The 72,089-nt window shown below is 48.0% G+C and overlaps 2 protein-coding genes and 1 pseudogene across 2 annotated transcripts in view; all 3 read left to right on the top strand.

Moving 5' to 3' along the window:
- Window positions 1–4,773, top strand: part of LOC122945550 — a 14,309-nt pseudogene extending 9,536 nt beyond the window's left edge.
- Window positions 4,774–10,947: 6,174 nt separating this feature from the next.
- Window positions 10,948–18,636, top strand: LOC122945551 (zymogen granule membrane protein 16-like). The gene is made up of 5 exons (XM_044304614.1): window positions 10,948–11,029; window positions 11,302–11,591; window positions 14,644–14,749; window positions 14,885–15,017; window positions 18,309–18,636. Exons 1-5 carry the CDS (start codon window positions 10,948–10,950, stop codon window positions 18,634–18,636), a joined length of 939 nt encoding a protein of 312 aa, XP_044160549.1.
- A 45,067-nt stretch (window positions 18,637–63,703) lies between these two features.
- The window catches only part of LOC122945552 (perforin-1-like), a 22,639-nt gene continuing 14,253 nt past the window's right edge, over window positions 63,704–72,089 (top strand). Inside the window, exons 1-3 of the mRNA XM_044304615.1 lie at window positions 63,704–64,367; window positions 65,958–66,349; window positions 66,851–66,936. Coding sequence (XP_044160550.1) covers window positions 63,704–64,367; window positions 65,958–66,349; window positions 66,851–66,936 — 1,142 coding nt within the window. The remainder of the gene's footprint in view (window positions 64,368–65,957; window positions 66,350–66,850; window positions 66,937–72,089) is intronic.

Consider the following 72,089-nt stretch of genomic DNA (forward strand, 5'->3'; position numbering starts at 1 on the left):
GGAGAGCCTGGGCTAGGGGCTTTATAGTCAAGACAAATATCAAGGGGGATAGGGGGCAACCCTGGCGGGTACCATTACTAATATCAAACGGGTCAGAGAGCGCCCCATTGACCCATACTCTGGCACTTGGTTGGGTATAAAGTGCCCTGATAGCCGCCAGGATTGCCCCCTTAAATCCCATCTTCCCCAGCACCGAGAAGGCGAACCGCCAGCTAATGCGGTCAAACGCCTTCTCGGCGTCTAGGGTAACAAAAAGCGTTGGAAGTTTCGCCTTCTGGACATAGTCCAGGATATTTAGTGTCCGCCTGGTATTATCCTGTAGCTGCCTACCTCCTACGAATCCAACCTGGTCCATGTGGATGAGGGTTGTAATGCAGGGGACCAAACGACTTGCCAAAACTTTTGCGTAGATCTTTACATCTGTGTTCAATAGTGAAATCGGACGGTAACCACTTACATCGTCCGAGAGAGGGTCAGTTTTTGGGATGGTGACTATCCTCGCCTCCAACATCTCTTTGGGAACACGACCGGTATTCACCATTTCCCCAAAGATCTGGCATAAATAAGGAGAGATTTCTTTTTGGAATGACTTATAATATGTGTTTGAGAAGCCGTCTGGTCCAGGCGCTTTATTATTTGGTAGTTTCATAATAATTTTAGCAATTTCCTGCTCTGTCACTGGGGAGTTTAATTTCCCTAACTGAGCCTCAGTAAGGCTTGGGAGATCAATAGAGTCCAAGAACCGTTCTATAGCCACTGAGTTTACCGAGGGCATATCCGGCGGGGATTCTATATTATAAAGGGTTTTATAAAAGCCCTGAAAGGCATTTGTTATGCCTTGTGGATCAATGATCTTTTTATTTGTCAGTTTTGACGTTATATAGGGGATCATGAACATCTTTTCTGATTTGCTTCATGCCCACGGTTTTACAGTCATTTTGGTGTTTGCCGATTTCTTTAAGAAGTTCATTTTTCATTTCAAAGCCTTTCACATCATATTGTCTCCCATCGTGGAGTCGACTTTGTGTCTAGGTTCTGAAGAGTGAAGTCTTGAAACTTTACTTAAGACGCATTTACATGCTGCAAAGAGAAGCCAATTTTAGGAGGGAAGCGTTCCTTCCCGACAGTAGACTGCTCGTTAAGTGAAAGTGAAGCCTTGTATTTACATGCAGGGATCACCTCCACAGTATGAGGACGAGTCAGCGCTATTGCTATCGTTTGTCCCCATACAATATCATTGCTCCTGGGCAGCAGACCGCTGTTTAGACAGCACAATCTGCTGCCCGGAAATGATGATTGAGTTGTCCTCCGATTATTTCACCTGATGAATGAGTATTTCACTGGTTGATTGGGTGATATGCAGCACTTTTGGACAGGCTGATTATCAGGGATGAGCGTTCATAGAAACATTCATTCCCAATAATCAGTATTCAGGCCATGTAAATCCATATTTAAACCTTTCCATGCTTATCACCACCAGTAATCTTCAGACTGAAACACTCAAACAGTTCTTTGAGCAGTCCCTCAGATCTATACCAACACTCATCAAGACCTGAATCTGAATTAGCACCCTGGGAAGACATTTTACATAACAACCATGTGTCATCATAATTTTGTGTTGGTCTACAGGTGAAACCTGAATGTTCCTCTCCAGATATTGGTACAATCTGTTGTGGACATTTATAATAATATTCAGGACCTCTGGATGGTGGTGGTTCACATGAATCTTGAGGTTGCTTTGACTAAGGCCAGTGGGGGTACAGATAGACAGCGTCACCCGAGTCCCAGAACTGTTCAAAGGAATAGAAGAACATTTGACTTGCGTTTTCTATCCTGTAATCTTGCTCCGTGTTTTACTGGGGTACATTTTAGGTATTAAGTCACCTTCTGTCCTAAAGAGGTTGTTCATGATCACTGCTTTCTTCCAAAAACAACCTCACACCTCTCCACAGGTTGTGTTTGATATCGCAGCTCTTCCCCATTGACTCCAAGCAGCAAAACAAGGCAAAAACCATGGACGGGGTGGTGCCGTTTTTGGAAGACTGCAGCTATGTTTTTCTAATTCTGGATAACCCTAACCTTCAAGCTGACACTTCTTTCCTGATTCCCAACTCTTTCGATTTCTCTCTCCTGTGCCCTTTGTTCTCATGGGCTTTATTGTAATCACTATTGATCCCAATTCAGCTGCTGATCTCTGCCTAGTCTGTGATCATTGTTCCAGTCTTGATTTGTATCATCTTGTCTGTTATCCTGATGACGATGCTTGGCTCCATTCATCAACATGCAAAAGCAACAGCACTTCCACCATCAACCAATGACTATTTGCAGGACTGAAACCATTCTGCAACAAAGTCCACATCAGAACACATTTAAGTGGTTGACTCAGAGGATTCCTGGGGCTCCTCAACCATAGTCTAGTCTGGGTCAAATTGATTTTTACTTAAACAGTCCACATTCTAAAAGATGACTGTAACAGTTTGGCTGTAATTTATTGAAACAAAGTTTGATTTAGATGCTGATCCAGAAGAAAGTAACACCACTACCACTGAGACTCCCTGCAAACTGTACCTCAAGAAGAAGGGATGCAGATGAGCTCTTAACAAGCTCTGCCACTAATGCACCAGATATAAGGCAGCTATAATAGGCAGAGCTTGTTAAAAGAGGAGCATGTATGGCTTATAAGTCTCCTCTCACTGATTAAGGCACTCTCCATAAGGAGATATAGTATCCCATCAAATCAAAATCCTGATAAACAGTCCAAAACTTTAGAGGGATGACACCATCCTATATCAGGAAGACTTCTGATCATTTTGTACAATTTGTCCATCAGCTCTTTTTACTACATCTTTGATAAAACTCTTGCTTCTTTCTTTTTTCTAGATCACTTTCTGCAATCAAGTCAAAACTGCATCTTCTGTTTTGGCTTCTTCTTCTTCTTCTTCATCATCAAAGACCTTCCATGAGCTCTCCCTTTCGCAGATCTGGGTGTAGACCTGGCACAGCGGAAGAATGCAAGGATGCTAAATTTGTTCCAGGCCATACTCTATTAGGAGAAGGCATTGATATTGTCACCATGAAGTCAACCGGCTCATTTCTTCTGGATCTACAGGAGGTTGGAGAGACATGTGCAGTGTGTGACAACCCTCACAACAAAAATGTGCTGCAGAAGCTGCCCAAGGCGCTGGTGGACTGGAGACCAGAAACTTCATGTTACAGAAATATACAAAGCTTGACATCTACATCTACAGTGTCAGTGGCCAATGAAGCAACTTTTGAAGTGGAGAACGACTGGAAAGTTGGTCTCAAATTGAACATGCATGAGGCCAACCTAAACATAGCTGTGGGGGGTTCTCACAGTCAGATGACCAAATTTGCCGAGAGTAAAAGCAGCACGGACAATTAAAATTTTCTGAGCCAGAAATTAGAATGTGCTTTTTATAGGTATTACCCATATCCTTCATTCAGTGGGGTAGGGGGGTTACTAGCTAAACTTACCTTACATTTATGATGAGTTTTTTTCCATTTCAGTTTTGGCCTGGGATCCAATGCCTCGTTTACACCTCATTTCAATAAAGATTTGAAAAACCTCCCAGATTCCTATGATAAGAACACCAAAGCTGAATACAGACATCTGATCGCTAACTTCGGCACACACTATATCACACGTGTAAAAGTCGGAGGTCGGACCCAGCAGGTCACTGCAGTGCGAACATGTGAAGTGTCTATGAGCGGTTTGCAAATGCATGAGGTCAAGGATTGCCTTCGAGTCGAATCTGAGATTGGGATATTCAAGTCAGCAAGTATCAATTCCAAAGTTGAAGATTGCAAAAAAAAATTAAAGAAAGCGGGATATGCTGGAGATTCCCATCAAGCATTCAGTGAACGCACATGGAAGGTGAGTCATTGAGTTTTATGGACTTAGTTCTGCTGCCGGAGATTCATAGTATAAAACTCTTCATATTAGAAATATCACTCATGGCCAAGTACATAAGCTTTCTGGAAAACATCAATACTCAAATACACTGACATTGTCATAGGGTCATGAGAAATTGTATGGGATCTTTTCTGACTCTCATCTCCATTCACAGGTCATAGGAGGAAATGCGAAATTTGATCTTCTCTCACCTGATACGGCCTCTGCTGATGCCTTTGAGCAGTGGATGGAAAGCTTGAAGAGTTTTATATTCCTTAGATTCCATCCATAACTTGGTAAAAACGGGTCCTAAGAGAGAGAACCTCAGGCTGGCTATAAGTGATTACATCAATGAAATGGCTATAACCCAGAAGTGCTCATGTCCCGGCCGTCAAGGGAAAGACTGCTCCTGCTCATGTCCAGCTTCTAGGTACACAAGTTCTAACTGCTGCCCAACATGTCGAGGAGTCGCCAAGGTTCACGTGACAATCATAGATGCCAGTGGTCTGAAAGCTGATGTTTTCTCACAGGCAGACGCCTACGTGAAAATTAGATTCCATCCTGAAGAAATAAGAACCCCAACAATCTGGAATAATAAAAATCCCACGTGGAATATGAATCATAATTTCGGAGTTCTAGAGCTCAGCCCCATTAAGAAATACACAATAGAGGTTTGGGATCAGGACGTAAAATATGATGATTTGCTGGGAAAATGTGAAAGAGTTCTGACATCAGGTACTACTACTCCCACCTGTTCTCTAAAGAAAGGCACGATTAGATATTCTGTAAGTGTTACTTGTGTTGATCACCTCAGAGGGCCGCATTGTGAGAGTTATAGCCCAGTGCCACCGACTGCTTAGTTGAGTTCAATGTTCCCCTTATTATAAATGCTTCTCCCAGTTGCCTAACTAGAATTGACTGAGCCCCACAGCAAATCTTAGACCGAGTTTTGTCAAATTTCTGAACTTCAGAATGGATTGGCTCATCTCAACCAAGCACTTATCATTCCTCCCTCGTGTCTGTGACGCTGAAGCTTTTTAGCCTCTGATCTTTTGATTCTTTGCTTTTTCGCCTTTTCTCAATATTTGCTCAATAAACTTAAGCATCTCAAAATCATCACTTGTGAAATTTTTGTAGACTTTGCCCCGGATCAGGGAAGGTCCTCCACCCTGGAGCACGGGAAGAGATTATTGTATTTTGAGATATTGTAAAGAAACGTCAACATCTACAGTTGGAAAGCTTTAGTATAAGGAACCTAAGAGAACCTAAAGATTAGGAGGCAGTGTGTGCAGGACATTAGGGGTTCATCGACTTCTCTACACTGATGGTAATGGTCGATGCTGATCTTTTTATATTATTTCATGTGGAATATGTTGGTTCCATAGTAGAGAAGAGAACTGTTCTTATATTGCTGCCTCGCACACCGCAAACCTTATTTGATTAAAAATAAAAAATAGCACTTCTCAGGATTAGAGGAAAGGATTTTCACAAGAAAGGCAGTGGTTATGCTTCAGGGCTCCTATCCAGCAGGCAGTATGCTTACTTTAAAACCTATTTTGGAAGTGACAGACCCCATGTAATTTACATATTGCCGAGAGAGGGGGAGGGAGTGAACTGTGACTTCACCTAATGCTATGGAGGAGTGTAGTGGGCATGCTCTGTGACCTGTGCACTGGACATTGTGCAGGGAGGGGGAGGAGGTCGAGCTGTGGCCAGCTATTAGGGTATGTCCATATGGGAGGCATACACTGTAGATTTCTAATTCACGCGCTGCAGAAACAATCCATACACAACACGTGCAGAAATTTTAATCTGTGACATGTCAATTTAAACTGCAGTATTTCAGTGTGGATTTCACCTTCTGCAATGTCTATGCAGAATAAAAGATTACCTAACTAATACCGCCAAATAGTGTCTGAATAACAGTGCCTCCTCACGCTGAAATACCACCATAACAATGCATAAATAATGCCACCATATAGTGCCTATATAACCTTGCCACAGAATACGTAACTAGTTCTATCATTCACACTGCCTGTAAAAAAGTGCCATAGGGTGCTTGTCACGTACGCACCCGCGTCTCGCAACCAGGGATGGGTCTGCCAGGGGCCCCAGACTATCTCCAAGCTCTCTCTCCGTGCACACCACACACTCAGGCCGCTAAGTGAGTGTAGTTCACCCCCAAACACGCACAGACTCAACACCCCAAACACCAGCTGCCACCACCGACTTTGACGTAAGCCGGAAACTTTGCACACTCCACATATATACGTTCTGCTCACGAGCAATCACACAGTCACACGTTCAGGCTATGGATACTTTAGAGCAACAACGTGGACTTATAAAGGGAATATTTTATACACAAAAAATAGTGCAGTGCAAGATGAGACAAAGTAAAAATAACATACAAAACAGTAAGAGTAAAATAAATGGGTAAAAAAACAGTAAATAAGAACTTACTTCCCCGGGAGAAGGGGAGGAAAATGGCTAACCGCCAGCTCGGCTGTGACTCCCACACGGTGTAACACTGAAAATATGTCCATGCAACAATTTTTATAGAACTAGGACTGGTTTCCAGTTTCCGGTCGGCCCAGTCATTGACTAACCAAATCCCAGTTCTTCCATTGGGGGACAATTAATGAGGGGAGTGGAGGGCATTGAATATTGAAATCTCTTTGTTTTAAAGTTTTCAAATCTCCCTCCAAAATGAGCCCCCTTCCTCCAGTATCTGGTTTATCAGGGGGGAGCAGATGCTTCTTTAAAGCTAGTACCTGGCAGCCAGAGGTGGTAGATATGACAGGAACATGAGGAGAACTGTCCATCTGCATCTCCTGTAGCTGGCAGAGGCCCAGCCTGCCCGACTCCACCCTGCTGGGATAGAATGTAGGCTTCAAAGCAGACTGCCGACAACTGACACCCCCAAGAGCTAACCCTGTCTAACTGCCGGAAATAAAACACAGCAAGCCATTTTTTTGTGGGTAAAAGGTCGGTCACAGCTTTATTTATTTCTCTTTTTTTTTTTTAACTCTTTAATAACCATCCAACGCTTAAATGCCGGAGAGCGAGAAGCGCTATGCCGCACCAAACATTGATGCGCAAGTCCGCCTTCTCCTCCGCTGTACCATTTTTCTTAAACCACCGACCTCCATGAAGGAGGCCATGTACCTCTACACGGCACTCCGACCCCCACCCAGCAAAAACAAGGCTTGCTCCACCCCATCCTGCAGGCCAGAGAGAAAGATGTCCAAGCCGATGTCATTAAGGTGCACGCCATCAGGGCGCATCAAACGCTGATTGTCACCTTCCAACTGATGATGGCGGACCACCACCCCTCCCCGGGAACGAACAAATCTGGAAATTCTAGCATTCACCGACCGCCTAGCTCTCTCTATGGAACCAGAATTTCGAGCACCCTGCCAAGTGACCCTGGGAACCACTTCCGACCATACTAACACTATTTCCAAAAAGAAAGAAGGGATCCTCTCCAGATCCACTCTAATGAGAGTAATGAGCTCCGCTACCTTAAACAGGCAAAGATCATTACCCCCGGCATGTATTACCAAAATCATCAGGGGTTGTGAGATTGAACTAATGTGGACAGCGTCGGGCAAAACCTGAGACCAACGAAGACCCCGAATGCCACGCCATATCACATCAACATTCCAGAGACCGAGGCTTCTGCCACCAGGCCTAACTTCAGCCCTCTGGCCAGCCCAGAACAAATACGAGTGACCCACAAAGTACAGCGTGGGGCGACGTGAATCTGCAAGAAAAATCTGAGTAAGTCAGGGCGAACATAAGACACAAAGCAATTGGACTTCCATCGACCGATACGCTGAACTTGGGAATCTGGTAGCCCTGCCCTAGCCGCTTCCGGCGCTGCGCCGATCCTAAAGGAATGCGAACTATAGTCAGCCGCATGACAACCCATGACAGACAGACACCGCCGAAAAACTGAAGTAAATTGAAACCGAGTGAGCGGGGCAGCAGAGGAGTGACATAAAAAAACAGGACCCAATGGCCGCGAAGCCACAAATTCCGCAGTCGCCGCAACCGGGCACGCAGGGCCAGAAATACGATACAGCAACACACTGCAACCCCGTCCGAAGAAATCAGTCTTAGAACTACGAATGCGAATGCGGACTGAGGAGTCTGAAACCAACACATCTTCAGCTAAGAGGCCTCCCGGCCTGTACTTGGACGGGGGAGGAGTTCGCTAACCTGAAAAGCACCGAAAAAAGCCAGGCAAAACGCAACACGAAACAATAACACCTCCTAGGGAGAAGGGCAGACTAGCCCCAGGGACTGAATTAGTTGGAGAAGGAGCTGAAATGAAACGGGGCGCCTGCACTCGGTACGTATACCTTCCTTACCCCAACCCTTAAGGGCTTGGCGAATCAAGAAAAACTTTGTGACATCCTCCCAGCCCAATAAACGAAAATAAAAACTGATACCCACCAAGCGCCTTTGAGCCACCACCGCTGAAACCCCCGCCTCTCTCATTTGCACCACAAAGTGAACTGTAACACCCAACCGGCCAGCCACAGATGAGTGGACCGGAAAGTTGCCAGCAAGCACCACCCAGTCAGCCCAGGCCTTACCATAACCCGTCCATGTTCGGGGCGCGACTGAAGCTCGGATCAGAGCCATCAACCGCTCAGCGGGATATCCCAGAGATGCGCCGGGCACCTGGAGCCCTCCAGAGAAGCTGCTGGTACTAGTTCCTGGAACTCCTGCCAATTAAAGCGAGAGAGCACTGTTAATGACACCTGGCACATGAGAAGCACGGAAATAAATATTAAACTGTAAACATCTTAAAACCAGGTGGCGTAACAATGACAAGACCGGGGGGGAGGGGGGGGGAGGAAGTCAAACGGTTAATGCAATGAACCACGGACATATTATCTGTCCAAAAACAGACCATCCGGTTCTACAAAGAGGAACTCCATAACTCAATAGCCGCTATAATGGGAAAAAGTTATGTTGGAACAAAGACCCGCCAAGCGCCACTCATCAGGCCAGGGCGCGGAGCACCAGTTGCTGCCAAGGATGGCGCCAAAACCTAAAGAGCCTGCTGCGTCAGTAAACAGAGAGAGGTCATGGTTCGAAACGGCTGGGAGTTCCCAGCACGTGTGTCCATTGTAACAAAGCAGGAAGGAGCGCCACACCTGCAGATCGCGTTTCAGCTGGACCGTCAAACGTATGTGGTGCCTAGGGTTAGAAAGGCCGCGAGTAGCCAGGGACAAACGCCGCGAGAATACCCTACCCATCGGCATGACCCGGGACGCAAATACCAAAAGGCCCAGAAGAGACTGCAATTGTTTTAGCGTCACCGATTTAACCGCGCAAAAGCCAATTTATCACTGGGGAGCCTGAAAACCATCGACTGTGAATCGATTTCAATGCCCAAGAAAACGATGGAGGTGACAGGGCCTAATGTTTTATCAGGAGATAGCGGAACGCCAAATTTAGACATCAGGAAACAGAACGTGTCCAATAGGAATTTGCACTGGGGGGAGTCATGTGGGGCCACAAAAAGAAAATCGTCGAGATAATGGATTATTCAGTTGGAACCTGTCTCATATCTCATGGCCCATTCCAAAAAAGAACTGAATAACTCAAAAAAGTAACAAGACATGGAACAACCCATTGGCAACCATGTATCGTGATAATAACAGCCATCTACCATACAGCCCAGCAGATGGTAACAATCCGGATGCACCGGAAGCAACCTAAAAGCCGACTCTTTTGTGATGCCGTCGTTAACCGACTCGCCCTTGGGGAGAGATAAGTGATGGATCAGCCTAAAAGAGCCTGGTGCCCGTTTAGGGACGAGGCCTAACGGGGAAACCCGTATGTTAATGAACGGGTGATTAGAAAAGGGGCCCATAATCCTACCCAATTCTACCTCCTTTCGGACTTTGGACCTCAAAACTTCCAGATACCGAACCGCCGACGGTAGGTTAGTCGCCTGCCCAAGATAACTGAAAGGGGATGAAAAAACCGAATGAAAAACCAAATCTGATTTCCGCAGCGGCGCGCTTATTGGGGTAAAGATCTAGCCACGGGGACATCGCGGCTACGCTCACCGGGGTCTTTCGCGGTAGGAGGTTGTTTGGCAGACTGGTGTCTTGGACATCGAATGGCTGCATGGGTTCCCCCACAGATAGAGCACTCGTGTTTGTACTTACAGAGTGCAAAAAACTTAGTGTCCTTCCTTATACAGCCAGCAGGCACCCGGCCTGCGGATGGACACCGGCCGCCGGAAGAAGGGCCAGAGGCCACAGCCTGAAAGGGCATAACTTTTTGCGACAGCATCAGACGCAACCAGAGGTCAGTGGATTTAACTCCCCAACCGATATCAGGTTGGAGGGACAAACGCCTCCGGAATTCCTCGTCATAGCGCCACCAGGCGGAACCGCCAAGGGATTTGTAGGCGCTGTAAATAGATTCCATGTAAAGAAATAAACTACCAGACCTCTCAGGGTGTTTCTGAGCCATAACATAGCCTAGCACAGAGAATGCCTGTAACCAATTACCCACCTTGGGCTGGCGATCAATGAATCTATCAGAATTGGGGCGGCGTTCTTTGTCAATAGTATGCTGGCCTACCGTAACTAAAGACCAAATATCAATATACTGATTATTCCATATTTTCTCTGAGGTATCAGAGTCCAAATGAGACCCCAAGGGAGACAGACCGCAAAAAAGTGATTCCTTATGATCGCCGGCCCTCGGCGGAACTGAAGCAATTTTACTTGCGGGCACCTTACCCGCATCAAAGTGTGACAATAAAGCCTTAAGCACTGGGACCAATTGAGGAACCATAGAGGACCCCCAAGCCCCTGCAAAGTTTAACTCAACGGAAGCTGGTGGACAGGGGATGTCCACAGGAGTAGTTGGAGGATCCGGATCCTGTACCGCGCTGGCCGGGCCGGCCCCGCAAGACGACCTTCCTGTCGTGGAATTGCCACCCCTCTGACGGCGTGAATGAGACCTGCCAGCGTGTTCGCTACAGGAGCTAACCTCCGATGATGAGGTACTCCTACGCGTCCACCTCCCAGACCGTGAACGATGACGGGAACATCGGGATCGACAATTCACCGACCTGCGCCGGTATTGGCGGTCGGAACCAACCGGTGAGTTTGAAGAGGAACGTCTATCTGGATATGAGACTATGTCCCTTTGATGAGTTGTTGCAGGGGCCCCTGGAGGAGTCACAACTTGTCCTGCATCCCTATGTGAGGTGGAGGGGTTAATGCTCACAGAGGCAGTAGCTTGTGTGTCTGGAGGGATAGAATGTAACATAGTGGCAGCAGCCTGGGTTGAATGGGGTGGCCTGACTACTTTCAGAGTAGCCTGACCATCGGTAGATGGTTCATTCCCAGGCTCCTCTGCTGATGACCATGTGGAAAAAACAGCAGCTCTGGCGGCACTGGCGGGGGGCGGGGCCACAGACTGCGCTGCTGGAAGTTCAATAGGCACTCCGCTCACCGCTCTGGAAACAGCGCCCCCCGCTGCATGCCCGAGGGAATCGCTGATTGAAGCGCAACAAGCTGATCGCAAGCCGGCGCCCCCGTCGAGAACGCCGGCAAGAGGACCGATGGGGAAGATAAGCTTGTTACCTGCCCACAAACAGCGCCTGGACCGGAGGTTCCAGGAACGGCAGGGGCACCAGGTAAATAGGTGGGGGGCGGGGGGCCAGAATGCGCTGCCGGACGGGGTACCCGCTGCAGCGACCCCCCCCCCCGCTTGGTAGACGTTAACTGTGGTGTAGTGCGACGCTTCGGGCGAACATAAGGTGCCTCCCTCACAGGCAATGCAGGAGGGGGCTCCTGCAAGCCCGCGATTACCGCAGTCAGAAACGCGGGATTCTCTTGTACTCTAGCAGCTAGGAGGGCTCTATCGTCAGCCATACCTGTTATAGGGAAAGCTTCCCACTGTTAGGTGCAAGAGAAGAGGACAAAACACAGGGGACCCTCCTTTTTATTAACTCTAAAGAGGACGAGGAGGAGCGACCCGGCATTTACCCACCCATAGAACCTTTACACCCCTTACTGTCCTGACTCAGCAGCCAGACAGGCAGGAAATATAATACCCTACTGCCTACACACCGTCCTCAGTCTGAAACGCCTGCGCTATACGCTGTCCAGCAGAAATTACACCTTATACAACAGACACACAGCACATATCCTGCTATAGTAGCTACTACAAGTATGCACCCCCACATCATAGTCATGACAGTGCTTAACTAGTACCACCATATAATGCCTATAGGAATGTGCCACAGAGTGCACAAATGACATTATAATTAGGGAGAGATAGGGTCTCAGGGGACCTTTATATGTCAATGGATTCCAGCTATACGATTTGACAAAATTTGATGTGGACTCCATTATACTGTTGTGATAAAAGTGATGGGAACAGTATTCGCCAGCGTGCGCCTCGTCCTGTGAATGAAGACCCTGCAGAGATATTTGCCCAACCCGCACCCTTGGCTTGTCTTCCTCTTTAGTGTAGGGGGCTGCATTAGGGGCCCCTGGGTGAGTCTAAGCTCCGCTGATGGTAAGATCGCCCCTCTGGCTGCATTAGGGGCCCCTGGGTGAGTCTAAGCTCCGCTGATGGTAAGATCGCCCCTCTGGCTGCATTCTGCCCCCTCCTTTTTTATACCTTTCTTGTGTACAGTGCGGTGAGCCTCTGATGTACAGTATATGAGCTGCCATAAAGTGATATTTGATGTTCTGCTGGGCGGCAGGTGTTCTGTGCCTGGAATGGAGGGTGTGAGGTCCGGCTCCTTGTGGTGTACACAGGAGAACAGCTTATCTGTATACACCCTCTGTCTCTCCCGGTCACATTAACCCTCTTAGCCCCTGGATACTGCAGGCACTACAGTGAGATTCTGAAAAAATTGGCAGTGATGGGGTTAAGGTGATGTCACTGTCCTGTGCTTTATGATAGATGCCATATGGTAAGTGTCAGAAGATCCTGTATATATATATGGATGATGAGAGTCATAGTTACATTCCTGCAGACTGATACCAGGTAAGTGGATCCTCCAACACCTTTAGGACACACTATCTCAGGCAGCATAAGGACCAGGGGATTATTTGCGGTGGCCGGGTTTAGGGTGGCCCCAACACTACTCTGGGTCCCCCGGACACCATCAAAGTGTCACCATATGTTGCTGCTCTCCAGACAGGATGGTAAGTGGTGGTGAACCTGAATGGGAAATAAGTCCAGAGAGTCGGAGTCTGCAGTAACCAGTGAGCTTCTTTACTGGAGGAATTCAGGTGGAAAACAATACAGGCGAGGCATAGGGCTGGCGTCTCCAGTCTCCTCCATGAGATGAGGCATAGGGCTGGCTTCTCTAGTCTCCTCCATGAGATGAGGCATAGGGCTGGCGTCTCTAGTCTCCTCCATGAGATGAGGCATAGGGCTGGCGTCTCTAGTCTCCTCCCGGGCAGAAGAAGGGTTTGATGCTGAGGAACGGCCTGAGCTAGCTGTCCCTCTGTCTCTCAGAAGGCTGTACCCTGGTCAAAGGCTGGTGATCTAGGGTCTGTGGCAGCATATCCCCATCTCAGCGTATTCTTCTGGTCACTCCATAGTCTGGCAGAGTCTCCTCTTCTATTTGCTGTTCCCTATCTGCAGCACACTAGGTCCTCTGACTGCTCTCCTTATATATAGTTTTTGGCTAAACTAGACCCTTCTAGTGGGAGGTGTGGAGCGGAGAAACTCAGCACAAACAGATACAATATAGCAGCACCAGACATTCAAAAGGTCAGACTGTCTGGTTTTGATGGTAAACAAGTCTGGCTTTTTCCCTCTAAAACATAATCTTCTTTAACCCTTGTGGTGACTGCGTAAAATTATCAGCTAGAAAGTCCCCAAAGTCTCTCAGTATTCATTAACCATTTCCATAGTGCTCTGCAAAAGAACAGGATATTTATAACAACATATATATGTATAATGCAGTTGCATAGTATTAAACATTATAACTCACTGCAAGTTAACCCTTTAAAGTAAAGAGTTGACAACTTTGCATAGGGGAAACAGGCAAATGTCCACAAATATTTTAACTTCAATGTACCCCTGCTTCAGGGCACTACATATGACTCCCAGTATTGTTTAATAATAGTAACATTAATACTCAGTGGCACTTATTGGAGTACTCCGCTGCAGGTGTCTGTACAGAGCTCAAGAGCAATAAGAGCTGTGGAGTGCGGGGGTGTGCCGGGAATGACGGGATCAGATTCTAGAAATCAATGTACATGGAGGCGACAGGAATAAAACCGCTGAGGGAATGTGAAGTAGAGCGCTTACAGGGAAATGACCAGTCTGGGGGAGAGCATTCTAGAAAATCACTGCAGCAAGGAAAAAGTCTTAAAGACGGGGTGATGGAGAACATTAGAGTCCTCCCACAGACCACCAGACAAGAAACGAGCGCTGATTGATGTTCATTTAAAGGATGTTTCACGTGACTCCATGCAAAGTGAAAGGGGGATGAACAATGCTTACTATGATCGGGATACTCTCAATGGAGGGTCATTACTGATATAATGATGGGGGTACTCTCAGTGGAGGGTCATTACCTGTATAATAATGGGGGTACTCTCAGTGTAGGGTCATTACCAGTATAATGATGGGGGTACTCTCAGTGGAGGGTCATTACCAGTATAATGATGGGGGTACTCTCAATGTATAATAATATATTGTCGTCTCCCCGGTTCTAGCTCAGGACCGGTGACACCTCCAGCTCTGCACTGCACTCACCTCCCTGCACAATGCTGACCCTGCTGTGCCTGTGCCTGCTCCTGGGCTCCTCCATGGCCTCTAGTGGTGAGTGGCAGTCATTACACGTCTCATCTATGTTTATAATCTGCACAGACTATAATCTCCCCATATAATGTCTGGTCATGCTGAGGCCTCCGCCTGGCAGGGGTTCTCCTTTAATTCTCTCCTCTCATCCTGTAGTGCAGTCCCGTATGTCTTCCTTCGTGGGGGAGCACGGCGCAGGAGGGGGCACCGCATTTTCCTTCTCCTCTGAGCAGCTAAAAGGACCAATCACAGGCCTGCGAGTGCGGGAGAACCCGAGTCACATCTTAGGGTGAGACACCTCATGTCTTCTCTTCCTCCCATCTTACCAGCACACAGCAGGCTGGAGGGCTGCTGTGCATGCGCTGTGATCTTTCGTTCATTTTGGAGGCTTTGTTCTAGAGATAGCTGTGGGTCCTAGAGGTGGCACCCGCACCTATCTGACTTTGGTGACATATCCTAGCAATGAGCCACAAATGTGTGAGGTGAGACAATCCGTTTAAACGGGTTGTCCAGTCTTGGAGCTGACAACGCCTATAGCAGGGATGGCCAACCATTTCTGTCTCATGGTCAGGAATATTTGTTATCTGAGAGACTAACCAGAGAGAAATGTCTGAAATATGTGACCACGTATTGTCCCACGTATTAGATGACCTTTAAATGAACAAGGACTTGTTTGGAAATGTGTGTGTGCAAGAGAGTTAACTATTGCCTGCCACGGTTATCTTGGGATTCTGATTTATTGCGTATTTGGGAATTGGCCCCTCCAGGGATCATAATAATAACAGATAAACCAGACGGGCACAGCGGCCATTATGGATTGCATATGGCTACATTCCATCAGGAGGATGAAGTGTGGATGTAATTATGTGTTGTGCTTTATTCTTTGTAAGTTTTCTAGTCTTTGTATTTACCTAATCTGTGAAAAGTAGGACATTATCACTATTCCCCTTAGTAATTTACTTAAATATTTTACTACTCTTAAAGTGATGTCTGAAGTCTGAGTATCTGAACCGGAAATGTATTCTTTTAGCATTTTGCCCCATTTGTTCGCAATGCAAGGTGTCAGCAGTCTCATCGACCTAAAAGGAACCTTACAGCAGTGATGTAACAGTCAAGCTGATGTGACTGCTAAGGCCTGCGACTGGCCGCATTGGTCGCCGCAGCTTCCTGGTCCTGCAGGGACTGTAAAGTGGCTGGAAATGGAGCAGCAACAGGACCGCATGTTGAAGAGTGTGCTTTTTAATGTTCAAGGTCCATGCCATAGGGGTTGTCAGATCCCAGGCTGGACAACCCCATTAACTTCTTTCAAGTTGAAGAGCCTCTTCCTAACAGAGTGTCTCTTCTCAGCCTCTTCCCTGCAGTGTCTCTTCTCTGAGCCTCTTCCATGCAGTGTCTCTTCTCAGCCTCTACTCTGCAGTTTCTCTTCTGAGCCTCTTCCCTGCAGAGTGTCTTTTGTAAGAAGGTACAAGGAATCATTGTGGATGATAGGTACGTGTCACCAAGGTTCCTGGCCTTGGTGGAGTAAGAGACGGTTTTTATGTGTCAGCAGCAGCTGCTGTTTGACACCTTGATACTTAGTATGGCTGTAATAGCTGATACGGGACGGCTCTTACTGGGAGTAGTCAAAGTGCTGGGTGGGTGACTACTCCCCATGTTCCAGGCCGGGTTTTCCCAGGCATAAAAACCAGCCAGCACTGCCAGGTGGAGAGGATTACCTCCGTCTGACAGTGGAGCTCAGGAGGTCTGTGTGCTGTGATCTGAGGGCTGTGTTGGGATCCGCGGATTGAGCCGGGCTGGAGGGCTCAGAACCCTGTGAGGGTGAACAGGCCGCCTAACGCCTGCCTGTGGACTTGACAAGGCACAACTTCCAACAGGGTGTGAAGTAACACCCAGGAGAAAAGGTGACTGTTTTGTATATGAACTTTTCATGTGTCTGAACGATCACCAAGCAACTTGCGGTTTTGTTTTGCTTTCACGAGTGAATAAACACTGATGTTTTGAACCAAGAACTTGTACTTTGGTAAACGGTGTAAGCGAGCACTCACTCTATGGCATCAATTGAATATATTTATTGGTTATAGATAAAATCCAATATCTCATAAAATTCAATAACACATAAAATACATTATCATAAAATACAATAGCACATATAATTACTTGCAATAGGTCGACCCTAAATACCGGCAAGTATACAAAAACCACAGTGCTAATATATAGCAATAGCAGCAATAAATGATTGATTGTTTCAATAGCAGCTGACAATTAGAATCAAAGTGCCTTCAAATAGTGGTCTGCAAACTGGTGGCACAAAATAGTACAAAAAGTGCAATCAATTGTTAGAAAAATCCCTTTAGGATTTGTTATAGCGAGTGTCCAACAAAAACTCGTGTACGGTGTGTGACCCCTTGTCATTTAGTGAATATGACACTTCAAAAATATAATACTTCAAAGAGTGATACTTCAAAAAATAGTAGTGGAATGTGTCAAGATAGGACACCTGGTGCTTAGCTGCACATTGATCAATGCTAAGATGTTTTTATTTCCTTCTGTGTCTATTGGAAATAACTGCTTGTAATAAATCGTCCCAATCAGTGCATCATCCAAATAATCGATCTCTCAGTGCATCCAGTGTAATTGAGAGTCGAATATAACACTGGTACGATATGCAAATGGTCTGTGACCTCTTGTTTAGTGGTGCTTTGCCTCTGTGCTGCACCCGCTAATCCTAACTACCACAGCGAATCCCCACACTCTTCTCAGCCTCTTCCCTGCAGTGTCTCTTCTCAGCCTCTTTCCTGCAGTGTCTCTTCTCAGCCTCTTCCCTGCAGTGTCTCTTCTCAGCCTCTTCCCTGCAGATTGCCTCTTCTCAGCCTCTTCACTGCAGTGTCTCTTCTCAGCCTCTTCACTGCAGTGTCTCTTCTCAGCCTCTTCACTGCAGTGTCTCTTCTCAGCCTCTACTCTGCAGATTGTCTCTTCTCAGCCTCTTCCCTGCAGATTGTCTCTTCTCAGCCTCTTCCCTGCAGTGTCTCTTCTGAGCCTCTTTCCTGCAGATTGTCTCTTCTCAGCCTCTTCCCTGCAGTGTCTCTTCTCAGCCTCTTCCCTGCAGTGTCTCTTCTTAGCCTCTTCACTGCAGTGTCTCTTCTCAGCCTCTTCCCTGCAGTGTCTCTTCTCAGCCTCTTCACTGCAGTGTCTCTTCTCAGCCTCTTCCCTGCAGTGTCTCTTCTCAGCCTCTTCACTGCAGATTGTCTCTTCTCAGCCTCTTCCCTGCAGTGTCTCTTCTCAGCCTCTTCCCTGCAGAGTGTCTCTCCTGAGCCTCTTCCCTGCAGATTGTCTCTTCTCAGCCTCTTCTCTGCAGATTGACTCTTCTCAGCCTCTTCCCTGCAGTGTCTCTTCTCAGCCTCTTCCCTGCAGTGTCTCTTCTCAGCCTCTTCTCTGCAGATTGTCTCTTCTCAGCCTCTTCCCTGCAGTGTCTCTTCTCAGCCTCTTCCCTGCAGTGTCTCTTCTCAGCCTCTTCCCTGCAGATTGTCTCTTCTCAGCCTCTTCCCTGCAGTGTCTCTTCTGATGTTCTTGTCTTTTGCAGGCTCCAGTTCCAGTATGGTGGCACCTGGGGACCTTATTACGGGAACCCATCAGGAACGCTCTATGAGATCTTACTCTATCGGGGGGAGAACATTGTACAAGTGTCCGGGAAGGTGGCCTCCTACGTAAACGAGCTGATCTTCATCACAAACCGCGGGAGAATGCTTAAATTTGGTCAACCCTCCGGCAACAGCTTCAATGATTTCCCCCTGTATGACGGCACCGTCCTCCGCTATGTGAGTGGCCGGTATTCATCCGTCATACACAGCATTGGTTTCCACTGGGGGGTCAGTCCAAGTTGTGTCAACTGCAAAGAAGAGTCCAAATGATGGGTACAAGAACCACATCGAGGGTCCTGGAAACCGACCCATGGCTGAGGACACCGGATCTCCGACTGCGTCCACAGATCTCGTCTACCACAAATAACAATCTTTTGCCTAATGCTTCTACCTCTACAATGTCTTCGAAATGTCTTTTCCCCATTTGCAGTCAAGAAGTGATGAATAACTGCCAATAAAAGAATATATATCAATATATAATGTGCACCTCAAAATCTTGCTATAACCATGTGACCCCAATGTGGCGCTGTCAAAATAATAATAAATAAAAGATGTTCTCATAAAAATGTTGCATTAATGTGTATCCATGTATCCTGTACTATACTCCAGAGCTGCATTCACTATTCTGCTGGTGCAGTCACTGTGTACATACATTACTTATCCTGTACTGATCCTGAGTTACATCCTGTATTATACTCCAGAGCTGCACTCACTATTCTGCTGGTGCAGTCACTGTGTACATACATTACTTATCCTGTACTGATCCGGAGTTACATCCTGTATTATACCCCAGAGCTGCACTCACTATTCTGCTGGTGGAGTCACTGTGTACATACATTACTTATCCTGCACTGATCCTGAGTTACATCCTGTATTAAAGTCCAGAGCTGCACTCACTATTCTGCTGGTGCAGTCACTGTGTACATACATTACTTATCTTCTACTGATCCTGAGTAACATCCTGTATTATACTCCAGAGCTGCACTCACTATTCTGCTGGTGCAGTCACTGTGTACATACATTACTTATCCTGTACTGATCCTGAGTTACATCCTGTATTATACTCCAGAGCTGCACTCACTATTCTGCTGGTGCAGTCACTATGTACATACATTACTTATCTTCTACTGATCCTGAGTTACATCCTGTATTATACTCCAGAGCTGCACTCACTATTCTGCTGGTGCAGTCACTGTGTACATACATTACATTACTTATCCTGCACTGATCCTGAGTTACATCCTGTATTATACTCCAGAGCTGCACTCACTATTCTGTTGGTGCAGTCACTGTGTACATACATTACTTATCCTGTACTGATCCTGAGTTACATCCTGTATTATACTCCAGAGCTGCACTCACTATTCTGCTGGTGCAGTCACTGTGTACATACATTACTTATCCTGTACTGATCCTGAGTTACATCCTGTATTATACTCCAGAGCTGCACTCACTATTCTGCTGGTGCAGTCACTGTGTACATACATTACTTATCCTGTACTGATCCTGAGTTACATCCTGTATTATACTCCAGAGCTGCACTCACTATTCTACTGGTGCAGTCACTGTGTACATACATTACTTATCCTGTACTGATCCTGAGTTACATCCTGTATTATACTCCAGAGCTGCACTCACTATTCTGCTGGTGCAGTCACTGTGTACATACATTACTAATCCTGTACTGATCCTGAGTTACATCCTGTATTATACTCCAGAGCTGCACTCACTATTCTGCTGGTGCAGTCACTGTGTACATACATTACTTATCCTGCACTGATCCTGAGTTTACAGCCTGTATTATACTCCAGAGCTGCACTCACTATTCTGCTGGTGCAGTCACTGTGTACATACATTACTTATCCTGTACTGATCCTGAGTTACATCCTGTATTATACTCCAGAGCTGCACTCACTATTCTGCTGGTGCAGTCACTGTGTACATACATACTCCTGAGTTACATCCTGTATTATACTCCAGAGCTGCACTCACTATTCTGCTGGTGCAGTCACTGTGTACATACATTACTTATCCTGTACTGATCCTGAGTTACATCCTGTATTATACTCCAGAGCTGCACTCACTATTCTGCTGGTGCAGTCACTGTGTACATACATTACTTATCCTGTACTGATCCTGAGTTACATCCTGTATTATACTCCAGAGCTGCACTCACTATTCTACTGGTGCAGTCACTGTGTACATACATTACTTATCCTGTACTGATCCTGAGTTACATCCTGTATTATACTCCAGAGCTGCACTCACTATTCTGCTGGTGCAGTCACTGTGTACATACATTACTAATCCTGTACTGATCCTGAGTTACATCCTGTATTATACTCCAGAGCTGCACTCACTATTCTGCTGGTGCAGTCACTGTGTACATACATTACTTATCCTGCACTGATCCTGAGTTTTACAGCCTGTATTATACTCCAGAGCTGCACTCACTATTCTGCTGGTGCAGTCACTGTGTACATACATTACTTATCCTGTACTGATCCTGAGTTACATCCTGTATTATACTCCAGAGCTGCACTCACTATTCTGCTGGTGCAGTCACTGTGTACATACATTACTTATCCTGTACTGATCCTGAGTTACATCCTGTATTATACTCCAGAGCTGCACTCACTATTCTGCTGGTGCAGTCACTGTGTACATACATTACTTATCCTGTACTGATCCTGAGTTACATCCTGTATTATACTCCAGAGCTGCACTCACTATTCTGCTGGTGCAGTCACTGTGTACATACATTACTTATCCTGTACTGATCCTGAGTTTTACATCAGACACGGAGGCTTCATATTGCTTTCTCTTCCTTTACTGATCACCATAGCAGCAAGGAGAAACAAAAAACAAATGCAAATGGTCACCATAGTAACCCATACGTCCCACCCCTACAGCCCCAATATAAGGCTGCGTCCAAGGTGGTACTTCCTCTTTCTTGCTGCTCACCAGATAAGTAACATGTTAATTTTTATCTGCTGGCTGCTCTATTCCCTAAGTGTTTTTATTCGTTTTAGAGTTTATTCCCCGGATTATTTTCTTCCCTGGGGCTTGTTTTGTTCCTCCCTTTAGGTGGGTTAGGTTTGGTGCAGCGATATATCTTTTGTCCTGCTTCCTTGCCCCTTAGGCTTTTCCCTGTCTGGGCAACCTCTGCCTGCCCCAGTATTACAGGGGCCTAATCGCGCGCAGCGTTTTCCCCTGGGACCCTCACCTTTGGGGCTCCGTTCGTTTCCTCTCTCCGCCCCCTTCTCCCCTCGGGAGTTTTACTTGGGGGTCCCGTTGTGCCGGGCAGTGTCGCTGGCCTTACCGCCATCTTTTGCCTCCCCGGTGCTGGGCCACGCCCCCGTCTTGCGCGCGTCTGCTGCTCGGCTCGGCGGCTTTTTTCTCCCCACTTTCGCGCTCTTTGGCTGGCTGGAACGAGATCTCGCGAGATCCGGCGGCCATTTTGGTTCCCGTTCCCGCGAGATCTCGCTTCCTCCGGTCTCCTGCGTGCCTGCTGCCGGTTCTCCTGTGCTGCGCTCCGCTTCTCCCGCTCCTGGGGTGATTAACCCCTCGTTTATCTAGCGCTGCTCACTTTGTGCCTCTGGCTCTCCTCCCAGCCCTCCTCCTACAGGTACCCTGTTTCCTTTGGCTTGACCAGCATGGACCCCTCTGCCCAATCCCCCCCCGCCCCCCTCCCTGGCAATGCTAGTCTCCCTGACTCAGACTCACAGGCGCAGCTCATCCAGCGCTCTGTGTCTGATGCGATCCTACAGGCTATGGGTTCCATGTCCACTGTCTTGTCACAGACCATCTCCCAGGCCCTGTCTGCACACCCCCTAGTTGGGGCCAGACTTGCTCCCCCTGAGACTGCACAGCACTCGTTTGCTGCTGAACCTCCTGTTGGACAGGAGACAATGACCGGTGTGTTGATGACCACCCCAGACGACGCGCTGAGGTCGCGTAAGAGAGCTTGTCCCCGCCAGGCTGATAAATCGCGGGTGTGGAGACACGCTAGAGCCCTAGCGGATGCCGTCTCTGACTCGGATCTGGGTTCGGGCCCGGAGGATCCGGCAGAGGCTACTGATTTTTCTGAGGAGGATGACTCCCCTCGGGGGTCCGGCCCTATTGCCACTCCCCCTGCTGTGCCTTTAACTAAGGATTCCTCCTCTGCCTCTGCTGACAATTTCCCTTTGGATTCCTCCGGGGCTCCCATGTTTGATCCTGAGGCCCTCCACCACCCCAGATCGGCGGAGTGGCTCCCCGATACCCAAATTAGCAGTTACCTGGAGCATTGGGCCCGCCGTCCTCTGTCCAAGGAGGCGCGCAGTAAGCTGCGGGCTGAGTGCCCTCGGCCCATTATACCCCATAAAGTCTGCGACACTCCCGTCGTGGATCCAAAGATGACCCAATTTTTGTCTAAGTCGGGGTGGAATGCCAGGAAGGGCTTGGACTCGGCCCTTAGAGGCTGCCAGGACAAGCTCCTGGACATTTTCGGTCCACTGGCGAAAATTATGGAGTTGGCGGAGTCCGCCAGACAGGAGGGTTCCCACATTGACCCTGAGGAGCTCACGGGCTGGGCCCAGCGGGCGATTTGCATCGCCGGGGGAACCAATGCGTCCCTATCTGTGGAAAGGCGCAAGGCCATCCTGCTTAGGATAGACCCCAAGCTCATTAATCTCGCCCAGACGGAGACGGGCAAAGAGGCGGAAGGCCTGCTTTTTGGGGACTCCTTTATAAAGGACCTCAGCCGCTTCGTCGGCACGTTTTCCGCTCTGGACAAGGCGCAGGCTACTATGCGCAAGGTCTTCCAGGGCCGGGTCTCTCACAGGGCCGGCAGCAACAGGGGCCGTCTGTCCGGCCGCTCCAGCACCCGAGGCAGGGGTGTATCCAGAGGCTCCTTCTCCCAGCGAGCTGCGTTTCAAGACCAGCGGTCTTCCCAGACGTTCTTCCCATCCAGAGGGGGACAATGGCGCTCCCGTTCCTTCCGAGGAAACACGGCTCCCCGCAAGTCATCCGGTAAGTCAGACCCCGGACGGGGATTCTTCGGTACTTTATGTAGGGGGCAGGCTTCGGCATTTTTTACACGCTTGGGAACTAATTACATCAGACCCGTGGGTTCTGATGACGGTCAGAGGCTTCTCCATAGAGCTCATAGACACCCCTTGCTCAGTGCAACACCCGCCGGCCTCTCTTCGGAGGGGATCGGACTCCGCTCGGGTGGACGAGGAGCTCTCTTCCCTTTTCCTCAAGGGGGCCATAGAGAGAGCTCACGGCCACTCAAGGGGGGTGATAAGCAACATTTTCTTGGTCCAGAAGAAAGGGGGTCAGATGCGTCCCGTCATCAATCTCCGGGCGCTAAACAGCATCGTGCGGTACCGACACTTCAAGATGGAGGGAATCCATCTGCTTCGGGACCTCCTCTCCCCCAGGGATTGGCTCGTGAAGCTGGATCTGAAGGACGCGTACCTGACGGTCTCGGTGGCCCCCCACTCCAGAGATCTCCTTCGCTTCCTCTGGAAAGACGAGGTCTGGAGATTCACATGCCTTCCATTCGGCTTGTCGTCGGCTCCGTGGTGTTTCACCAAGCTCCTGCGTCCGGTCATGGCCTGGTTGAGGAGTCGCGGTGTGCGCCTCATAATATATCTGGACGACATCCTCCTGATGCATCAATCCAGATCGACACTGCTGCAACACCTCCGATGGACGGCGGATCTCCTAGAGTCGCTCGGCTTCCTACTCAACTTGGAGAAGTCTTGGCTCACTCCCTCCCAGAGGTTGGACTTCCTAGGATTCACAGTGGACTCGATCTCGGAATCCCTCAGCCTGCCGGGGGACAAGTTACGGTCCATTCGCAAGGAACTGCGACGGGCGTTGACCAGTGCCCACCTGTCCCTGCGTCACCTAGCCCGCATCATCGGCCTGCTAGCATCCTCCATACAGGCGGTCTTCCCGGCACCGTTGCATTACCGGGCCCTACAGCGCTTGAAGATTGCGCACCTCCGCTCGGGGGCCTCCTTTGCGGACATGGTAGAATTGGATTCGGAGGCCAAAGAAGAGATCCGTTGGTGGATCGCCAATCTGGAAGCTTGGAACGGCAGGGCGATTTTTGGCTTCCAGCCGGAATTCACCATCGAATCGGATGCGAGCCTTCAGGGCTGGGGAGCGCACTGCAACGGGGTCTCCACCGGGGGACCTTGGTCGCAGGTCGAGACGCACTTGCACATCAATGCCTTGGAGTTGCTGGCCGGCTCCTTGGCCGTCAAGAGTTTTACCAACGGTTTGGCCAATGCATGTATCCGTCTCCGGATGGACAATATTTCAGCGGTTCGCTACATCAACCGTTTGGGCGGAACCCAGTCTGCTACCCTAGCGGGATTGGCGAAGGATTTTTGGGCGTATTGTCTCTCCAGGGACATCATGGTGCAGGCCGAGTACCTACCGGGACTTCACAACGTGCGGGCGGATTGGAGTTCCCGCCATCTTACGGACGGCAGCGACTGGCAGTTGGACCCGTCGATTTTCTCGGAAGTGTCATCCAGATGGGGACCCTTTTCCGTGGACTTGTTCGCCTCCCGGCTCAACGCTCACCTCCCTCGGTTCTACAGTTGGCGCCCGGATCCGGAGGCAATGGCGGCGGACGCGTTTCTGCAGGACTGGTCCTCCGACCTTCTCTATGCTTTTCCCCCATTCAGGATGATTCCTCGGATGCTTCTCCAAGTGCGTCGCCATCGGGCGGAGTTGGTGGCGATAGTCCCGTTCTGGGACTCTCAGGTATGGTTCCCGTCTCTCCTGGAGCTTCTGGTGGACATTCCAGTCCTTCTGCCGAACCCGACCTCTCTGCTGCGCTGCCCTCAGGGGACTCCCCACCCTCTGCTCCTGGACGGATCCCTACGTTTGATGGCCTGCCGGCTCTCAGGACTCCAGGAGCGGTCGACGGAATTTCGGAGGCAGCTAGGCGCCTCTTGGACGACGCTTGGGCTCCCGGCACCCGAAAATCTTATCGGGCGGCCTGGCGAACTTGGGCTGGCTGGTGCCTGGAACGGGACCTGGATCCCGTTTCAGCTCCTGTAGCTCAGTTGCTTCAATTCCTCACCTCTCTTTTTGAAGGGGGTAAGGCTTACAGAACGATCAACCTTTTTCGTTCGGCGATTTCTTCGTCACATCTAGGGTTTGACGGCGTTCCGGCAGGACAGCATCCTTCCGTTTCGCGCCTCCTCCGAGGCGCGCGCCTTTCTCGGCCTCCCCGCCCGAGGTTTTCTTCCACTTGGGATGTTTCCCTGGTGCTTACCTTTTTGTCCTCTTGGCCTACCAATACTGACCTTTCCTTACGTCAGCTTTCCGCGAAGTTGCTCACTCTCTTTTGCTTAATTTCTTGTAAAAGAGTTTCTGATGTGCGGGCTCTGGACCACGACGCCAGGTCCTTCACCCCGGAGGGCGTGTCTTTTAACATTTCGAGACGCACGAAGACGAACATCCGGGTCGTTTCGTACCCCAGCTTTCCGGCTTCCCCGGCCTTGTGTCCGGTAGCTTGTTTGAAAGAATACGAGGCCAGGACTCGTCCTTACAGGTCTCCGGCTGTGCCGCAGTTGTTTCTCTCCATCCGTCACCCGTTCGGCCCGGTGACTAGCCCCACTTTGGCCCGTTGGTTGAAATGGGTTATGGCTCTGGCCGGTGTGGACACTTCGGTGTTTACAGCTCATTCGGCGCGCGGGGCGGCGTCTACCTCCTTGGCGGTCTCGGGAGCTCGCCTGGAGGACATCCTGAGATTGGCGGACTGGTCGAGTGCCTCCACTTTCCGTGAGTATTATTTCCGTCCTCCTCCTCATTTGTTTGATCCCTTGGTTAACCAGCTTTGAACTAGCAATATGAAGCCTCCGTGTCTGATGTAAAACTAACTGATTTTCCTAGTCTACGACGTAAAGTCATAGTTTTATTAAGACACGGAGGCGAATATTGCCCTCCCTTCCCTCCCCTGGGCTCTGGTAGTGTAGGGGGTGTGTTTGGCCTGTTAGCTCTACTTAGTTGGTAGGGCTGTTTTGAACTGTTATACACTGAGAATGTTCAGTTGTTCGCTATTATGTGCTCATGCTTGTATGTATGCTTCCCACCGGCCTGGACCTCCGGTGTCCGCTGGATATGGGTTTGGCTGGGCCATGATCTCGCTTTATCGGAGTTTATTTCTCTTGTTCTTTCAGGTTGAGTCTTCCTGCCCTGGATTGTTCCTGTTCTGGATGATGTCTTCCTCCGGCTCCTGCTTCTTCCACGTTGGATTTGCTGAGAGTCTTGGATGATGGTTTCCAGTCCTTCCCCTGATGTGGATCCTGTCGCTGGAAAGTTCCTGCTTGGATTCTGTGGATTTCGTTGGCGCGGATTGTTCTTTGAGTGTTCCGGAGTTGTTCGTTCATCGGTTATTATGGACTGGTTCGCAGAGAAAGAGGAAGTACCACCTTGGACGCAGCCTTATATTGGGGCTGTAGGGGTGGGACGTATGGGTTACTATGGTGACCATTTGCATTTGTTTTTTGTTTCTCCTTGCTGCTATGGTGATCAGTAAAGGAAGAGAAAGCAATATTCGCCTCCGTGTCTTAATAAAACTATGACTTTACGTCGTAGACTAGGAAAATCAGTTAGTTACATCCTGTATTATACTCCAGAGCTGCACTCACTATTCTGCTGGTGCAGTCACTGTGTACATACATTACTTATCCTGTACTGACCCTGAGTTACATCCTGTATTATACTGCAGAGCTGCACTCACTATTCTGCTGGTGCAGTCACTGTGCACATACATTACTTATCCTGTACTGATCCCGAGTTACATCCTGTATTATACTCCAGAGCTGCACTCACTATTCTGCTGGTGCAGTCACTGTGTACATACATTACTTATCCTGTACTGACCCTGAGTTACATCCTGTATTATACTGCAGAGCTGCACTCACTATTCTGCTGGTGCAGTCACTGTGTACATACATTACTTATCCTGTACTGATCCTGAGTTTTACAGCAAGACACGGAGGCTCCTATTGCTTTCTCCTTCTTTACTTTCTACCAATAGCAGCTAAGAAGAAATTTACATAATCATAACAATACAGGCCCCTCCCCTGACAGATCCTATAATAAGCAGTGTCCTCTTCAGTGTCTTCCTCTTTCTTTGCTGCTTCCACCAAGATAAGTAACATCTATTTCAGTATATTCTTGTGGCCTGATTGCTGTGATGTAAGGGTTAAGCTCGGAGCTTCTGCTGGCTCAGTCTACTGGATGTCAGACTGTGTCTCTTAATGGAGTTTATTCCCCTTATATATATTTGTATATTGTTTCTAGGCCTTCATATCTGAGGGATTCATTCTAGGCCCCTTTCCCTCGCTTGGGGGTTCTCCCCCCCTTTTTTCTTATTGTTACCCGTTTTGTTTTTCCCTGTATTATTTTCCGTTTGCGATTATGGGCTTCCGGTTTCCCACCCTTATTCTGGCCATTACCTGCGGCCTGCTCCGGCGTCCGGAGGTGTTCCTCCACTCTTTGCTCTCCTCTACTTGGTGCTCCGTTCACCATCTCTCTCCGGCGCCGGCTCTGCTTATTTCTCGCTGGTCGCGAGATCTCGACGGCCATTTTGGGAGCTCCCGCGCGTGTTCTCGCGGGATTTCGGCACTGCATCTACATCGGACGGTCTCGGCTCCTCTCTGCGGCTCCTGGGGTGATTAACCCCTCGTTTTGGTTAGTTGGGGGGTTGTTAGGCTAGCACTTGCCATTTTAGCTTCCCCTTAGGTTACCTGCAGCTGTAGACCTGATTTATTATTTATCATTATTATTTATCATTATTATCTGCATAGACCAAGCATGTCATCCGACCGATCCCCATCTGGGCCTACCCCCCCTCCATCTGGGGAGCCCAGAAGGTCTGAGATGAATGCACAGGCCCTGGAGTTGCAGCGCTCAGTATCTAGCGCAATAATTGAAGCCATGGGATCCATGTCATCCATGTTATCCCAGACCATCTCCCAGTCTTTGTCTGCCCATGCCCCTGGCCCCTCTAGTCAGACGCCTGCTATACCTCATCCGCAGCCTGCCGTTTATGATACTCCTAATATACAGGAGAACCTGACTGGTGTGAATTCAGCCACCCTTGATAGCGTGCATAGATCACGCAAAAGAGCCTTGCCGCGCCAGGCAGAAAGGGCGCGCACGTGGAAATGTGCTAGAGCACAAAATAGCGATGTCGAATCAGAATTGGATTCTGATACGGAGGCTAATGCGGAGGCGAACTGCCATTCCGAGGAGGAGATGGAATATGTTATTCCGGGCACTACTGGCCCTAGGCCTTCCACCTCTGGGTCTATGGGTCCTGCCTCCACCGCCCCTAATGCGGCATCTACCCTGGTGGATCCCTCTGGCACCCCCTTATTCGACCCTGATGCCCTCCACCACCCTAGGTCAGCGGAGTGGCTGCCGATGGCTCATGTGAGCGAATATTTAGAGCATTGGGTGCACCGTCCTCTGAGCAAAGAGGCGCGCAGCAAGCTCAGATCTGAGTGCCCCAGACCATTGATCCCCAACAAGGTCTGTGAAACGCCGGCAGTGGATCCCAAGATGACACAGTTCTTGGCGAAATCCGGCTGGAACCCCCGTAAGGGGTTGGATTCGGCAATTAAGAGCTGCCAGGACAAGCTCCTTGACATTTTTGGCCCCCTTGCCAACATTTTTGAAATGGCCGAATCGGCCAGAGTGGACGGTTCTCCGATAGATCCGGAGGAGCTTACTGGCTGGATACAGAGAGCCATTTGTATTGCGGGCAGCACCAACTCCTCCCTGGCCATTGAACGGCGTAAAGACATACTATTCAAAATAGATCCTAAACTGGCCAACCTGGCACTTACTGAGGCAGGTAAGGATGCACAGGGTCTGCTTTTCGGGCATTCCTTTATCAAGGACCTCAGCAGATATGCAGTGTCCCAGGGGGTCAGTAGTGTATGCTGGGCTTTGTAGTGCAGATTGACCACTAACCTGGGATCCACTGTCGTCTTCAAATCGGGGCAAATGCTGGAACAGGCAGGTAGTTAAAAGTTCGTGACGCCAGTGTCAATTAAACGGTGACACGCCGTGTATGATGTTATAAAAGAATGAAGCAAGCATAGGGTAGCCAACAAAAACTGGAACTTTACTGAATATCAGCGATAATAATACATGGACGCAGTTGGAAGCGCCGTTCCATGAAAGACAGTTGGTTTTCTATAAGAATACAGGTGGTTCTTGGAATTACAGGATGGCCGGTCTTAGCAATGTATAATACAGAGTGTTGATTGCAGGAGATGCAGTACAGGCGGCTTGCACACGATTCCTGACTGGTCCTGACACATGTGACTTTCTCTCCAAGGTCTAATGCCCTTTATCTGGCGCACCCTTGAAGCTGTCTTTATATAGTACCTCCTCTGTTATCTTGAGTACCTCTTGCTTTATCTGATCGGCCTCTGTGGTATTCTGTGTCTTGGCTGATGGCTTACTTATGCTGTTTCATCTGAACGGATGATGACTCAGGAGGGGAACCTTCTCCTTGGATCCGGAACCCGGTTACAGGGCCTTTACCACCCTCTCCTAGTCGGCAGGCTTCAGGCCTGCTCTGCTCTCACAGGCCCATAGCCTGGCCTTCTCTCAGACACAGGATCATTTCTGACCTCTGCTCCCACTGTCTGTCTCCTGCTACCACTTCCTGACTGGGCCTTATATAACCTAGGGTTCCCTAGCTCCCTCTAGTGACTCAGAGCTGGAATGACACCCTAGCCGGCCTGCAAATGCACGTTTCACAGTAACAGGAAAATACATAGCATGACATTATAAGATATTCTATACCAACCTCCCCAAAAATACAGGGGGAACGACAATACCCAAGTGACCCTTCTGTAGTGACGGGGTATTACTCTCCCGTACACTACATACCCCGCTGCTTTAAGCTGAGTACGACCTCGTACTCCATCAGGGCCCGCCCAACTGGAATCATGACCTGAAATAGAGGAAGACACATGCATACATATATGTCAATTACACTCTTATCAGACCCAATTGGCAAAGGTGAAGTCTGGTGACAAGGGGCGTCGTTCTCTTTTTCACAGGATAGTGAGTGGAACGGGGGCGCTGACCTGGCACAGCGGATGTTGAAAGAACCAGGATAGTCCATGACAATAAATAAGTCCATAATAAATTAACCTCTCAGAGGCTTGCACATAGGAAGTCCATCTCTGGGCACATATACTTGAATAAAAAAAAACGGTTATTAAAGACTGTCAGCAGCACATATATAAAATGACAATACAGGACTCTAACAATACCAGGGCCATGTTATCCTGGCAAGTCCTGCTTACCCTTTAAAATAGTGCTGACATAAAAATGTCTTTTCAACCTGAAATGGGGGTAAAAAGGGAAAAACAGTGCAAAATAAGGCACAACTGGGATAATAGCAGCAAACCGGATGTCCCAAACATAAAAAAGGGCAGCTGGAAGCAGTGGTATACAGTGGCACATTATTCAGTTAGAATGCCACCGGCCGTGTGTAACTGGCAGCAAGCTTGACCAGCTCTGCCAACTGGAGGGACAAAACGGCCATTAAGGAGATGGACATGAGGAAAGGAGTACTCACAGGCGAGTGTCATGTTCTTCCTCGGATGACGAATCGATGTACGGAACCTGCAGTAACTGTTCTGGCAAGGCCGGCCACATCTGAAAACCATCTCCCCTGACAATCTTAAGAGGGGGAGGCTTGTCCTTCATTGCCTCCAGTTCGGCCTCCGTCCTAGGAAACGGGAACCACCGCACGCCTCCTGCGCACCCGAGGTCCGCCACCCAATACACCCTCTTGCGCAGGGCCTCTAGTTCAGCTTTCGTGCAGGTGAGCGGGGCTACCGGAGGTTCAGGGGCTGTGACCGCTGGGGTAACGATGGCAGCTGCTATTTGACGCCGGGCCTCAACACATTCCTCTGCCCGCCTGCAGCTGTCTTGCCGCTCCTTCTCTTCCTCCCGTCTCACCGCATCCGGAGGGGGATATCGCTCTTCCAGCCCCTGCAGCACGATGGGCTCCCAGAAAACGTCGGGACTGAGGTACGCCTGGCCATGCAGATGGGTGGTTCGGGCCTGTTCCACGTGTTCTCTCTCGGTCTCAACTGGCTCTGTCCTCTCTTTCTCAGAGCCCCAGTTCTCAGCCGGCACCTTCGGGCGAGTCACTGCGGTAGCGTAGGGGCCCCTTAGACTTTCGGCGGGGGTTTTCTCTACGATCTCTCCCATAGTCAGATTATGGAGATGCTCCGGGAGGTAGTGCCGCTTCACCGATCGCCGATTTACGTAGAAGTCCCGGCCAGTCCCCAACTCCTGGATAAACCCGTAGCCTTTTTCCTTATCAAAGGACACCACGATCCCGCGGCGCCTTTCTAGCTGGGGCTTACCCGGAAAGGAGTCTCCTTGTATGGACTTGGCCATTTCTTCAAACCGCTTTTTCCGGCTGGTGTTCTTTTTAGCCACCGCGGCTCTCAATTCTTCCATAATAGCCGGCCATTCTGCGTGCCGGCGACGGATCGGTGGGGACTCAGGACGGGTGATGCTCAAGTCCATGGCCTGGGCCCCGGGGGTGGCCGTCCAGGCTAGAGGGTCCCATGGCCCCAACTCAGGAAAGTCCGGTGGAGTGGCGCCCCACTCACACGAGGCCTCGGCGCACGTGGTCTCGAACTCCGGCTCTTCCGCGTACGCCATCTCTTCACTCACTGGCTGCAGAGTCGACACTGACTCCTCCCACACACGGGGCCGGTCTACCTCAATCTGAGGCCCGCCTTCCAGGCGTAACTCACCAAGGAACTCAGCCACGTCATCACTCCTCAAGGTGGGTGGCGCTCCAGGGCAATCGTCTCCTCCTTCTTCTGGGAAGGTTTCGGCGCCAAATCTTCGCGCCTCTGCACATCCTGATGGCGCAGTAAAAAGCCTCATGCGTCGGCGGCCATTTTAAGGGTCCTGATGCCGCAATTCACTGACAGCAAGCAGGATGATGAAAAGTCCAATAAAACACAGTCCACAAATGCGATTTTCTCTCTGGGGGTAGCGCAACACAGTACAGCGTCTCTGATTCCTCCCAGGCACAATTGTAATCCACAAGTTAGGAATAAAGGTTACAGTCTTTGTAATACGGTGGTGGAATAGTTAAAGCACACAGTTCACACTTCTCTGCACTTCAGAAGTATGCGTATCCTGTTCGTGACGCCAAAAAGAGCGATGCAGTGTCCCAGGGGGTCAGTAGTGTATGCTGGGCTTTGTAGTGCAGATTGACCACTAACCTGGGATCCACTGTCGTCTTCAAATCGGGGCAAATGCTGGAACAGGCAGGTAGTTAAAAGTTTGTGACGCCAGTGTCAATTAAACGGTGACACGCCGTGTATGATGTTATAAAAGAATGAAGCAAGCATAGGGTAGCCAACAAAAACTGGAACTTTACTGAATATCAGCGATAATAATACATGGACGCAGTTGGAAGCGCCGTTCCATGAAAGACAGTTGGTTTTCTATAAGAATACAGGTGGTTCTTGGAATTACAGGATGGCCGGTCTTAGCAATGCATTATACAGAGTGTTGATTGCAGGAGATGCAGTACAGGCGGCTTGCACACTATTCCTGACTGGTCCTGACACATGTGACTTTCTCTCCAAGGTCTAATGCCCTTTATCTGGCGCACCCTTGAAGCTGTCTTTATATAGTACCTCCTCTGTTATCTTGAGTACCTCTTGCTTTATCTGATCGGCCTCTGTGGTATTCTGTGTCTTGGCTGATGGCTTACTTATGCTGTTTCATCTGAACGGATGATGACTCAGGAGGGGAACCTTCTCCTTGGATCCGGAACCCGGTTACAGGGCCTTTACCACCCTCTCCTAGTCGGCAGGCTTCAGGCCTGCTCTGCTCTCACAGGCCCATAGCCTGGCCTTCTCTCAGACACAGGATCATTTCTGACCTCTGCTCCCACTGTCTGTCTCCTGCTACCACTTCCTGACTGGGCCTTATATAACCTAGGGTTCCCTAGCTCCCTCTAGTGACTCAGAGCTGGAATGACACCCTAGCCGGCCTGCAAATGCACGTTTCACAGTAACAGGAAAATACATAGCATGACATTATAAGATATTCTATACCAACCTCCCCAAAAATACAGGGGGAACGACAATACCCAAGTGACCCTTCTGTAGTGACGGGGTATTACTCTCCCGTACACTACAGATATGTGGGAGCATTTACTGCCCTGGACAAGGCCCAGTCCTCCATGCATAGGGTTTTTCAGGGACGGGTCTCCACTAGGGTCGGCAGTAGTAGGGGCCGTCTGTCCGGCCGTTCAAGTTTCCAGGCCCGCAGCTCGGGCAGAGGCTCCTTCACCCAAAGACCCCCCTTCCGGGACCAAAGGAATCCTCCTTTTTTCTTCCCGGCCAGAGGCGGCCAATGGCGTTCAAGATCCGTTAGAGGGAATCCGAATTTCCGAAAATCCTTCGGTAAGTCTTTCCCCAGTGGGGACTTCTTTGGTTCCTTGTGTCGGGGGCAGACTCCGTCTTTGTTCCCACGTTTGGTCCAGCATTACATCAGACTCATGGGTGCTGACCACTGTGCAGGGGTCCCACATAGAGCTTACAGAATCGCCAGATCTTACCCATTCTACCCCACCACTTCCTCTGGCATTACCAGACAGGGTGCTCGTGGATTTAGAACTGTATTCCCTTTTTCAAGAAAGGGCGATAGAAAGGGCCCCTCCTACTCCGGAGGGTGTACTCAGCAACATTTTTCTAGTGCAGAAAAAGGGTGGACAAATGCGTCCGGTGATAAATCTCCGTGCCCAGAACTCTGTGGTGCGCTATCGGCACTTCAAGATGGAGGGAATTCACCTCCTTCGGGACTTGTTGATTCCGGGGGACTGGATGGTGAAGCTGGACCTCAAGGATGCCTATCTGACGGTCCCAATTGCCTCTTCGTCCAGGGATCTTCTGCGCTTCCTGTGGAAGTGTGGCGCTTCACTTGCCTGCCGTTCGGCCTTTCTTCGGCGCCTTGGTGCTTTACCAAGCTTCTGCGCCCGGTCATGGCCTGGTTACGGAGTCGGGGTGTGTGTCTAGTCATCTATCTAGACGACATCCTCATTATGCATCAATGTCAGTCGACGCTGCTACAACACCTTCTGTGGACCTCGAACCTCCTTACGGCTCTTGGATTTCTGCTCAACCCGAGAAACCCTGCCTCACGCCGTCTCGACGGATGGAGTTCCTGGACTTCACAGTTGACTCTGTTGCGGAGTCTCTCAGTCTTCCGTCAGAGAAGTTGCGGACGATACGCAAGGAGTTGAGACATGCCCTCTCAGCTACCTCCCTATCCTTACGCCACCTGGCTTGCATCATTGGCCTGCTGGCCTCCTCTATCCAGGCGGTGTTCCCCGCTCCTCTCCATTATCGGGCCCTACAGCGCCTGAAGTTTGCCCACCTTCGTGCCGGGGCCTCGTTCGCGGATGCGGTGCTTCTGGACCAGGAAGCGCGGGAGGAACTTCGTTGGTGGATATGCAACTTGGAAGCCTGGTACGGCAGAGCAATCTTCGGATGTCAACCAGAATTCACGGTGGAGTCGGCCGCGAGTCTCCAAGGCTGGGGTGCCCACTGCGAGGGTATTTCCGCAGGGGGTCGATGGTCGGAGGCCGAGACCCAACTTCACATCAACGCTCTGGAACTCCTGGCGGGCTCGTTTGCCATCCGGAATTTTACCAATGGCATCGCACATGCATGCATCCGATTACGCATGGACAATGTGTCGGCGGTCCGCTATGTCAATCACCTGGGCGGCACCAAATCGGCTACCTTGGCCCGACTGGCAAAAGAGTTCTGGTCCTACTGTTTTTCCAGGGACATCATGATACAAGCGGAGTTCCTTCCGGGTCTACACAACTACCGAGCGGATCGGAGTTCCAGATGCTTCACGGACGGCAGCGACTGGAGGCTCGCACCGGAGATGTTCTCCACGATCTCGGACACCTGGGGTCCTTGCGCCATAGACCTCTTTGCGTCACGGCTCAATACTCACCTTGCCAGGTTCTTCAGCTGGCACCCGGATCCGGAGGTGGAGGCGGTGGATGCGTTTCTCCAGGGCTGGTCGTCAGCTCTACATTACGCGTTTCCATCTTTTGCCATGATCCCGAGGATGCTGCTACAGACTCGTCATCAGATTGCGGAATTGGTGGTGGTGATCCCCTTCTGGGGGACTCAAGCCTGGTATCCGATCCTCCTGGTGGATGTACCTCTCCTTCCTCCGGATCGGACGGATCTCCTCCAGGACCCTCTGGGTACTCCACATCCCCTGCTGGTCGACGGCTCCCTTCAACTTCTGGCGTGCCGAATCTCAGGACTCCCGGAGAGGTCGAGGGAATTTCGGAGGCAACTAGACGCCTCCTGGACAACGTTTGGGCTCCCGGCACCCAAAAGTCTTACCGGGCAGCTTGGGGATCTTGGGTTAGCTGGTGCGTGGAACGGGACCTGGATCCCATTTCGGCGCCTGTGACCCATTTATTACTATTCTCTACGTCTCTTTTTGAAGCAGGAAAAGCTTATCGGACCATTAATTTGTTCCGTTCAGCGATTTCTTTGGATGGCGTTCCGGCGGGTCAACACCCTTCGGTGTCACGCCTACTACGTGGCTCACGCTTGGCTCGGCCTCCTCGGCCACGCTTCACCACTACGTGGGACGTTTCCCTGGTCCTTCCTTTCCTCTCTGCGTGGCCTGAAAACGCGGCTCTTTCCCTCCGTCAGCTGTTGGCCAAGTTGCTGACCCTCTTTTGCCTCATTTCCTGTAAGAGGGTTTCCGATGTCAGGGCTCTGGATCATGATGCGAGATCCTTTACTCCCGAGGGCGTCACGTTTAACATTACGCGGCGCACCAAGACCATTATTCGGTCTGTGTCTTATCCCTGTTTCCCGTCTTCTCCAGTGCTTTGTCCTGTAGCCTGCTTGCGGGAATATGAGTTGCGCACTCGGACTCACCGCTCCGCGAACGTCCCACAACTTTTCCTCTCTATTCGCCATCCTTTTGGCCCGGTGACTAGTCCCACTTTGGCGCGTTGGATGAAGTGGGTCATTTCCCTTTCAGGGATTGATACGGCGGGCTTTACCGCTCATTCGGCCAGGGGCGCGGCTGCCACTGCCCTGGCTGTTTCGGGGACTCGTTTGGAGGATATTTTGCGTTTGGCTGACTGGTCTAGGGCCACGACGTTTAGAGAATTTTATTTCCGTCCTCCCACTCATGTGTTTTCTTCTATTATTGATCAGCTTTGAACTTGCAATATGAGCCTCCGTGTCTTGCTGTAAAACTAAATGATGTTCCTATTTCATGACGTAAAGTCAAAGTTTTATTAAAGACACGGAGGCGAGTATTGCCCGCCCTGGGTTTTTCCTGCCCGCCCTTTTATTGTGTGTTTAGGATTGGACTGTTTACATTGTCTTTTATTGTTATTTATTACGTATATTTATATTACTGAATATTTATGGTTCTGTTTTTCAGCGACCTTATGGTGTACGACCGTTTCCAGGGTCGATCTTGTTCAGTTTCTGCCTGACACTGGCTATATTATTTGCTCTGTTTCAGGTTGAAGTTTCCTCGGCGTATGGACTTCTACGTTGTCCCAGGTTTCCTGAGGTGTTAGCCATGTTGGCTTGAATTCTACAGTGTGATGGACCAGAATGGTTGCTGTTTCTCGGGTCCAGTTCCAGTTTCCGGTTACGGTTCCAGTTACGGTTATGCGGTTGGTGTCGCGGTTACAAAGAAAGAGGAAGTTACTGAAGAGGACACTGCTTATTATAGGATCTGTCAGGGGAGGGGCCTTTGTTGTTATGATTATGTAAATTTCTTCTTTGCTGCTATTGGTGGAAAGTAAAGAAGGACAAAGCAATATGAGCCTCCGTGTCTTTAATAAAACTATGACTTTACGTCATGAAATAGGAAAATCATTTAGTTACATCCTGTATTATACTCCAGAGCTGCACTCACTATTCTGCTGGTGCAGTCACTGTATACATACATTATTTATCCTGTATTATACTCCAGAGCTGCACTCACTGTTCTGCTGGTGCAGTCACTGTGTACATACATTACTTATCCTGTACTGATCCTGAGTTACATCCTGTATTATACCCCAGAGCTGCACTCACTATTCTGCTGGTGGAGTCACTGTGTACATACATTACTTATCCTGTACTGATCCTGAGTTACATCCTGTATTATACTCCAGAGCCGCACTCACTATTCTGCTGGTGCAGTCACTGTGTACATACATTACTTATCCTGTACTGATCCTGAGTTACATCCTGTATTATACTCCAGAGCTGCACTCACTATTCTGCTGTTGCAGTCACCGTGTACATACATTACTTATCCTGTACTGATCCTGAGTTACATCCTGTATTATACTCCAGAGCTGTACTCACTATTCTGCTGGTGCAGTCACTGTGTACATACATTACTTATCCTGTACTGATCCTGAGTTACATCCTGTATTATACTCCAGAGCTGCACTCACTATTCTGCTGGTGCAGTCACTGTGTACATACATTACTTATCCTGTACTGATCCTGAGTTACATCCTGTATTATACTCCAGAGCTGCACTCACTATTCTGCTGGTGCAGTCACTGTGTACATACATTACATATCCTGTACTGATCCTGAGTTACATCCTGTATTATACTCCAGAGCTGCACTCACTATTCTGCTGGTGCAGTCACTGTACATACATTACTTATCCTGTACTGATCCTGAGTTACATCCTGTATTATACTCCAGAGCTGCACTCACTATTCTGAACATAGTGTCACTGTGTACTGTGACATAGTGAGGGGAATGGTCTGGGAAAACAGGTATTTTCCTCCCAGCGTGTGCTGCTGGGCTGATTTGCGGTGTATCAGTGTAAACGGCAGCATTCGCCCCCATAATACGCACTGCTATTTCCCTCCCACTTTTGGGGGGAAAAAGTGCGTTTTATAGGGCAAAAAATACGATAATTGCTTTGAGCAGTTTGCAGATTGCTTTTATGCAATTTGGTCGCAATTTGGTGGAACTGTAAGTAAACATACATAACTGGTTCAGTACATAGTTTTAATCACTTCATTAACAATAGGAACTTATATAACTGTTCTAAATACCTATTTTGGTCTCTTGTTCCCATAAAACACAGCTCTTAGTGGATTGAATGTCTGTTCAGCTCATCTCTCTGGTGAATAATGATTCCAGCTAGGGGATTTCCCACACAGGATGTGTGTGTGGCTGGCTGTGATTGGTCAAAACTCCTGCTCAGTGTGAGGCTGGCTATGATTGGTCAAGACTCCTGGGCAGTAACAACAGCTTAAGGGTCCATTCACACGTCCGCAAAATGGGTCTGCATCTTTTCCGCAAATTGTGTAATGGGTGTGGACCTATTCATTCTCTATGGGGCAGGAATGGATGCGGACAGCACGTAGTGTGCTGTCCGCATCCGCATTTCCGGAGCGCACCCCCGATCTTCTGGTCCCCCGGCTCTGGAAAACAATAGTCCTATTCTTGTCTGCAATTACGGACAAGTATAGGCAGTTATATGGGGGTGCCGGCCGGGTGTATTGAGGATCCGTAATTTGCGGATCCGCAATACACTATGGATGTGTGAATGGACCCTAACTCTATGCTTTCTGTTGTGTCTGCTGTGTCATTGAGCTTACCTTACATTCATATTAGAAAAAATACGACTAAGGGGAGATCTAATTACTATGTATAAATACAGTACAGACCAAAAGTTTGGACGCACCTTCTCATTCAAAGAGTTTTCTTTATTTTCATGACTATGAAGATTGTAGATTCACACTGAAGGCATCAAAACTATGAATTATCACATGTGGAATTATATACATAACAAACAAGTGTGAAACTACGGAAAATATGTCATATTCTAGGTTCTTCAAAGTAGCCACCTTTTGCTTTGATTACTGCTTTGCACACTCTTGGCATTCTCTTGATGAGCTTCAAGAGGTAGTCACCTGAAATGGTCTTCCAACAGTCTTGAAGGAGTTTCCAGAGATGCTTAGCACTTGTTGGCCCTTTTGCCTTCACTCTGCGGTCCAGCTCACCCCAAACCATCTCGATTGGGTTCAGGTCCGGTGACTGTGGAGGCCAGGTCATCTGGCGCAGCACCCCATCACTCTCCTTCATGGTCAAATAGCCCTTACACAGCCTGGAGGTGTGTTTGGGGTCATTATCCTGTTGAAAAATAAATGATGGTCCAACTAAACGCAAACCGGATGGAATAGCATGCCGCTGCAAGATGCTGTGGTAGCCATGCTGGTTCAGTATGCCTTCAATTTTGAATAAATCCCCAACAGTGTCACCAGCAAAGCCCCCCCACACCATCACACCTCCTCCTCCATGCTTCACGGTGGGAACCAGGCATGTAGAGTCCATCCGGTCACCTTTTCTGCGTCGCACAAAGACACGGTGGTTGGAACCAAAGATCTCAAATTTGGACTCATCAGACCAAAGCACAGATTTCCACTGGTCTAATGTCCATTCCTTGTGTTCTTTAGCCCAAACAAGTCTCTTCTGCTTGTTGCCTGTCCTTAGCAAGGGTCTCCTAGCAGATATTCTACCATGAAGGCCTGATTCACACAGTCTCCTCTTAACAGTTGTTCTAGAGATGTGTCTGCTGCTAGAACTCTGTGTGGCATTGACCTGGTCTCTGATCTGAGCTGCTGTTAACCTTCGATTTCTGAGGCTGGTGACTCGGATCAACTTCTCCTCCGCAGCAGAGGTGACTCTTGGTCTTCCTTTCCTGGGGCGGTCCGCATGTGAGCCAGTTTCTTTGTAGCGCTTGATGGTTTTTGTGACTGCACTTGGGGACACTTTCAAAGTTTTCCCAATTTTTCGGACTGACTGACCTTCATTTCTTAAAGTAATGATGGCGACTCGTTTTTCTTTACTTAGCTGCTTTTTTCTTGCCATAATACAAATTCTAACAGTCTATTCAGTAGGACTATCAGCTGTGTATCCACCTGACTTCTCCACAACGCAACTGATGGTCCCAACCCCATTTATAAGGCAAGAAATCCCACTTATTAAACCTGACAGGGCACACCTGTGAAGTGAAGACCATTTCAGGTGACTACCTCTGGAAGCTCATCAAGAGAATGCCAAGAGAATGCAAAGCAGTAATCAAAGCAAAAGGTGGCTACTTTGAAGAACCTAGAATATGACATATTTTCAGTTGTGTCACACTTTTTTGTTATGTATATAATTCCACATGTGTTAATTCATAGTTTTCCTAGTCATGAAAATAAAGAAAACTCTTTGAATGAGAAGGTGTGTCCAAACTTTTGGTCTGTATTGTAGATGTCAAGCTTTGTATATTTCTGTAACATGAAGTTTCTGGTCTCCAGTCCACCAGCGCCTTGGGCAGCTTCTGCAGCGCATTTTTGTTGTGAGGGTTGTCACACACTGCACATTTCTCTCCAACCTCCTGTAGATCCAGAAGAAAAGAGCCGGTTGACTTCATGGTGACAATATCAATGCCTTCTCCTAATAGAGTATGGCCTGGAACAAATTTAGCATCCTTGCATTCTTCCACTGTGCCAGGTCTACACCCAGATCTGCAAAAGAGAGTGCTCATGGAAGGTCTTTGATGGTGAAGAAGAAGAAGAAGCCAAAACAGAAGATGCAGTTTGGACTTCACTGCAGAAAGTGATCTAGAAAAAAGAAAGAAGCAAGTTTTATCAAAGATATAGTAAAAAGAGCTGATGGACAAATTGTACAAAATGATCAGAAGTTTTTCTGATATAGGATGGTGTCCGTATCCCTCTGAAGTATTTGACTGTTCATAAGGATTTTAAAGTACAGTTTGCAGGTAGGCTCAGTGTGAGTGCTGTTACTTTGTTCTGGATCATCATAAAACTCTGTTACAACAAATAACAGCCAAACTGTTACAGTCACCTACCCGAATGTGGACTCTTTAGGCAAAAATTCATTTGTCACAGACTTGTCTATGAAGCGGAGCCTGAGTTAACTACTGCAAGGAGGTGTGGATTTTGTTGCACAAAGGTTCCCAGAGAGAGAAATGGGAAGAGTTTTAAATCCAGAGAGAAATGTCATCTTAAAGGGGTTGTCCAGGATTAGAAAAACATGGCTGTTTTTTCCCCCCAAAACAACACCACCCCTGTCCATGAGTTGTGTCTTGTATTGTTGCTCAGCTCCATTGGAGTCAATGGGGCAGAGTTGCAATATCAAACACAACCTATGGACAGGGGTGGTGCTGTTTTTGGAAGAAAGCAGCCATGTTTCTCTAATCATGAACAACCTCTTCAGGATAGAAGTTGACTCAATACCTGAAATGTACTCCAAAGAAACAAGGAGCAAGTTTGCAGGATTAAACACGCAGGTCAGATGTTCTTCTATTCCCTTGAACAGTTACGGGACTTTGGAGTTGGTCTCTGTCTGTACCCCTACTGACCTTAGTCACAGTGACTTCAAGATTCCTGTGAACCACCATCCAGAGGTCCTGAATATTACAGTAGATGACAACAACAGAATGCAACTGGGATTGTACCAAGATCCGGGGAGGAACATTTAGGTTTCGCCAATAGACCATCATAAAACTATGGTGACACATGTTTTTTTATGGGAAATGTCTTCCCAGGGTGCTAGTTTAGATCCCTTAGCTTGATAAGTGTTGGTATAGGTCTGAAGGAACTGCTCAGAGAACTTATTGAGTGGCTCAGTCTGAAGATTACTGCTGGTGATAAGCATGGAAAAGTCTGAGGAAATTTTCAAGACTTCGCTCTCCAGAACGTAGACACAAACTGAACTCCACAATAGAAGATATGTTGTGAAAAGCTTTAAATGCAAAATAGCTTCTTAAAGAAAGTTTGAGCCAATTGTGGTGCTGATAGTAAACCAACCAGAAAGATGTCACTTCAGAAAATCAGTCAGCAAACACCAAAATGGCAGTAAAACCTTGAACAGGAGGCAAATCAGTAAAGAAGTTCATGGACATTTCAGTCAACAGTTTGAACAGATAAGAGCTAGAGAAGTCTTCTTGTCGGGATGGCTTGACCTTAGCACATACAATACAAGATGAAACAAAGTCCTTGATATCTCGCCACCAGTAGAAACAGTAGAGAAGTTCAGAGGTTCATTTCACTTTGGGATGTTCAGATAATGAAAGACAAATTCGCCCATTGAAACATCTTGCTACGGAGACCAGGAAACACAAGAAATTCTCCTAGCAGTGGTACTTTATGAGAGACATCAGTGAAGCCAAGGTTACACTCTGGGTCTGTTATGTAAGAAGGATCCTCGGGAAAGGAATCAGATGTTTCAAAAGTCCTGGACAAAGTGTCTGCCCTACAGTTCTTCTCTACCAGATGTGAGGATCAGTTTGAATTATGAGAAGAAAAGAGCCCATAGAGCCCTGCAAAAATTAATAGTGTGAGCATACTGAAGGGTAATACAGGATAATACAGCGCCCCATACCTCTTACATCCATTGATGTCTCCTCTGATGTAGACGTTCTCTTTCTTTATCTTCTCCATTCAGGCCAAACCGCCATGATGATTTCTTTCAACCATCTTTTGTCTCTGCAGAGTTTGACAATATTGTGCTTCCCAATACTATACTGCAGAGAAAAAAAATCCCCCTGAAAATACTTTTACCACACAGATAGTTCCTCTTCAATAATTATTGGCACACAGTTCCGTAAAAAATAACTGTGCCCAGCAAATAGTGCCCCTGAAACTTATAGTGCCATAAACGTAGTGCCCTCCAAAAATAATTGTGCTAAACTGATACTGTGCCAGGGTGCCTCCCAATGAAACAGTCCTCCCAAAAGTCCCACCAATAGTAAGAATTCTCTGCCATAGGGCACTATGTGGTAGCAGTGCTCCCAATAGAAATAATGTCCCTCATTTTGCCCCCAGAAATATAATGCCCCCATAGTGCCCCCAGTAGTAATAATTCCCGATATGTGTGCCTGTACAAAAAATACCCCGTTATAATGTGTGCCAGTGCAAACATGAACCCTTATAGTTTTTGCCAGTAAAATAATGCCCGCGTGCAATGTGTGCCAGTATAAAAATGCTCCCTTATAATATGTGTCAGTACAAAAAAAAACTTTTAGTGACCCCTATAAAACAAATGTCCCCATAGTGGCCCCCTTATAATGTGTGCCAGTACAAAAATGCTCCTTTTTACAGCTTTAATGTCCCCATAGTGCTTTCTCCAGTTACATAATGACCCCCACCCCATTGTGGCCGAACACCATGCTGCCAAATAAAAATAATAAATTCTGCTGTCAGCGATGCAGTGCAAGACACGGACCTCTTCTAGTCTGTGCCCTGAACTGTATGCAGTACAATGGAAGCACTCTGATCAGCCCCCTCCACACCATCAGTCCCCCCCCCCGTGCCATCAGTTCCTCCCCCAGTGTCGTCAGCTCCCCCCAATGCCACAGGCTTCCTGCAGTGCTATAAACTTCCCCATGTGCCATCAGCTCCCCCCCAGTTCCATGTACTCCCCCAGTGCCACCAGCTTACCCCAGTGCCATCAGTTCCCCCAGTGCCATCAGTTTCCCCTCCCCTGTAACATCAGTTCCACCTCCAGTGCCATCAGTTCCTTCAACAGTGCCATGAACTCCCCCATGCCATCAGCTGCCCCCAGTGTCTTCAGCTTTTCCAAGTGCCACCAACTCCCCAATGCCATCAGCTCCCCCCAGTGTCTTCAGCTTTTCCCAGTGCCACCAACTCCCCCCAGTGCCATCAGCTCCCCCCACTGCCATGAACTCCCCCATGTGATCAGTTCCCCCACTCCCCCCTAGCCATCAGTCCCCAGCTGCAGCGTCAGTCAAATAAAATACTTACCTTTCCTGCTAGGGGCACCACCGACACTCCGCAGCTCATCCGTCCTCTTCTTCACGCAATGCACTGGGACCTGACGTCAGGAGTACAGTGCAGCGCAGTGCTGGCCAGCGGGAGGCAACGGAGCAGTGAGTAATAGCAGCGTTTCACTGACGCTTGCATCGAGGATTTTTTGTGTCGAGTTCCTCGATTGATTTGAGTATTAGCTTCAGCCATATATTACAGTATTCTTCACTGGCTGCTACTGCACTGGAAGAATCATTTATCTTCGGGGACAACAGAATCTAGATGATGGACAATTGGGTCTATAGCAAAAGAGGATTTGAAATGGCAAAGTTGTGCCCTAAAACTAGCCATACTTGGTTATTTGCTCCTCTCTACTTTAGATAAGTGAAGGGTAAAACAACTTAAGAGAATTTTTATAATGTGGCACTAATAATCTGCTAAACCAAATAATCTCTCAAGACCATTGAGACCCCGGATTGCAGCCATATCAGGGCGGTGGCAGCCTTGTCAGGATCCATGCAAGGGCCTCCAGAACAAAAGATGTAAGCGAGGAAGAGTAGCTCTAGCTTTTTAATTAGATACTTATCATATTTAGTGATCCGAGAATTCTTGTGAAGCATCTGCAACAACGGATATAGTCAATGAGCTTAAAAGTCACTGGAGTATTTGTAAAGATTTACAAAAACATATTGGTGAACATATCCCAACAGATCTCATTAACAAAGTGCTGGAATATAGGCCGAGCATTTCAAAGATTGAAGAGCATCACAAGATATACATAAAGCCCATCGCCGAAGGTATTGATTGTGGTCTTCCACGCCTCTCCCTTCTTAATCCAGATCAGGATTTTACTCTCTAAAGATCCAATTTAGAAAAATCATGATCCCTTTTAAATGATGAAACGGCTCTGAGTGGAGCAGAAGTGGATGCCTATTATTTTACACTTTTTTTTTCATGTCTCGGGTCTCAAAAATCCATATATTTTCTTACAGAAAAAGAATCAGGCTTCATTAGAAGAAGAAGAATTTAGGATGAACCTGACAGAATCCTAGGAGTTATACTGAGTCTCTATCTTGTCCTTAGACAACACATCGTGATTCCTGAGACCTCTACCGGAAATGGAAAAATACTCTTATGTAGGAAGATCGGGTCATCTAGGGTAGAGAAAAAGGGTTGTTAAAGGGGTTTTCCGACCTTTTATAATGATGACCTATTCTCAGGATAGGACATCAGTATCTGATCGGGGAGGTCCAACACCCGGGACCCATGCTAATCAGCTGTTTGAGAAGGCAGCAGTACTCCTGTTTCCTAGGCCAGTGACGACACGTTCATCGGGCACATGGCCTAGGAGCAGCTCAAGTGAATTGGGCTGATGGCGATACCAAGCACAGCCACTATACAATGTCCATTTCCTATACAGGTATGTGTATACTATATGTCCTGTCACTGTATATACTGTATTCTATAATACCATTGAGGAGCCCCCTGACAATAAAATCTTTCAGGTGGGCCCCTTCGGGGTTCGGGCCCCATAGCAAGCGCTTCCTCTATAGCTACACCCCTGCAGCAGCACAAGATTTACACAGATGAACTGGAAGCTTTTGCTTTCATGTTGGATGAAGGAAAGCTCAACTTCATGGTGGCTCACACACTCTGAGCAGGTCCCCCTGGCACCTCATGTGACCACAATACACCAACTGCTCTGGCACCCACACTTGCTGATATCTTTCTAAGCCACCATCTGTTTGATTCAGGCTGGACTTGGGTGCAGATGCAGTGGCTGGGTTTGTGGTGGCCCCAATGCTACACTGAGTCCCCGGATACCGTTGAGGTGTCACCACGTGTTGCTGCTCTCTGGAAGGGATGGTAAGGCCTGGTGCACCCCAATGAGAAATAGGTCCAGAGAGTCAGGATCTGCAGTAACCAGGGTGCTTCTTTACTGGAGGAATTTAGGTACAAAACAATACAGGCGAAGCATAGGGCTGGGTTCTCCTGTCTCCTTCCTAGCAGAAGAAGGGTTTGATGCCTGCATCCACTTGTCTCTGTTCCACCGGCTGCCTCCGCAGCAGAGCAGGCTTTCCATGTGGCCATGCAATCAGAATCCTCCACCTCAGGTTCTGCACCACGTCCTCCTGTTGTTGGGGTTTCTTCAACAGTGTACTACACACTTTGAGCTGCGCCCCCATCAGTTCTGCTCAAACCCTGCTTAGGTGTCTATCATCCTGCTGCTCTCACCGGAGAGGCTCTGGCTTGGGCACATGCCTATGTGAGCAAGATGATCCAGTCTCATTCCTGAACACCTTCCTGGCCCTGTTTTGGAAAGTTTTTGAGAAGCGTGTCAAAAACTCCTCTGCAGTCTCTGCCCTGAAGCACCTGAGACAAGGAATCTCCAAAGTTGGACAGTATGCTATTAAATTCCATACACTAGCTTTAGAACGTGCTTGTAAAAATAAGTATTTGTTGGCGGTTTTCTATGAAGGATTGTCAAGACACATTAAAAGGGTTTTCAGACATTTTGATAATGATGAGCTATCTTCAGGACAGGTCATCAGTATCTCATCGGTAGGGGGTCGAAGACCTGGGACTCCCGCCGATCAGCTGTTTTGAGAAGTCACCAGTGCTGCTGTCAGAGCCACTGCCTTTTCACAGCTTACCAAGCACAGCACCGTACATTGTACAGTGGTTGTGCTTCATATCACACTCAGCCCCATTTACTTGAGCTGCTCCTGGGCCATGTGCCCGATGAACGTGTCGTCACTGGCCTAGGAAAAGCAGCAAGAAGGTTGCAGCGCTCACAGGAGTGCTGCTGCCTTCTCAAACAGCTGATAAACAGGGGTCCCTGGTGTCGGACCTCCCCGATCAGATACTGATGTCCTATCCTGAGAATAGGTCATCATTAGAGATGGCCTTGCAGTTCGCCCAGCAGTCGTTTCGTGGCGAACTTTGCTCGTTCGCGGTTCGCCGAACGGGCAAACATATGGCGATGTCCGCCGTCGCCATATTTTTTTACATTGTGAAGAACTTTGACCCATGACACATCCATCAGGTGGTACAGGACAGCCAATTGAGACGTTTCAGCACATGGACATGCCCCCTACCTTATAAATAAACCCGATCTGGCCGCCATTTTACATTCAGTCTTTTGCCAGTGTAGGGAGAGGTTGCTGTGCGGAGCAGGGAAAGATTGTTAGAGACACCAAATGCTGGCTAATAGGGCCACAAAAGTCCTTTTAAGGCCTGGTATATGTGTGCTATCGATAGGTGTGACATACTGAGGGGTGTGATATACTTATAATATAGTCGTGGCCAAAAGTTTTGAGAATGACACAAATATTCGTTTTCACAAAGTTTGCTGCTAAACTGCTTTTAGATCTTTGTTTCAGTTGTTCTGTGATGTAGTGAAATATAATTACACGCACTTCATACGTTTCAAAGGCTTTTATCGACAATTACATGACATTTATGCAAAGAGTCAGTATTTGCAGTGTTGGCCCTTCTTTTTCAGGACCTCTGCAATCCGACTGCGCATGCTCTCAATCAGCTTCTGGGCCAATTCCTGACTGATAGCAACCCATTCTTTCATAATCACTTCTTGGAGTTTGTCAGAATTAGTGGGTTTTTGAGTATTGACCACAAGTTCTCAATAGGATTAAGATCTGGGGAGTTTCCAGGCCATGGACCCAAAATGTCAACGTTTTGTTCACCGAGCCACTTAGTTATCACTTTTGCCTTATGGCGCGGTGCTCCATTGTGCTGGAAAATGCATTGTTCTTCACCAAACTGTTGATGGATTGTTGGAAGAAGTTGCTGTTGGAGGGTGTTTTGGTGCCATTATTTATTCATGGCTGTGTTTTTGGGCAAAATTGTAAGTGAGCCCACTCCCCTGGATGAGAAGCAACCCCACACATGACTGGTCTCAGGATGCTTTACTGTTGGCATGACACAGGACTGATGGTAGCGCTCACCTTTTCTTCTCCGGACAAGCCTTTTTCCTGATGCCCCAAACAATCGGAAAGAGGCTTTATCGGAGAATATGACTTTGCCCCAGTCCTCAGCAGTCCATTCACCATATTTTCTGCAGAAGATCAATCTGTCCCTGATGGGTTTTTTTTGGAGAGAAGTGGCTTCTTTGCTGCCCTTCTTGACACCAGGCCATCTTCCAAAGGTCTTGGCCTCACTGTGCGTGCAGATGTGCTCACACCTGCCTGCTGCCATTCCTGAGCAAGCTCTGCACTGGTGGCACTCCGATCCCGCAGCTGAATCCTCTTTAGGAGACGATCCTGGCGCTTGCTGGACTTTCTTGGATGCCCTGAAGCCTTCTTGACAAGAATTGAACCTCTTTCCTTGAAGTTCTTGCTGATCCTATAAATTGTTGATTGAGGTGCAATCTTAGTAGCCACAATATCCTTGCCTGTGAAGGCATTTTTATGCAACGCAATGATGGCTGCACGCGTTTCTTTGCAGGTCACCATGGTTAACAATGGAAGAACAATGATTTCAAGCATCACCCTCCTTTTAATAGGTCAAGTCTGCCATTTTAACCCAATCAGCCTGACATAATGATCTCCAGCCTTGTGCTCGTCAACATTCTCACCTGAGTTAACAAGACGATTACTGAAATGATCTCAGCAGGTCCTTTAATGACAGCAATGAAATGCAGTGGAAAGGTTTTTTTGGGATTAACTTAATTTTCATGGCAAAGAAGGACTATGCAATTCATCTGATCCCTCTTCATAACATTCTGGAGTAGATGCAAATTGCTATTATAAAAACTTAAGCAGCAACTTTTCCAATTTCCAATATTTATGTAATTCTCAAAACTTTTGGCCACGACTGTACTTTCTAACGTAGAAAGTATATTATAGTGCATTTGCATATTGTGCAGCAGTTGTGTGTGGTTCTGCTGCGATACCGCAGCTACACAGAGTGCCAAACGCTATTGGAACAAAAAATTTAAACTGGTGTAATATACCAGTTGCCCCCCCCCCCAAAAAGTGATTGAAGCAGAGGTGTTATATACCAATTATATACTTTCTATATAGTGCAGCATTTGTTTGCAGTTTTGCTGCATTATCGCAGCTACACCCTATTGAAACAAATAATTTCTTTTATGTATGCTGAATGCATAATTTTTGGGGCCTGTAGGACACTGGCCTGCTGGAAAATTGATATCCAATGTCCAGGTAATATATCCCCAGCCACATACTTACTTGTTCTTTTATGTACGATGAATCAATAATTTTTGCGGCCTCGGAGGAATTCAACACCAGTGACGACCACGTGTTATCGAATTTCAACTATTATTATTAGGGTTTTTTTCAAGAGGGGGGATTAGCCATGTTTTTAATCCAATTTAATATTTTTTCTTCTTTTGTATTTGACCTGTATTTTTACTGGCCTGCAGTAAAATTGATATCCATTGACCGTGTAAACTACCTCCAGGCACAAAATCATTTGATCTTTTCTGTCCGGTGAATGCCTAATGTTTGTGGCCTGTAGTCCAGTGGCCTACAGTAAAATTTTTAGCCATTGACCGCATTATGTCCCTCGAGTCACATAATCAGAATTTCTTTCATGTCAGGTGAATGCCTAATTTTTAAGGCCTGTACTTATGTGGCCTAAAATAAAATGTTTCTAGGCTCCAACAGGGCACATTTCAGAGAATTTCCCTTTAAGACGCATAAAAATGTCCCCTGATTAAGATACATATTTTTTGTTGGAATTTTTGTCATTGATCCCCCTCTAGTATGTCACTGTCCATGTTGTGGGACTATTTGTACACTTCTACTAAGTATTTGGTGGCTGCAAATATGAGCTGAAGGTTTTTCAGGTTCGCCTGCCATTAAAGTGAATGGGGCCCACCGCAAACTTGCGGTTCGCGAACATTTGATCGCGTTCGCGCGATCGCGAACCGTCCCGGCCGATGTTCGTCCATCACTAGTCATCATTATAAAAGGTCTGAAAACCCCTTTAACAACCCTTTTTCTCTAAACTAGATGATCTTCCTACATAAGAGTGGATTTCCATTTCCGTTAGGTCTCAAGAATCACGATGTGTTGTCGAAGGACAAGACAGAGACTCAGTATAACTCCTAGGATTCTGTCAGGTTCATCCTAAAGTCTTTTTCTTCTACTGAAGCCTGATTCTTTTAATGTAAGAAAATATATGGATTTTTGAGGCCCGAGGCATAAATAAAAACGTGTTAAAAATAGGTATCCACTTCTGCTCCACTCAGAGAAGTTTCATCATTTAAAAGGGATCATGATTTTTCTAAATTGGATCTTTAGAGAGTATAAAACCTGATCTGGATTAAGAAGCGTGGAAGACCACAATCAATACCTTCGGCGATGGGCTTTATGAATATTGTGGTAATGTGAACAGTGCGGGAAGGCGTGTGTATCCCACCCAGATACCTCAGCTGGGTGAGATAACTAAAATCCGGAAAGCTGCAGTGGTCTCAGCATAGTATAGTTTGCTGAGACAGTTTTGTATACATTTACTTCTGGGCTGGATTTTACTTGGATTGGCGAATAGGTTTGGTAGTGGGATCTGCCAGTCCGCACCCTTTCGGCACAGGTATTCCCTTTCACCTGAGGTAATCGCAGGTGAGGCCTGCTCTAATCAAGGAGGCATAAAACAAACACTCTGTGTGTTAGTCAGGGAGAAGGAAAGGCTGAGGAGGCCTGAGTTTGGGGGAACTAGTGATGCTTCGGAGAGAGGGTCGCACGGCCAGAGTCAGGCGGAGTTCTGGGCCACAATCCCCCAAAGTTACTGATGTTGTTGTAGTCACAGCCTGGAGGCTGCTGGACAGAAAGCCACATCTGATCACGTATGTGAACTGTGTTCTTTAGAGGTGATTCAGGGAATGAATTATGTATTAGGTAGTGCCTAGACGGGCAGGAGTTTTTTTTAGTTGCTGTATTGTGCTAAAGTGCTAGAAAATAAAGCTTTGTTTGGACTTCAATCCGGTTGTCTGCGAGAAATCTGTGATTGAGACCCCCTGAAAGAGAGCGATCCCTTACAATATCTTGTAATGCTCTTCAACCTTTGAAATGCTCAGCCTATCTTCCAGCACTTTGTTAATGAGATCTGTTGGGATATGTTCACCAATATGTTTTTGTAAATCTTTACAAATACTCCAGTAACTTTTAGGCTCATTGACTATATCAGTTGTTGCAGATGCTTCACAAGAATTCTCGGATCACTAAATATAATACGTATCTAGTTAAAAAGATAGAGCTACTCTTCCTCGGTTACATCTTTTGTTCTGGAGGCCCTTGCATGGATCCTGACAAGGCTGCCACCGCCCTGATATGGCTGCAATCAGGGGTCTCAAGGGTCTTGAGAGATTATTTGGTTTTACAGATTATTAGTGCCACATTTTAAAAATTCTCTTAAGGCTACTTTCACACTGCCGTTTCTGGGTCCGCCTGTGAGATCCGTTTCAGGGCTCTCACAATCGGCCCAAAACGGATCAAGTTCAGCCCCAATGCATTCTGAATAGATAAGGATCCGTTCAGAATGCATCAGTTTGTAAGTTGTTTTACCCCTTACTTATCTAAAGTAGAATGGAGCAAATAACCAAGTACCATCTCAAATCCTCTTTTGCTACAGAACCTCTGAATTTCTCTACTGTTTCTACTGGTGGCGAGATAGGAGGTAGGATATCAAGGACTTTGTTTCATCTTGCATTGTATGTGCTCAAGTCAAGCCATCCCGACACTCAGAAGACTTCTCTAGCTCTTCTCTGTTCAAACTGTTGACTGAAATGTCCATGAACTTCTTTACTGATTTGCCTCCTGTTCAAGGTTTTACTGCCATTTTGGTGTTTGCTGACTAATTTTCTGAAGTGACATCTTTCTGGTTAGTTTACTATCAGATTATCAAAGCCTGATAGGAACGTTAAAATACAAAATAATAAAAGTTTATTAATTATAATTATTTAAAAAAATAGGGTGTGCAACTCCAACTCATTTGCACAGACAGACTAAAAGAGGTGTTCACACTATATGGTTAGTAGTATTGTACCGTACACCATATAGCGAAAACAATGGATCGGTGGTGTGCTAATGTGAGAAAAGCACCCCCACTTATTTGTTCACGATCCAATGTATACCTCTACTGACAATAGTGTCTGGTGGTCGGCTCACATGGCCAATTCTATACCAGCAGACAGAGCGTCACAGGACCGGTTAGCGTGTATGCTGCCTATGACTAACAGTAACAGAAACAATGGGGTCAGGCTCACAAGGCCAATTCTATACCAACAATGTGTCACAGGACTGGTTAGCGTGTATGCTGCCTATGACTAATAGGTGGGGGTGCCTTTCTCACATTAGCACACCACCGATACATTATTTTTGCTATATGGTGTTCAGTACATTACTACTAACCATATAGTGAACACCTCTTTAAGTCTGTCTGTGCAAATGAGTTGGGGTTGCAAACCCTATTTTTTTTTTTATAATTATAATTAATAAACTTTTACTATTTTGTATATTAACGTTCCTATCAGGCTTTGATAATCGTATTATTCCAATAAGGGACGTATTATACCTAGTATTTGTTAGTTAGCTTACTATCAGCACCACAATTGGCTCAGTCCCAGAACTGTTCAAGGGAATAGAGAAGAACATCTGACCTGCGTGTTTAATCCTGCAAACTTGCTCCTTGTTTCTTTGGAGTACATTTCAGGTATTGAGTCAACTTCTGTCCTGAAGAGGTTGTTCATGATTAGAGAAACATGGCTGCTTTCTTCCAAAAACAGCACCACCCCTGTCCATAGGTTGTGTTTGATACTGCAAACTCCAATGGAGCTGAGCAACAATACAAGACACAACTCATGGACAGGGGTGGTGCTGTTTTTGGGAAACAAACAGCCATGTTTTTCTAATCCTGGACAACCCCTACAAGATGACATTTCTCTTTGGATTTAAAAACTCTTTCCATTTCTCTCTCTGGGAACCTTTGTGCAACAAAATCCACCCCTCCTTGCAGAAGTTAACTCTTGGGCTCCGCATCATAGTCAAGTCTGTGTCAAAGTAATTTTTTGCCTAAAGAGTCCACATTCGGGGTAGAGTGACTGTGACAGTTTGGCTGTTATTTGTTGAAACAGTTTTATGATGATCCAGAACAAAGTAACAGCACTCACACTGAGCCTACCTGCAAACTGTACTCCAAAATCCTTATAAATAGTCTTCAGAGGGATACGGACACCATCCTATATCAGGAAGACTTCAGATTACTATGTACAATTTGTCAATCAGCTCTTTTTACTATATCTTTGATAAAACTCTTGCTTCTTTCTTTTTTCTAGATCATGGATCGGCTCATCTCAACCGAGCACTTATCATTCCTCCCTTGTGTCTGTGACGCTGCAGCCTTTTAGCTATAATGAGACCCTCTTTTGATTCTTTGCTTTTTTGCCTTTTCTCAATATTTGCTCATTAAACTTAAGCATCTCAAAATCATCACATTATTATTTTTGTAGACTTTGCCCCGGATCAGGGAAGGTCCTCCACCCTGGAGCACGGGAAGAGATTATTGTATATTGAGATAATGTAAGGAAACGTCAACATCTACAGTTGGAAATCTTTAGTATAAGGAACCTAAAGATTAGGAGGCAGTGTGTGCAGGACATTAGGGGTTCATCGACTTCTCTACACTGATGGTAATGATCGATGCTGATCTTTTTATATTATTTCATGTGGAATATGTTGGTTCCATGGTAGAGAAGAGAACTGTTCTTATATTGCTGCCTCGCACACCGCAAACCTTATTTGATTAAAAATAAGAAATGTAATCACTCAGGATTAGAGGAAAGGATTTTCACAAGAAAGGCAATGGTTATGTTTCAGGGCTCCTATCCAGCAGGCAGGATGCTTACTTTAATACCTATTTTGGAAGTGACAGACCCCATGTAATGTACATATTGCAGAGAGAGGGGGAGGGAGTGAACTGTGACTTCACCTAATGCTATGGAGGAGTGTAGTGGGCATGCTCTGTGACCTGTGCACTGGACATTGTGCAGGGAGGGGGAGGAGGTTGAGCTGTGGCCAACTATTAGGGTATGTCCATATGGGAGGCATACACTGTAGATCTCTAATTCACGTGCTGCAGAAAAAATCCATATACAACACGTGCAGAAATTTAAATCTGTGACATGTCAATTTAAACTGCGGTATTTCAGTGTGGATTTTATCTTTTGCAATGTCTATGCAGAATAAAAGATTACCTAACTAATACCGCCAAATAGTGTCTGAATAACAGTGCCGCCTCACGCTGAAATATCACCATAACAATGCATAAATAATGCCACCTTGCCACAGAATACGTAACTAGTTCTATCATTCACACTGCCTGTATAAAAGTGCCATAGGGTGCTTAACTAGTACCACCATATAATGCCTATAAAAATGTGCCACAGAGTGCAGAAATAACATTATAATTAGGGAGAGATAGGGTCTCAGGGGACCTTTATATGTCACTGGATTCCAGCTATACTTATATGACGATAAAAGTGATGGGAACAGTAATCGCCAGCGTGCGCCTCGTCCTGTGAATGAAGACCCTGCAGAGATATTTGCCCAACCCGCACCCTTGGCTTGTCTTCCTCTTTAGTGTAGGGGGCTGCATTAGGGGCCCCTGGGTGAGTCTAAGCTCCGCTGATGGTAAGATCGCCCCTCTTGCCCCATTCTGCTCCCTCCTTTTTTATACCTTTCTTGTGTGCAGTGCGGTGAGCCTCTGATGTACAGTATATGAGCTGCCATAAAGTGATATTTGATGTTCTGCTGGGCGGCAGGTGTTCTGTGCCTGGGATGGAGGGTGTGAGGTCCGGCTCCTTGTGGTGTACACAGCAGAACAGCTTATCTGTATACACCCTCTGTCTCTCCCGGTCACATTAACCCTCTTAGCCCCTGGATACTGCAGGCACTACAGTGAGATTCTGAAAAAATTGGCAGTGATGGGGTTAAGGTGATGTCACTGTCCTGTGCTTTATGATAGATGCCATATGGTAAGTGTCAGAAGATCCTGTATATATATGGATGATGAGAGTCATAGTTACATCCCTGCAGACTGATACCAGGTAAGTGGATCCTCCAACACCTTTAGGACACACTATCTCAGGCAGCATAAGGACCAGGGGATTATTTGCGGTGGCCGGGTTTAGGGTGGCCCCAACACTATTCTGGGTCCCCCGGACACCATCAAAGTGTCACCATATGTTGCTGCTCTCCAGACAGGATGGTAAGTGGTGGTGAACCTGAATGGGAAATAAGTCCAGAGAGTCGGAGTCTGCAGTAACCAGTGCGCTTCTTTACTGGAGGAATTCAGGTGGAAAACAATACAGGCGAGGCATTGGGCTGGCGTCTCCAGTCTCCTCCATGAGATGAGGCATAGGGCTGGCGTCTCCAGTCTCATCCCGGGCAGAAGAAGGGTTTAATACTGAGGAACGGCCTGAGCTAGATGTCTCTCTGTCCCTCAGAAGGCTGGTACCCTGGTCAAAGGCTGCTGATCCAGGGTCTGTGGCAGAGTATCCCCATCTCAGCGTATTCTTCTGGTCACTCCATAGTCTGGCAGAGTCTCCTCTTCTATTTGCTGTTCCCTGTCTGCAGCACACTAGGTCCTCTGACTGCTCTCCTTATATACAGTTTCTGGCTAAACTAGACCCTTCTAGTGGGAGGTGTGGAGCAGAGAAACTCAGCACAAACAGATACAATATAGCAGCACCAGACATTCAAAAGTTCAGACTGTCTGGTTTTGATGGTAAACAAGTCTGGCTTTTTCCCTCCAAAACATAATCTTCTTTAACCCTTGTGGTAACTGCGGAAAATTATCAGCTGCTGTTTATTAGCTAGAAAGTCCTAAAAGTTTCTCAGTATTCATTAACCGTTTCCATAGTGCTGTGCAAAAGAACAGGATATTTATAACAACATATATATGTATAATGCAGTTACATAGTATTAAACATTATAACTCAATGCAAGTTAACCCTTTAAAGTGTAATAAAGTAAGGAGTTGACAACTTTGGGTAGGGGAAACAGGCAAATGTCCACAAATATTTAAACTTCAAAGTACCTCTGCTCCAGGGCACTACATATGTACGTATTGTCTAATAATAGTAACATTAATACTCAGTGGCTCTTATTGGAGTACTCCGCTGTAGGTGTCGGTACAGAGCTCAAGAGCAATAAGAGCTGTGGAGTGCGGGGGTGTGCCGGGAATGACGGGATCAGATTCTAGAAATCAATGTACATGGAGGCGACAGGAATAAAACCGATGAGGGAATGTGAAGTGGAGCGCTTACAGGGAAATGACCTGTCTGGGGGAAAGCATTCTAGAAAACCAATGCAGCAAGGGAAAAGTCTTATAGACGGGGTGATGGAGAACATTAGAGTCCTCCCTCAGACCACCAGACAAGAAACGAGCGCTGATTGATGTTCATTTAAAGGATGTTTCACGTGACTCCATGCAAAGTGAAAGGGGGATGAACAATCCTTACTATGATCGGGATACTCTCAATGGAGGGTCATTACCAGTATAATGATGGGGGTACTCTCAGTGTAGGGTCATTACTAGTATAATGATGGGGGTACTCTCAGTGGAGGGTCATTACCAGTATAATGATGGGGGTACTCTCAGTGAAGGGTCATTACCAGTATAATGATGGGGGTACTCTCAGTGTAGGGTCATTACCAGTATAATGATGGGGGTACTCTCAGTGGAGGGTCATTACCAGTATAATGATGGGGGTACTCAGTGGAGGGTCATTACCAGTATAATGATGGGGGTACTCTCAGTGGAGGGTCATTACCAGTATAATGATGGGGGTACTCTCAGTGGAGGGTCATTACCAGTATAATGATGGGGGTACTATCAGTGGAGGGTCATTACCAGTATAATGATGGGGGTACTCTCAGTGAAGGGTCATTACCAGTATAATGATGGGGGTACTCTCAGTGGAGGGTCATTACCAGTATAATGATGGGGGTACTCTCAGTGTATAATAATATATTGTCGTCTCCCCGGTTCTAGCTCAGGACCGGTGACACCTCCAGCTCTGCACTGCGCTCACCTCCCTGCACAATGCTGACCCTGCTGTGCCTGTGCCTGCTCCTGGGCTCCTCCATGGCATCTAGTGGTGAGTGGCAGTCATTACATGTCCCATCTATGTTTATAATCTGCACAGACTATAATCTCCCTATATAATGTCTGGTCATGCTGAGGCCTCCGCCTGGCAGGGGTTCTCCTTTAATTCTCTCCTCTCATCCTGTAGTGCAGTCCCGTATGTCTTCCTTCGTGGGGGAGCATGGCGCAGGAGGGGGCACCGCATTTTCCTTCTCCTCTGAGCAGCTAAAAGGACCAATCACAGGCCTGCGAGTGCGGGAGAACCCGAGTCACGTCATAGGGTGAGACACCTCATGTCTTCTCTTCCTCCCATCTTACCAGCACACAGCAGGCTGGAGGGCTGCTGTGCATGCGCTGTGATCTTTCATTCATTTTGGAGGCTTTGTTCTAGCTGTGGGTCCTAGAGGTGGCACCCGCACCTGTCTGACTTTGGTGACATATCCTAGCAATGTGCCACAAATGTGTGAGGTGAGACAATCCCTTTAAATGGGTTGTCCAGTCTTGGAGCTGACCACGCCTATAGCATGGACCTATGCCCCTGAACATAAAAAAGCAAACTCTGCTGTCTGCTGTCCGACCGCTGCTCCGCTCCCAGCGGCTGGATCCCATTACCGATCCAGCCAATCACAAGTGTGAATATGGAGTCACTGACCATTTGGAATTCATTGGGTCTGATAAAGTTATCTTGACCTATGTATACACTGAATATTTGTCCGGCTTGTTTATTTGAGACCTTGTCCATTTCTGTCTCATGGAATGAACAAAGAAACTGGTCAGGAATATTTGTTATCTGAGAGACTAACCAGAGAGAAATGTCTGAAATATGTGACCACGTATTGTCCCACGTATTAGACGACCTTTAAATGAATAAGGACTTGTTTGGAAATGTGTGTGAAAGAGAGTTAACTATTGCCTGCCACGGTTATCTTGGGATTCAGATTTATTGTGTATTTGGGAATTGGCCCCTCCAGGGATCATAATAACAACAGATAAACCAGACAGGCACAGCGACCATTATGGATTGCATATGGCTACATTCCATCAGGAGGAGAAGCTCTTTATTAAACTGGTATAAAAGTTGGGACTCTCTGAAAGCATTTGGAGTTCACCTACGGTGTGAGGGAGACGTCCCTGCGCAGGAGAATTGGTGTTTCCCCAATTTAATCTCTGACTGCTTTCGCTGAAACGGGCCCCCCAGCTGATGAGTTGGTGATGTAAGTCGTCAGGACTCCAGATGAAGTGTGGATGTAATTCTGTGTTGTGCTTTATTCTTTGTAAGTTTTCTAGTCTTTGTATTTACCTAATCTGTTAAAAGTAGGACATTATCACTATTCCCCTTAGTAATTTACTTAAATATTTTACTACTCTTAAAGTGATGTCTGAAGTCTGAGTATCTGAACCGGAAATGTATTCTTTTAGCATTTTGCCCCATTTGTTCGCAATGCAAGGTGTCAGCAGTCACATCGACCTAAAAGGAACCTTACAGCAGTGATGTAACAGTCAAGCTGATGTGACCGCTGAGGCCTGCAACTGGCCGCATTGGTCGCCGCAGCTTCCTGGTCCTGCAGGGACTGTAAAGTGGCTGGAAATGGAGCAGCAACAGGACCGCATGTTGATGAGTGTGCTTTTTAATGTTCAAGGTCCATGCCATAGGAGTTGTCAGATCCCAGGCTGGACAACCCCATTAACTTCTTTCAAGTTGAAGAGCCTCTTCCTAACAGAGTGTCTCTTCTCAGCCTCTTCCCTGCAATGTCTCTTCTCAACCTCTTCCTAAAAGTGTCTCTTCTCATGTTCTTGTCTTCTGCAGGATCCAGTTCCAGTATGGTGGCACATGGGGACCTTATTACGGGAACCCATCAGGAACGCTCTATGAGATCTTACTGCACAAGGGGGAGAACATTGTACAAGTGTCCGGGAAGGTGGCCTCCTACGTGAACGAGCTGATCTTTATCACAAACCGCAGGAGAATGCTTAAATTCGGTCAACCCTCCGGCAACAGCTTCAATGATTTCCCCCTGTATGACGGCACCGTCCTCCGCTATGTGAGTGGCCGGTATTCATCCGTCATACACAGCATTGGTTTCCATTGGGGGGTCAGTCCAAGTTGTGTCCATTGCAAAGAAGAGTCCAAATGATGGGTACAAGAACCATATCGAGGGTCCTGGAAACCGACCCATGGCTGACGACACTCCGACTACTTCCACAGATCTCGTCTATCACAAATAACAATCATTTGCCTAATGCTTCGACCTCTACAATGTTTTCATAATGTCTTTTCCCCATTTGCAGCCAAGAAGTGATGAATAACTGCCAATAAAAGAATATATAACAATATATAATGTGCACCTCGACATCTTGCTATAACCATGTGACCACAATGTGGCGCTGTCAAAATAATAATAAATAAAAGATGTTCTCATAAAAATGTTGTAGTAATGTGTATCCATGTATCCTGTATTACACTCCAGAGCTGCACTCACTATTCTGCTGGTGCAGTCACTGTGTACATACATTACTTATCCTGTACTGATCCTGAGCTACGTCCTGTATTATACTCCAGAGCTGCGCTCACTATTCTGCTGGTGCAGTCACTGTGTGCATACATTACTTATCCTGTACTGATCCTGAGTTACATCCTGTATTATATTCCAGAGCTGCACTCACTATTCTGCTAGTGGAGTCACTGTGTACATACATTACTTATCCTGTACTGATCCTGAGTTACATCCTGTATTATACTCCAGAGCTGCACTCACTATTCTGCTGGTGCAGTCACTGTGTACATACATTACTTATCCTGTACTGATCCTGAGTTACATCCTGTATTATACTCCAGAGCTGCACTCACTATTCTGCTGGTGCAGTCACTGTGCACATACATTACTTATCCTGTACTGATCCTGGGTTACATCCTGTATTATACTCCAGAGCTGCACTCACTATTCTGCTGGTGCAGTCACTGTGTACATACATTACTTATCCTGTACTGATCCTGAGTTACATCCTGTATTATACCCCAGAGCTGCACTCACTATTCTGCTGGTGCAGTCACTGTGTACATACATTACTTATCCTGTACTGATCCTGAGTTACATCCTGTATTATACTCCAGAGCGGCACTTACTATTCTGCTGGTGCAGTCACTGTGTACATACATTACTTATCCTGTACTGATCCTGAGTTACATCCTGAATTATACTCCAGAGCTGCACTCACTATTCTGCTGGTGCAGTCACTGTGTACATACATTACTTATCCTGTACTGATCCTGAGTTACATCCTGTATTATACTCCAGAGCTGCACTCACTATTCTGCTGGTGCAGTCACTGTGTACAGACATTACTTATCCTGTACTGATCCTGAGTTACATCCTGTATTATACCCCAGAGCTGCACTCACTATTCTGCTGGTGCAGTCACTGTGTACATACATTACTTATCCTGTACTGATCCTGAGTTACATCCTGAATTATACTCCAGAGCTGCACTCACTATTCTGCTGGTGCAGTCACTGTGTACATACATTACTTATCCTGTACTGATCCTGAGTTACATCCTGTATTATACTCCAGAGCTGCACTCACTATTCTGCTGGTGCAGTCACTGTGTACATACATTACTTATCCTGTACTGATCCTGAGTTACATCCTGTATTATACTCCAGATCTGCACTCACTATTCTGCTGGTGCAGTCACTGTGTACACACATTACTTATCCTGTACTGATCCTGAGTTACATCCTGTATTATACCCCAGAGCTGCACTCACTATTCTGCTGGTGCAGTCACTGTGTACATACATTACTTATCCTGTACTGATCCTGAGTTACATCCTGAATTATACTCCAGAGCTGCACTCACTATTCTGCTGGTGCAGTCACTGTGCACATACATTACTTATCCTGTACTGATCCTGGGTTACATCCTGTATTATACTCCAGAGCTGCACTCACTATTCTGCTGGTGCAGTCACTGTGTACATACATTACTTATCCTGTACTGATCCTGAGTTACATCCTGTATTATACCCCAGAGCTGCACTCACTATTCTGCTGGTGCAGTCACTGTGTACATACATTACTTATCCTGTACTGATCCTGAGTTACATCCTGTATTATACTCCAGAGCGGCACTTACTATTCTGCTGGTGCAGTCACTGTGTACATACATTACTTATCCTGTACTGATCCTGAGTTACATCCTGAATTATACTCCAGAGCTGCACTCACTATTCTGCTGGTGCAGTCACTGTGTACATACATTACTTATCCTGTACTGATCCTGAGTTACATCCTGTATTATACTCCAGAGCTGCACTCACTATTCTGCTGGTGCAGTCACTGTGTACAGACATTACTTATCCTGTACTGATCCTGAGTTACATCCTGTATTATACCCCAGAGCTGCACTCACTATTCTGCTGGTGCAGTCACTGTGTACATACATTACTTATCCTGTACTGATCCTGAGTTACATCCTGAATTATACTCCAGAGCTGCACTCACTATTCTGCTGGTGCAGTCACTGTGTACATACATTACTTATCCTGTACTGATCCTGAGTTACATCCTGTATTATACTCCAGAGCTGCACTCACTATTCTGCTGGTGCAGTCACTGTGTACATACATTACTTATCCTGTACTGATCCTGAGTTACATCCTGAATTATACTCCAGAGCTGCACTCACTATTCTGCTGGTGCAGTCACTGTGTACATACATTACTTATCCTGTACTGATCCTGAGTTACATCCTGTATTATACTCCAGAGCTGCACTCACTATTCTGCTGGTGCAGTCACTGTGTACATACATTACTTATCCTGTACTGATCCTGAGTTACATCCTGTATTATACTCCAGAGCTGCACTCACTTTTCTGCTGGTGCAGTCACTGTGTACATACATCACATTACTTATCCTGCACTGGTCCTGAGTTACATCCTGTATTATACTCCAGAGCTGCACTCACTATTCTGCTGGTGCAGTCACTGTGTACATACATTACTTATCCTGTACTGATCCTGAGTTACATCCTGTATTATACTCCAGAGCAGCACTCACTATTCTGCTGGTGCAGTCACTGTGTACAGACATTACTTATCCTGTACTGATCCTGAGTTACATCCTGTATTATACTCCAGAGCTGCACTCACTATTCTGCTGGTGCAGTCACTGTGTACATACATTACTTATCCTGTACTGATCCTGAGTTACATCCTGTATTATACTCCAGAGCTGTACTCACTATTCTGCTGGTGCAGTCACTGTGTACATACATTACTTATCCTGTACTGATCCTGAGTTACATCCTGTATTATACTCCAGAGCTGCACTCACTATTCTGCCGGTGCAGTCACTGTGTACATACATTACTTATCCTGTACTGATCCTGAGTTACATCCTGTATTATACTCCAGAGCTGCACTCACTATTCTGCCGGTGCAGTCACTGTGTACATGCATTACTTATCTTTAATGGTAACACTGGTCATCTATAGAAGTGAATAGATTGATGAACTGAGAACCCGGTGTCCAGTAATTACTCACCTCCTTGGGCTCCAGTAACTGATGTAGATTTAGGATGGCAGAACCTGAGAGTGCAGAGATCCCATTGCACCTCCCGCCTCTGGAGCTACAGTTACTAGCTTCAGGCCCTTCACAGATGGGCATGTGACCACAGGTCCTCCAACAGTAGAAGGCCCTGCACATATCTGTGCTGTAGGGATCACTGCACATCACAGTCTTAATGGGTGCCCATAAATCTTTGCTGCGAGGTGGGGCCATGTGCATGAGCCTACCCTATGTGTCTAAGTACATTCCGTAAGGCTATCCTACACGGAAAATCCCAGCGGTCAGTATATAAGAACTGCCTATTTAAGGTCTTGCTGTCCATTACATCACCTCCAAATGCAGATCCCTGGTACAGGTTAGGCGCCTATGGCTTCTGTGCAGCTCATAAAGTACCACAAAGTACCAGACGATCCCGCACCTCACTCAGCTCTGCTGTGCGCTAACAACTCGGAGGTTTGATATGAAACTAGGCTTAATATCACCTCCCTTTGATATCATGAGGTTCTAGCAGTGTCACACATTACCACACGGGAACCTCTTCTCTCCCTACAGAAATAGCTGGACTGGGGGCGTAGCCTGGGGGGAGGCTACCATGACGGGGGGTTGGTTTAGCGAGCCCCGGGGGATTGGGATTGGCCAGTTTAAGTTTGGGGGTGGAACTGGAGCGGTTAAGTAGCCAGGGCTGGAGGAGAGTGGTGGCCATTGGTGGTACAGTGAAAACTGACCTGACGCGTGCACCGAGATGGAGGTGGACGCCATGCTTGCGGAGCTAAGGACGGCGGCGGCGAGTAGAGGACCGGGCTGGCTTCAGGAGCAGGTCCAGCAGCTGCTGAGAGGGGCGGCTGAGGCACCTGTTTCGCCTCAGCCTTCTTTGTCACGGCCTCGGCGGGTCCGGCCGCCGGAGCGCCTCAGTCCACAGTTGTCCTCCCCTCGGTCTCAGCGCTGCAGACGGAGCCCTACACAGGACCCTTCATGCCGGCAGGCCGCAGGTACAGCTTCTGCTTGTGGGCCCCGGCGTGGGAGGAATCCGGCCAGCAGGCGGAGCCCTCGAGCAGGCCTTGGAAGGTCTGTACAGCTATGTACCAGCGCCCTCCAGTGTTTAGGACCAGGTACAGCGGGCCTTGTCCAGGAGATGATTGTGGATGAGGCCCCTCGGCATGAGCAAGTGTCTGGGGACAACGGGGCGGCTGCGGACCTGAGCAGCAGGCCCTCGGCGAGGTTGCAGCAAGACCCTCCAGGCTCCGCCTTTTCCTGGGCGTCGAGTGAAGATCATGGATGTCACGTCTCTGGTCCCGGTCGGGCCAGGGGACCGTCGGGGGACCGTTTTTCATCGGCTTCATCGCAGAGGAAGGAACGTCTGGAGTCGGGATCTTCGGCTGATGGGATCAAAGCTTCCAGGCAGCCAGGTGAGGTGCTCTGGGGACCTTTAGTGCAGTTAATTGCTAGTTTTTCTGGGGGGGCGGCAGGGGGGCCCCAAGGGGAATTGGGTAGGGGGTTAGGGCAGTTGCTGGGGGGTTTGGCGGGGTTGCTGGCTGGTTGGGGTGCTGGAGGGTCGTCTCCGTTACCGGCCTGGGGGGTGGGAGGAAGTTCTGGTGGGTTGGGGGGGAATAGGTCAGCCCGTGTTCGGTCCGCAAAGTGCCACGGCATCATTGCAGACACAGGCGGGTAGTTCGGAGCAGGAGGATAGGGTGCGGCTGGATGATAAGGCGAGGGGGGAGGTATACGTTTGCTTTGAAGGGCCGTTGGGGGCCCATTTGAAGCAAGAAGTTAGGGAAAAAATTTGGCGAGGGGAGTACGTGGAGATTTTTTCCTTGCTCCCCTTGGAGAAATTTAACCTGGATAAGGCTAGGAAGGATGAGGGTAAAAAGGAGGAGGAGGAGAAGCGGCGGTACCGGTTAATACCGCGTTCGTTCCCTAATTGGTTGCAGGCGTTTGCGATCTTTGCCAGCGTAGTAGGGGAAAAGGCGCCAGAGTGCTGCTCTGCGCTGTTTTGCTATCTGGACTCCATTGGGGAAGCATATCGTGTTTATGGGGGGCAGACGCGGCTGCACTACGATGAACAATTTAGGCAGCGTAAGGCGGTGCGCCCGAGTATTAGATGGGACCACAAAGATATAGCTTTGTGGTTGAAGGTGACGGCGCCGGTTAGGTCGGCCCAGTCCTTTCGGGGGGAGTCGGGAGCTCAGTCGTTTCGGGGTGAGTCGGGAGCCGGAGGGCAGTCGGCCTTTTCAGCAGCGTCGGCTAAGGGACTGTTTCCTATTTAATGAAGGGGGGTGCAAGTTCGGTGCTAAGTGCAAGTTCAAGCACGAGTGCTCTAGCTGTGGGGGATCTCATGGAGCCACAAGGTGTTTCAGGGGGGTTAGGCAGAGGGGAGGCAAGGGTGCTAGCAAAGGGGGTGATGCCGGTTCGTCTGGAAAGGATGGAACCGTTCCTCGCTAGGTACCCGGATGTAAAGGCCGCGGAACTGTTGCGGGAGGGTTTCCTCTGGGGGTTTCGTATCCCTTTTGTTCCGGCGGGGCCGGTGTTGATCAGAAAGAATTTGCGGTCGGCTAGGGAACACCCTGGAGTAGTCGCTGAGAAGCTGGAGAAGGAGGCGAGATTGGGTAGGATGGATGGGCCTTTTTCGGAGCCCCCGATGGAAAATTTGCGCCTGTCGCCTCTGGGGGTGGTTCCGAAGAAGGAGGCGAATAAGTTTCGCCTCATTCATCATTTATCCTTCCCAAAGGGATCGTCGGTCAACGACGGTATAGATCCAGCTTTATGTTCGGTGGTCTATACCTCGTTTGACGCGGCAGTGCAGTGGGTTAAACAGTTTGGGAGGGGGGCATTGATGGCGAAGACAGACATCGAGGCTGCGTTCAGGTTGTTGTCGGTTCATCCGGATAGCCTGCATTTGTTGGGGTGTTTTTGGGATGGGGGGTTTTTCGTTGATCGTTGTTTACCGATGGGATGTTCGCTATCATGCGCGTACTTTGAAAAGTTTTGCTCGTTTTTAGAGTGGGCGTTTAGGGACTCGGCAGGATGTGAATCTATCATTCACTATTTAGACGATTTTCTGTGTATTGGCCCCGCGGGTTCAAAGGTGTGTTCTTTATTGCTGCATTCACTGGAGGTGCTGTTCGCTGCGTTTGGTGTTCCCCTGGCGGTGGAAAAGACGGTGGGTCCCGCGACGGAGTTGAGCTTCCTGGGTATCGATTCGAAGCGGATGGAATGTAGACTGCCCCGGGACAAGCTGGAGGATTTGGAAAGGGAGGTGGGGAGGGCGCAGCGATTAGCAAAACTTCAACTGAAGGAGCTGCAGTCGCTCCTGGGTAAGCTAAATTTTGCTTGCCGGATAATGCCCATGGGGAGGATTTTTAGCAGGAGGTTGGCGGCTGCGACAGAGGGGGTAACGGCACCTCATCATTACATAAGGTTAGGGAGGGAGTTGAGGGAGAACTTACGGGTGTGGGCATCGTTTCTGAGTCAGTACAATGGGCGGGATATGTTTATGGGGGATGTTGTGGAGGCATTTGACTTTGACCTTTTTTCAGACGCGGCGGGGGGATGTGGCTATGGGGCGTATTGTTCGGGGCAGTGGTGTGCGGGGGTGTGGCCTGACGTTTGGGTGAGTAGAGGCTGGGTGAGGGATTTGGCGCTGTTGGAGCTTTTCCCCATAGTGGCAGCGGTCCTACTGTGGAGGGAGAAATTTAGGAATAAGAAGGTACGTTTCCACTGTGATAACTTGGGAGTGGTGCAGGCAATTAACGGGTTGTCAGCCTCGTCACCTCTGGTAGTGCGGTTGTTACAGAGATTAGTTTTGGAGTGTTTGACCATCAATGCGTGGGTGGCGGCGGTGCACGTACCAGGGGTTGACAACTGTATTGCTGATGCTCTTTCTCGTTCTCAGTGGGAGCGTTTTCGCCAGCTGGCTCCAGAAGCGGAGGAGGACGGGCTGGACTGCCCGAGCTGCCTATGGGAACTCCTGGAGACAACGTAATGGGGCTCATACAGTCCTCATTAGCTCCCGGTACGTGGGTGTCATATCACAGGGCATGGCAGTGTTGGGAGGAGTGGAAGGCTAGATTGGGGATGGGGGATGAGGAGTCGGAGATATCGTTGCTGTTATTTATAGGTCAGTGTAGGGAGGACGGGTGGTCTGCTTCGAGGTTGAATGGCTGTATGGCTGGGCTAGCTTTTGGTTTCAAGCTGCGGAAGTTGCCGGACGTTACCAAGTCCTTCCTGGTGGTGAGGGCACTGAAGGGTTGGCGGCGTTTGCGGGCGGTGGAGGACAGTCGCAGGCCTGTGTCGTTTTCCCTGCTCCTGCAGTTGGGTGAGCAGCTAGAAAAAGTTTGTGTTTCCTTGTGGGAGTTGCGGTTGTTCCGGTTGGCCTTTGCGCTGGCGTTTTTTGGGGCTTTGAGGTTGGGGGAGCTGGTGAGTCCGTCAGTTAGTAGGGGAGGGGGGTTGCTTTGGGATGACGTTGACCTTTTTGCAGATAGGGTGGAGTTCGTCATTAGGAGATCGAAAACGGATGTGGAAGGCAGGGGTCGCAGGGTTGTTTTGTTCGAGGTCTTGGGTTGTTTGATGTGCCCGGTCCGGTGTATGCGGGAGTATGGGGCGGAAGGGCGGGGATCAGTGTCTCCTCTTCTGGTGCACGCAGATGGGTCGTTCCTTTCGCGCTTTCGGTTTACGGCGGTTTTTAGAAGGTGCCTGGGTCAGTTGGGTAGGGAATTGGAGGGGTACTCAAGTCATTCGTTCAGAATTGGGGCGGCGACGGAGGCAGCTCGGTGGGGTTTGGGGCAGGAGGTGATTAAACGGATAGGGAGGTGGGAATCGGTCCGGTTTCGTTCATATATCCGTCCAGAAAGATTGTAGCACGTTGGTGTTAATTTTGCATGTGGAATGCGTTTTGCTATTGTTTTTCGTTTCTGTCATTACAGGTTCTGAGCCGGCTTTAGTTTGGATCTTAGGCCATTCGTACGGTTTTTGGGGAGCCATCCGGGCAGCGGTTCGGCTGGATGGTCAACAGTTAGGGTTGGAACGGTCTACAGCTGTGGTAAGATGGCTGGGTCGGCGGGGAATGATGTGGGGGGGCGTACTGGCGGAGGTGCACAGGTTTGTTAGATTGGATAGGGCCCCGGATGTATTGGTCCTACACGTGGGGGGCAATGATTTGGGGGCGCGGCCGCTAAGGGAGTTGGTGAAAGATATCAAGTTTGATCTCCTAAGGTTGTGGTCCCTACTTCTGAGCCTTGTGACGGTGTGGTCGGACATAGTTCCCCGTAAAGTGTGGAGGGGTGCGCGCTTGGTGGAGGGAGTGAACAAGGCAAGGGTGAAGGTTAACCGGGCCATTGGCCGGTTCATGGCAAGGAATGGGGCAGTGGCTGTGAGGCATGTGGACCTGGAGCAGGGTGTTGGGGGGTTTTGGCGTGCGGATGGGGTACATTTAAACGCTGTGGGGTTGGATATGTGGTGCTTGGCATTGCAGGATGGGATCGAGACGGCGCTGCGTATGTGGAGGGACGCCCAGGGCTTAAGGGGTCAAGCCCGTGCGTTTGTGGCGGTGGGAGGTCCTTGAAGTTGGTGAGATTCTAAAGGATGAGGATGGGAGGGCTCCACGGTTGGGGCTGGACTCCCATAGTTGGTGGTCGGTTGTGGATAATTTTGGGGGCTGGGCCGTCAGGGGTGCCTCCGAGCTGGCGTTTAACGGCTGGTGGCAAGGCGGTTCAACCTGGTAATAAACTTATGCTGTTTGGGGCTTCCAGGACCTCCCCCGTTGGGAATCAGGAATATGTTACAGTTTGGGATTAAAAGGTTATTTATTATATGTATTTATGTAATAAAATGGCTGCTGTGGCCAATTTAATCCAAGCCAGGTGTCAGTGTTTTATTGGGAGTGGGCCGAGCCCGGGGTAAGGGCTGGGCCGGGGTGGGGAGTGGCTTGGGATGGTAGTGGGTAAAAGGGGGAGCGAGCGGGATATAACCAATACCCCCGTCATGTCCTGAGGACCTGCACAGTCAGCGCATATGACCAAAGGTCCTCCGGCACTGTAGGTTTCACCCCTTTACACTTCCATCAACCACCTTTAATGGAGGACCACCATTTACTCCACAGTAAAGTGCACGAGATTCGTACTGTACATCACATTGCAAGAACAGCAGAGAAACGGCATAATCATTCAAAGCGACAGTAAAATAAATTACACGGCGACAGTCCCCTCTTTACCCAATTTAACCCCATATTGACCGGAGCGGGCCACTCCTTACACATGCCTGGCAGCTGTCTCTTAAGATGGTCCTAAGAGAAGAAATAGCCAGAGCAGCACATGAAGGGTTACCAGGCAGTATACACTTGAGGGTCTAATACCACCTTATAGTGCTCATATAAAAGTGTCCAAATAATGTCACCATGAAATAATACCGCAATGTATGCAAATATTCTAAGAGCCATTCAGTGCCATAGAGTGTGCGAACTACACCAGAATAATAGGAGGGGAAGGAGGACCCCAGAATACTGTGGCCATAGGCCAAGCAGAGAAAGGAGCAGAGAGCAGGACCTGTGCATCTCCATGAAGCCTGGGTGACTCGGTGACTAATGGCTCCATAAGTGCTGAAAATGGCTGATATTAGAGATGAGGAGCAGATCTGGCTGAAGAAAAGTGCGCTGAACGTGTCTTCCTCTATAAAGGCTCTACGGGATGCCATTGTTGGTTAAGATCTACACTTGCCACTTGTTCCCCTTCATGCTGTCCCCTCATGAACTGTGTATTGAGTCTCTGAATTACATTATATGAGGTGCTATAAAGTGATATCAGCCGGGCACCAGATGTTGTACACCCGAGGTTGGGGGTTCGGGCTCTGTGCCATGTACACAGGTGACCAGGATAACATCTTATCTCTCGGCGCCCTTTGTCTCTCCAGGTCACCAATTTGTGGGCACCACTCACTTCCCGGACACTGCAGATACCGCATGCAAATTCTCAAGGAATTGGCAGTAATAGACGCCATATGGTACCCGGAGACCAGGGATCCTATATATATATGGATCAAGACAGTCATAGTCACATCCCTGCAGACTGATACCAGGTAAGTGGCTCCTTCGACACCTACAGAACCAGACATCATTATTATTTATTAGTAAGCGCCTTTACTTTCATGGAGCTGTACAAGAGCGGGTTCCCATACATAATATGAAAAATACTAATGCAAACTATTAACAGACTGGTACAGTGAGGGGGAGGACCTGCCCACAAGAGCTTGCAATCTACAAGGGAAGGACACAGTAGGTGAGTGTAAAGGCTGGTCACCTGGCGGCATGCTCATTGCAGGTGGTAGGCTTTCCTGAAGGGCTGGTTTTTAGGTTACTTTTGAGGGTTTGGATGTCGGGGGAGAGTCTGATGTGCTGGGGTCGTGAGTTCCAGAATATGGGGGATGCACGGGAGAAGTCTTGTAGACGACTGTGTGCAGGGGTGCCCCTAGACTTTCTGCTGCCTGAGGCGAAAAAATGAAACGGTGCCCCCACCCAATGCCAATTTCTTAGCTTAACCCCTTCCCCCCAGGCTGACTGTTAAAGACATACTTGGAAAACATTACATACTGACCTACAGAACATACAGGAGAATACAGCGCCACATACCATACATCCAGTGAGGTGTCCTCTGATGTAGACATGCTTTTTCTTTATCTTCTCCATTCAGACCAGACCGCCATGATGATTTCTTTCAGCCATCTCTTGTCAATGCACAGTTTGACAACTACTTTTCCATCCTCCTCCTACCTTCTGAACTCCTCATCCTGCCACCTCTAATATGGTGCCCACTGTGCTCCCCTATACTACACTGCAGAAACAGATAATCCCCCTGAAAATACTAGTACCACACGGATAGTTCCCCTTGAATAATTGCCACACAGTAACTGTGCCCAGCAAATAGTGTCCCTGCCACCTATAGTGCCGTAAACATAGTGTCCTCCAAAAAAAATTCTGCTAAGCTGATACTGTGCCAGGTGCCTCCCAATGTAACAGTCCTCCCAAAAGTCCCACCATTAGTAATGGAGCCAGAGTGCACTATGTGGTAACAGTGCACCCAATAGTAATAATGCCCCTCATTTTGCCCACAGTAGTAATCATTTCTCCTATAATGTGTGCCAGTATAAAAATACCCCCTTATGTGTGCCAATACAAAAAATGCTCCCTTATAAAGTGAGCCAGTACAAGAAAAACTCTTTTAGTGCCCCCAGTAGGACAAATGTCCCAATAGTGGCCCCCTTAGAATATGTACCAGTACAGAAGCAATGTCCCCATAGTGCTTTTTCCAGTTACAAAATAATGACCCCCACCCCATTGTTGCCTAGCACCATGCTGCCAAATAAAAATAATAAACTCAAATACTTACCTCCATTCTAGTCTGTGCCCCATGCAGCTCGGCTCAGGCAGCACGATATTGATGACCCCGGCCTCTGATAGGCTACAGGAACTAGGACTAAAGCCTATTAGAACAAACGATGGGCCAGGGAGACATCACCTGGTGCCCCTCTGCAGCATTCAACTGTATTGCTGTCCTGAGTACAACGATGCAGTTGAATATGTAGAGATGAGCGTTTCCACAATGGAAGCACTCACTGCCCATGGCCCTTTTGCTGCCCCTACCTGGTGCTTCACCTTGCCTCATTGGCGGTGCACACCAGACTGTGTGAGGAACAGATGAGAGAGCAGAGGAGGAGGTCGCGTGAGGTTCGGAGATTATGTGTGGGGATGTATCGGGAGATCAGAGCTGTAAGGAGGGGACAGACTGCGGACAGCCTTATATGTAGCAAGGTCTTGAACTGAATTTGCTGGGCAATGAGGAGCCTGTGAAGGGATTGACATAGGATAAACAAGGGGAGGCAGAGCAGAAACAAGAGGACAGGTGGATGACCCGGGCAGCAGAGTTCAGAATATATTGGAGGGGAGTGAGAGTGCTAGATGGGAGGCCTCAGAGGAGGATGTTGCAGTAGTCCAGGCAGATGATGAGGGCATGCACTGGCATTGTAGTTGACTCAGAGGTGAGGAATGAGTAAATACAGGAGATGTTCTTCAGCTGAAAGCAGGAGGTGGAGGTGAGGTTTGAATGTGTGGCTTAAAGGACAGGGCAGAATCAAATGTTATCACC

This window comes from Bufo gargarizans, chromosome 8 (assembly GCF_014858855.1).
Source record: "Bufo gargarizans isolate SCDJY-AF-19 chromosome 8, ASM1485885v1, whole genome shotgun sequence".
In the NCBI taxonomy this organism is placed as follows: Eukaryota; Metazoa; Chordata; class Amphibia; order Anura; family Bufonidae; genus Bufo; species Bufo gargarizans.

Bases quoted from the DNA above. Each gene is read 5' to 3' on its own strand.
- LOC122945551 (XM_044304614.1), top strand. From the start codon at position 10,948: ATGAGGTACTCCTACGCGTCCACCTCCCAGACCGTGAACGATGACGGG. The intron at 11,030-11,301 runs GTATTGGCGGTC...GTTCATTCCCAG, and splicing joins CAATTCACCGACCTGCGCCG to GCTCCTCTGCTGATGACCAT. The intron at 14,750-14,884 runs GTGAGTGGCAGT...CTCATCCTGTAG, and splicing joins CTCCTCCATGGCCTCTAGTG to TGCAGTCCCGTATGTCTTCC.